General features: G+C 53.1%; 4 protein-coding genes, 2 long non-coding RNA genes and 3 other non-coding genes across 12 annotated transcripts; 7 read left to right on the top strand and 2 right to left on the bottom strand.

Annotated features, from left to right (window-relative positions):
* Positions 1-11,167: 11,167 nt before the first annotated feature.
* KLK15 (kallikrein related peptidase 15) lies at positions 11,168-19,234 on the top strand. The gene is made up of 7 exons (XM_050768347.1): positions 11,168-11,191; positions 13,237-13,310; positions 16,320-16,426; positions 16,725-16,878; positions 17,348-17,631; positions 17,752-17,888; positions 18,576-19,234. The coding sequence occupies exons 1-7, from the start codon at positions 11,168-11,170 to the stop codon at positions 18,726-18,728; spliced, it is 933 nt and encodes a 310-aa protein (XP_050624304.1). The 3' UTR covers positions 18,729-19,234.
* A 1,805-nt stretch (positions 19,235-21,039) lies between these two features.
* KLK1 (kallikrein 1) lies at positions 21,040-25,597 on the top strand. Its single transcript, XM_050771569.1, has 5 exons — positions 21,040-21,151; positions 22,974-23,124; positions 24,311-24,597; positions 24,716-24,852; positions 25,397-25,597. Exons 1-5 carry the CDS (start codon positions 21,106-21,108, stop codon positions 25,550-25,552), a joined length of 777 nt encoding a protein of 258 aa, XP_050627526.1. The 5' UTR covers positions 21,040-21,105; the 3' UTR covers positions 25,553-25,597.
* Positions 25,598-30,767: 5,170 nt separating this feature from the next.
* Positions 30,768-39,325, bottom strand: LOC126943153 (uncharacterized). 4 transcript variants are annotated; one of them, XR_007721707.1, is made up of 3 exons: positions 39,123-39,325; positions 31,773-31,843; positions 30,768-31,057 (listed from the first exon to the last, which is right to left on the bottom strand). It is a non-coding gene; the product is annotated as an uncharacterized LOC126943153 (long non-coding RNA). The 4 variants fall into 4 exon arrangements; XR_007721710.1 differs by lacking the exon at positions 30,768-31,057 and adding an exon at positions 31,080-31,117; XR_007721708.1 differs by lacking the exon at positions 30,768-31,057 and adding an exon at positions 31,161-31,217.
* Positions 39,326-39,589: 264 nt separating this feature from the next.
* LOC126943147 (uncharacterized) lies at positions 39,590-46,118 on the top strand. Its single transcript, XR_007721704.1, has 4 exons — positions 39,590-39,656; positions 42,331-42,371; positions 44,486-44,511; positions 44,883-46,118. It is a non-coding gene; the product is annotated as an uncharacterized LOC126943147 (long non-coding RNA).
* LOC126943669 (small nucleolar RNA SNORD88) lies at positions 42,170-42,260 on the top strand. The gene has a single exon (XR_007721808.1). It is a non-coding gene; the product is annotated as a small nucleolar RNA SNORD88 (small nucleolar RNA).
* On the top strand, positions 44,313-44,403 carry LOC126943671 (small nucleolar RNA SNORD88). Its single transcript, XR_007721810.1, has one exon. It is a non-coding gene; the product is annotated as a small nucleolar RNA SNORD88 (small nucleolar RNA).
* LOC126943670 (small nucleolar RNA SNORD88) lies at positions 44,717-44,807 on the top strand. The gene has a single exon (XR_007721809.1). It is a non-coding gene; the product is annotated as a small nucleolar RNA SNORD88 (small nucleolar RNA).
* A 2,430-nt stretch (positions 46,119-48,548) lies between the features above and the next one.
* On the bottom strand, positions 48,549-53,691 carry ACP4 (acid phosphatase 4). Its single transcript, XM_050771525.1, has 11 exons — positions 53,581-53,691; positions 53,408-53,512; positions 53,246-53,332; positions 52,307-52,453; positions 51,970-52,068; positions 51,801-51,896; positions 50,310-50,442; positions 50,156-50,238; positions 49,236-49,360; positions 48,853-49,031; positions 48,549-48,775 (listed from the first exon to the last, which is right to left on the bottom strand). The coding sequence occupies exons 1-11, from the start codon at positions 53,689-53,691 to the stop codon at positions 48,660-48,662; spliced, it is 1,281 nt and encodes a 426-aa protein (XP_050627482.1). The 3' UTR covers positions 48,549-48,659.
* Positions 53,692-57,912: 4,221 nt separating this feature from the next.
* Positions 57,913-58,394, top strand: SMIM47 (small integral membrane protein 47). The gene is made up of 3 exons (XM_050771597.1): positions 57,913-58,030; positions 58,121-58,180; positions 58,299-58,394. The coding sequence occupies exons 1-3, from the start codon at positions 58,016-58,018 to the stop codon at positions 58,308-58,310; spliced, it is 87 nt and encodes a 28-aa protein (XP_050627554.1). The 5' UTR covers positions 57,913-58,015; the 3' UTR covers positions 58,311-58,394.
* The last annotated feature ends 9,682 nt before the right edge of the window (positions 58,395-68,076 follow it).

Genomic DNA, 68,076 nt, shown 5'->3' with positions numbered 1-68,076 from the left:
CACCCAAGGAGAGTCTGAGCTCAGACACGCCTAACCCTGCCCCCACCTGATGGTCTTTCTTTACCTGCCCTGGTAGCCAAAGACAAAGGACATAATCTCTTGGAAGTTCTCTGGCCCCATCCACCACCTGAGAAACCCGAATACTTATCCAGGTGACCCTAGGGCAAGCCGTTTTCCTCCCTGTACTACTGCAGCTGATGCTGTCTTGAAAGTGTCACCTCCTGGCTGGAGACCAACCAACACAAAACCTGCACACGAAAAAATAATACAACCAAGGACCCCCAGCGAGTCTACTTTACTCCCCTCCCACCTCCAACAGAGCAGGTGCTGATATCCACAGTTAAGAGACCTGAAGATGAATCACATCACAGGACTCTTTGCAGACACTCCTCAGTACCAGCCCAGAGCCCAGATGCTCCACTGGGTAGCTAAATCCAGAATCTGAATAGCAGCCCTTGAGCCCCAGATCTTCCTTCTGACATAGTCTACCCAAATGAGAAGGAACCAAAAAACCAATTCTGATAATACGACAAAACAAGGTTATTTAACACCCCAAAAAGATCACACTAGCTCGCCAACAATGGATCCAAACCAAAAAGAAATCTTCGAAATTGCCAGAAAAAAAATTCAGAAGATCGATTATTAAGCTACTTAAGGAGGCACCAGAGAAAGGCGAATACCAACTTAAAGAAATTTAAAAAGTGTTGCAGGATACGGACAGAAAAATCTCCAGAGAAATAGCATAAATCAAAAACAATAAGAACTTCTGGAAATGAAGGACACACTGAGAGAAATGCAAAATACACTGGAAAATCTCAGCAATAGAATCAAACAAGTAGAAGAAAGAACTTCAGAGCCCAAAGACAAGACTTTTGGATAAACCCAATCCAACAAAGACAAAGAAAAAAGAATTTTAAAAAAATGAACAAGACCTCCAAGAAGTTTGGGATTATGTTAAACGACCAACCTAAGAATAATTCATGTTCCCAAGGAAGAACAGAAATCTAAAAATTCGGAAAACATATTTGAGGGGAATAATCGAGGAAAAACTTATTTGGCCTTGCTAGAGATCTAGATATCCAAATACGAGAAGCTCAAAGAACACCTGTGAAATTCATTACAAAAAGATGACCACTGGTCGGGCGTGGTGGCTCACGCCTGTAATCCCAGCAGTTTGGGAGGCTGAGGCAGGGGGATCACAAGGTCAGGAGATCGAGGCCATCCTGGCTAACACAGTGAAACCCCGTCTCTACTAAAAATACAAAAAATTAGCCGGGTGTGGCAGCGCGTGCCTGTAATCCCAGCTACTCAGGAGGCCGAGGCGGAAGAGTCGCTTGAACCCGGAAGGCAAAGGTTGCAGTGAGCCAAGATCGTGCCACTGCACTCCAGCCTGGGCAACAGAGTGAGACTCCATCTCAAAACAAAACAAAAAGATGACCACCTGGGCGCATAGTCATCAGGTTATCCAAAGTCAAGATGAAGGAGCATCAGGTAACCTATAAAGAAAACCTATTAGATTGACAGTAGATTTCTCAGCAAAAACCCTACAACCTAGAAAGGACTGGGGTCCTGCCTTTAGCCTCCTTATACGAAACAATTATCAGCCAAGAATTTTGTATCCAGTGAAACTATTGGTAGAGCACACAAAGACTCCAGGTCAGAGACAAAGGACTTTATTACTCATGGCACAGCAGGTAGCTTGAGGTTCATGTTCAAATGGGCTCACCTTGCCCCCTAGGTCCTACAGGGATGATCGGAGTGACTCAGGCATATGCTGTACTCACATGGTTTGTGTCAATGCTGGGGAACCTCTGTTTACATGTGTTTACAGATTTTCAAGCTTATAAGGGAGAAGCAAGGAAATCTGCCTGACTTTGGACCTCAGGGAGCTATTATCTTTGTTATCTTGGACTGCTGATCCACCTGCCCTGGAAGGACATACTGTATTTACTATCCTAGCCAATAAATAAATCATTATGGAAGGACATTATCTTTATTGTCTAAGACAGTAAATAAACATGTTCTGATGCTCTGGAGAAACACCCATAAAAAGACAGTCTGGAACTAAAAAGTGGCTAATACGTTTCTCAGGAGACAGGCAGAAAGGTAAGAGAGCCATGGATAATTGTATCCTAACACCATTCAGTTCACACTCTTGATGCTTCCCCACAGGATAATCTCAGGCTTCCCAACCAGGCATTCAAAGTGCAGGCATTTGGTCTGGGATACAAAACCCAGCCCCAGTTTGTTTGTTTTTTTTTGTTGTTTTTTTTTTTTTTTTGGAGACAGAGTCTCACTCTGTCACCCAGGCTGGAGTACAGTGGTGTGATCTTGGCTCACTGTAACCTCCACCCCACCGCGAGTTAAGCCATTCTCCTGCCTCAGCCTCTTGAGTAGCTGGGATTACAGGCACACACCACCACACCTGGCTAAATTTTGTATTTTTGGTAGAGACCATGTTGGCCAGGCTGGTCTCACTCCTGACCTCAAGTGATCCACCTGCCTCAGCCTCCCAAAGTGCTGGGATTGCAGGCATGAGCCACCACGCCCAACCCGTTTGCTTTTTTTTCATTCATTTTAGAGACAGTCTCACTCCATTGCCCAGGCTGGATACAGTGGCACAATAATAGCTCACTGTAACCTTGAACTCTTGGGTTCAAGCAATCCTCCTGCCTCAGCTTCCTCAGTAGCTGGGGCTACAGGCACGTGCCACCATGCCCAGCTAATTTTTGTTTGTTTGTTTGTAGAGACAGAGTCTCACTATGCTGCTCAGGCTGGTCTCGAACTCCTGGGCTCAAGCAATTCTCCCACCTCAGCCTTTAGAGTATCTGGGACCACAGGCGTGTGCCACCGCACCCAGCCTCGTTTGTCTATTTCTTACTCACTTCCTCGTTCTGTTCTCTCTCCCTTCCTCTTTCCCATGTCTGTTTCTTACTCTCTTTCTCTCTCTCTTTCTCTTTCTCTCTCTCTTTCTCTTTCTTTCTTTCTTTTTCTTTCTTTCTCTTTCTTTCTCCCTTCCTTCCTTCCTTCCTTCCTTCCTTCCTTCCTTCCTTCCTTCCTCCCTTTCTTTCTCTCTCTCTCTCTTTTTTTTTTTTTTTCTGAGTCTCACTCTGTCATCCAGGTCAGAGTGCAGTGGTGCCAGAATCAGCTCTCTCCAACTTACATCTCCCAGTTTCAAGTGATTCTTTTGCCTCAGTCTCCCAACTAGCTGGGATTACAGGTGCGTGCCACCATGCATGGCTAATTTTTGTATTTTTAGTAGAGATGGGGTTTCACCATGTTGGCCAGGCTGGTCTTGAACTCCTGAGCTCAAGTGATCTGCCCGCCTCAGCCTCCCAAAGTGCTGGGATTGCCAGCATGAGCCACCACGCCTGGCCTGACCCTGTCTGTCTCATGCTATCTTCTCACTCCCCGTTTCTCACCATTTTCTGCCTTCACCATTCCCTCCCTCTTAGATGCCTCTTCCTCACTCCAGTCCTTACTTTATCTCTTCTACACTCCCTGACTCCGCCCTCCTTTGTTTTTGTCCTATTCCTCCAGGCTTCTCTTTCCAGCCTCTTTTCACGTCTCCTTCTCTAGATAGGAAGCACCCATCTAAAAAGGTGAATGCTCCCGCAGTAAACAATCATCTCGAGACCCATCTGGCCAAGGCTAGAGCCCCCACCAGTCCTCCTGACCTGCGTCCTGAGGTGTGGAGTCAGGTGCAGGGGAGAAAGGAAGCTTCAGTGACAGGGATAGACCAGTGGTTCCCCAATGGGGCAAACTCGTCCCCTCCACCCGCCCCACCCTCCTCCACCCTCCTCCACCCACCCAGGGGCACACTGGCATTTTCCGGTAATATCATCTCATTCCGGTTCTGCAAAGACACACATAAGAGGGGGCATGTTATTTGTGGGATGCAGAGATGGAGGAAGAGTGGGGTCCACCCTGGGAGAGTGGACAGTGACACATGGTAATGCTCTCCAGGGACCACTGAGAAGGAGCTGGGGACACAACGTACCACACACACAACAAGGGTGGAGCTGAAACCCGGTAAGAGCCACATTATTCTTTTTTGTTAATTTGTAATTTTTGTGGGTACATAGTAGGTGGATATATTTATGGGGTACGTGAGATATTTTAATACAGGCATGTAATGTGGAATAATCACATCAGGGTAAATGGGGTATCCATTACCTCATTCACCCTTTATGTTACAAACAATCTAATTACATTCTTTTTGTTATTTTTAAATGCACAACTAAATTATTATTGACCATAGTCACCCTGTTGTGCTATCAAATACTAGATCTTACTCTATTTCCTTGTTCGCACTTCCCCACTACCCACACACCCCCACCCTTCCCAGCCTCTGATAATCATCCTTCTACACTCTATCTCCATTAACTCAGTTGGTTTTGTTTTTGTTTTTTGTTTTTTGTTTTTGAGATGGAGTCTCGCTCTGTCTCCCAGGTCGCTGGAATGTACTGGCGAGGTCTTGGCTCACCACAACCTCCTCCTCCCAGGTTCAAGCAGTTCTGTGCCTCAGCCTTCCAAGTAGCTGGGATTACAGGCCCGCCTCACTGCGACTGGCTAATTTTTGTATTTTTAGTGGAGACGGGGTTTTGCCATGTTGGCCAGGCTGGTCTTGAACTCCCGACCTCAGGTGATCCACTCGCCTCAGCCTCCCAAAGTGCTGGGATTACCAGCGTGAGCCACTGTACCTGGCAACTCAATTGTTCTAATTTTTAGCTCCCACAAATAAATGAGAACCTGTGAAGTTTATCTTCTGTGCCTGACTTACTGCACTTAACATCATAACCTCCAGTTCCATCCATTTTGCAGATGACAGGCTGTCATTCTTGTTGATGGCTGAATGGTGCTCCGTTGTGTATATGCACCACATTTTCTGTATCCATTCATCTGTTGATGGACACTTAGGTTGTTTCCAGATCTTAGCTATAGGGAATAGTGCTGCAGTAAACATCATTCTTGGCAATACCACAGCCAGCATTCCCGCACTGGGAGGTGGGGTGTTCCATGATGACATTTTACAAACAATCTCAGCCTGGGCAACACATCAAGACCCCATCTCTACAAAAAAAAAAAAAAAAAAAATTAGCCAGGCATGGTGGCACACACCTGTAGTCCCAACTACTCGGGAGGCTGATACCAGAGGCTTGCTTAAGCCCAGGAGTTTGAGGTAGCAGTGAGCTGTGATTGCACCATGACACTCCAGCCTGGGCAACACAGCAAGACCCCAACTCTAAAAAATAAAAACTAAAAGAAGCTGACAGGATCACGGGGAGAGGGGAGCAGAAACACAGACATGGGGAAAATGAGCAGCAGTCACAGCAGGGAGAAGAGACACATCTCTCCAGCTCTCTCCTCCCTCAGACCCCCCAGCCCCTCCTCCTTCAGACCCAGGAGTTCAGGACCCCAGCCCCTCCTCCCTCAGACCAGGAATCCCAGCTCCCAGACTCTCCTCTCTCAGACCCAGGAGTCCCGGCACCAGCCTGTCCTCCCTCAGACCCAGGAGTCTGGGCCCCCAGCCCCCTCCTCCCTCAGACTCCCCAGCCCCTCCTCCTTTAGACCCAGGGGTTCAGGACCCCACCCCCTCCTCCCTCAGATCCAGGAGCAAACCTCCTATGAACAAATGCAGAAGGGAAGCTTCCAGAAAGGGAGGAGGACGGAGCTGGAAAGTGGGCTGGGGGCTCAGGAATCCGGAGAAGAGGTCTGTGGGTGGGGTGGAGCACACAGAGGAAGAAGCAGGCAGGGCAGGCCTTTCTCTCCCAGCCCCAGAGTGCGGGACCCAGGAGTCCCGGCCCCAGCCCCACCTCCCTAAGATCCCCCAGTCCCTCCTCCCACAGACCCAGGAGTCCAGGCCCCCAGCCCCTCCTCCCTCAGACCCAGACGCAAACCTCCTATGAACAAATGCACAGTTGGTGCCACCTATTGGCAGGACAAAAGAAGAGAAGATGCAGGTTTTTCTGCCTCCTCCCCTCCAGCTTCCCCCAGCACAGCCCAGGAAACAAAGTCTCAGAGAAGAACTCGGCTGTGTGTGGCATTCTCTTTGCTTGACGTCACACTCTCATTCCAGGGTCTCACACATCCATTTCCTCTCCCGGGGCCTCAGCTCCCCCATCTGTAAAACAGGGGTCTTGATAAAGGGGTCACAGGGATTCAGAAAAAGATACCACATCTGGGAGATCAAAACAGTGGCGTCTGGCCAGGCGTGGTGGCTCATACCTGTAATCCTAACATTTTGGGAGGCCAAGGCGCGTGGATCACTTGAGGTCAGGAGTTCAAGACCAACCTGGCCAACACTGTGACACCCCATCGCTACTAAAAATACAAAAATTAGCTGGGTGTGGTGGTGGGTGCCTGTAATCCCAGCACTCAGGAGGCTGAGGCAGGAGAATCACTTGAACCCGGGAGGCGGAGGTTGCAGTGAGCCGAGATTGTGCCACTGCACTCCAGCCTGGGCAAAAAGAGGGAGACTCTGTCTAAAAATAAAAATTAGAAAAAAAAAAAACAAAACCCCACAGTGGTTTCTTCCAGTCCCGAATCTGCTGCTGCCCAACTGTGTCATCTGAGAAACACCCCACATAACCACTGTTCCCCAGCGTTCAGTTCCCAAGGGCTATAGGACAGACTGATAATGGCCCAGCACTCAGTGCCAGGCACAGATTTCAAGCATGAACACCACAAAACGCTCCTACAGAAGAGGGAGGAACAATTATTACCCCCACTTGATAGTGAGGCAGCTGAGGCACAGAGAGGCTAAGTGATTTGCCTGAGGGTGCACAGTATTATGGGACAGAGGCAGAACTCAAACCCAGGCCACCTGGCTCCAGCGGCCACATTTGAATCACGTGCCATGTTAACCGGTCTTGCAAGCGTCAGCCTGATTTTATGATTCGCACACCTGCTCCACGGATATGACCTCATCCAACCCCTGTGAGGTCCCTCCCATTTCCACCCCACCCCAACCGAAGACTTCACAGATGAGCACCTGACACGCATAGAGCTGACGCTTCTCACAAGGGGCACCAGGACCCCGAGAGCCGTTCTCTTGATTCCACTTCTGCAGCCTGGGTGACCTTCACCAATGGCCCCCGCACTCCCATCTGTTCATGTGTAGAATGAATGAATCGTCGTAATTGACTATATGCTCTGAGCTCCTAACACAAACTAAGTTGTTACTCCTCGAAAAACTCTACGAGGGGATCCTCTGATTTTAAGGATAAGAAACTGAGACACAGAGAAGAAAAGACACTTACCAGGGTCTCCCAAAATAGTAAGTAGTAGAACAGAGATCTGCGCCCATGCTGTCTGGATCCAGACCCAGCGCCCTGAAACAGCAGCTTGTCCGGTCCCAGAAAGAACGGAGGCTATGGTGAGAGTAAGTTAGAGGAGGGCTAGCACCTCATGGGGAGCCCCTTCAGGCACCACGAGTCCAGTCCCGCTCCCGAGGTGGGCAGTCTGCAGTCCCCCTGAGAAGAGGGTCTGAGGGGAGGCTGGTTCCAGCGGGGGAATCTCAAAGGGCTTCAAACTGCAGGCTGAGAAGCCGGGACCTTGCCCAGGGGTGACGGGGAGCTGCAAGGGAAGGCTGTGAGCAGGGGAGGGGCGGGGTGAGCTCCAAGTGCAGAGAGACCCTCTGGGGCCACGTGGTGACCGACAGGAGGCTGTCCTCCAGGACAGGAGGGGCGAGGGTCCAGAGAGAGAGAAGGACGTCTGGGCTGGAGCCAGGCCAAGGGGACAGAGAGGAGGGGACGGGGCAGAGAGAGGCAGGGGCCGAAGGCACAAGGCTGGGGACTGATGGGCTGTAGGGGATAAGGGGAGAGATGGGGCAAGGTACGTGCCAAGGGCGTCTGGCCGAATAACTGGGTGGTTGGTGACGCTGCCCCTGAGATGGAGAACATGGAAGAACAGGGAAGGAGGGTTTGGGGAAATAGAGCAATGAGTTGGGACTCGGTGAGTGAGAGGGGCCTAGCAACATTGGTGCAGGGGGGCGCACAGGAGCAGGTGGCTGCCCAAGCCGGAGTTCAGGGTCATATGGAGGAGACCTGCGTGGTTGGTGGATGAACCACGGGAGTTGATGAAAGACTCCTAGAGAATGTTCTCAGGAGGAGGAGGAGTGGGGCAAAGGCGGGACTCAGGCCGTGGTGGGCGGGACCCAGGCCGCGGTGGAGGTGAAGGACATCCGGGGACAGGTCCAGGAGGACATCGATCGCGCGGGCCTGAGCCCGCCACAGCGGGTGGGGGCGGGGCGCTGACGTCACTGCGTGGGGGCGGGGCTGCGGGAGCCGCTGGCTGCACGCCTTTCAGGGAGCTGTGCGCAGACTGGGTTCGCGCCTGGGTTCTCCGCAGCGGGAGTGCCCTCAGTGTCCCCGTCTGTATCAGGGGTACTTCATCAGTACCTGCCTAAGCTGGTTAGGAGGAGAAGCACGTGAGATCGTGACGGAAAGCGCTAACACAGACCTGGCACCGAGGAAATCCCAGGGGCTCGGCTCCTTCCCCTTGTCACCACTGCCCCCCAACAGAGGGAGGCGGCTGCAGGGGGGGCGGCGAACTGGCCCACCCGGCGTTCCGCAGTCGGAACACTGATTCCTCTCCCGCGTGGCCTCTCGCTTCTGCAGAAGCCTTGCTTGTGCTGCCCCCTGTCTGGGCCTCAGTTTCCTCCATATTCAGCAGGAAGCCGTAAGGTTACTAATACAACCACCTCACAGGGGTGCCCGGAGCCTGAGTGAGATCCTACAAAGCGAGCACTTGGCACGGGGGAGTGGCCTGCAGCCGCATTCCATAAACAGGGCTGCTCAGCTGAAGCGGTGGCCCAGGGTGAGGCCGCAGACTTTGAGCATGAATTTGTGGGGAGGGAGGCAAAGGGACATAGGAGTTCTAGAAGAGCTTCCAACCTGGGAATCTATTATGTCTGCCGGTCTGGGCTTGTAGAATGTCTGGAGACCCGACGTTCTAGAATGCATGAGGTTTCTGGGGACTCCAGAGCGCCCAGTGTTCTAAGGTTCAAGAGTGTTTAGAGCTCTGTGGTTTTAGGCTATTCTAAAATCTTATGTTCCAGAGTGTCCTAGACTGCCAGAATGTCTTAGGGCCTGTGATTTTAGAATCTGAAAGTCTGATATTCTAGAAATTCCAGGGGCCTATAATTCTAGAATGGCTGAATCCCATGTGATGACTCCTTCCCATAAAGATGATGGCTTTCCACACATGGGGAGAGACCACGCTTACAACAGGTCCCATCCTTCACTGGTGACCTGAGGTCAGTCCCTCCTGTCTCAGGACCTTCTCATTAATTAAGCCAAAATAGACTCTAGACAATTGCTTGGGGCCCTCTGGGGTTCTGAGACGTTGGAAGCCAGCCTCAAATACCCAAAGCCTTGGGTCATCTCAGTGACGATCTCCAACCTCTGGAATGCAGAATCCAGATTTCAAGCTCTAGAACCCAGAAATAAGACTACAGGACCAGAATAGAGACCCTAGTTTCCCAGACTCTAAATTCAGACTCTAGAGTCAAGATTCTAACAGTCTCAGAATTGTGAAAACCAGGTCCCTGTCTCTCAATCCAGCCTTTTTAAATTTGATGTGTGTGTGTATGTATGTATGTATATATGTATGTATTTTGATTTTTAGTAGAGATGAGGTCTTGCTATGTTGCTCAGGCTGGTCTCAAACCCTTCAGTTCCAGTAATCCTCCTACCTTGGCCTCTCAAAGGCATGAGTCACTGGGCAGCCACAGTCCAGCTTTTAAATGTAAAACACAGATTTGAAACTCCAGACTTTATGCTCCAAAGTCTACCCCTGAAAGCTCAGAGCCTAGATCCACCCTGTAGAATCCAGACCCCAAAGCAGGCATGGTGGCTCATGCCTGTAATCCCAGCACTTTGGGAGGCCAAGGATGGCATATCACTTGAGATGAGTTCAACACCAGCCTGGCGTGAAACCCTCTCTCTACTAAAAATACAAAAATTAAGGCCGGGCGCGGTGGCTCAAGCCTGTAATCCCAGCACTTTGGGAGGCCGAGACGGGCGGATCACGAGGTCAGGAGATCGAGACCATCCTGGTTAACACGGTGAAACCCCGTCTCTACTAAAAAATACAAAAAACTAGCCGGCCGAGGTGGCGGACGCCTGTAGTCCCAGCTACTCGGGAGGCGGAGGCAGGAGAATGGCGTGAACCCGGGAGGCGGAGCTTGCAGTGAGCTGAGATCCGGCCACTGCACTCCAGCCTGGGTGACAGCGCGAGACTCCGTCTCAAAAAAAAAAAAAAACAAAAACAAAAATTAGCTGGGTGTGATGGTGGGCGCCTGTAATCCCAGCTACTCGGGAGGCTGAGGCAAAAGAATCGATTGAACCCAGGAAGCGGACGTTGCAGTGATCTGAGATCACGCTACTGCACTCCAGCCTGGGTGACAAGAGCGAAACTCCATCTCAAAAAAAAAAAAAAAATCCAGACCCCACAATTCAAAATCCCAAATCTACCATTTGTAGTCTAGGCCCCAGGCTTCTCATAGCAGGTGCCAAGCTTTCCAGCCTCGAGTGCCAGATTCCAAACACCAGATTCCAGGCTCCTACTCTGGGCTCTAGATTCGAATGCCCCAGGATCCAGAATCTAGGTTCAAGATCTGTCACTCAAAGGCCCGACTCCAGGATCCAGATTCCAGACCCCAAGCCCAAGAACTCAGACTTTGAAATCCACACTCCAGACTGCAGGTCATTAATCTCCAACTCAAGATCCCCAAATCTGGAATCCGAGACCCAGATCCAGAACCGAAGATCTGGATCCAGAACCCGGGATCCAGAACTCTGCCCCAAGCCCCAGAACGGTGACTCTAGGATCCAGTTTCCACACTCCAGACCCCAAATTCCAGACTCTGTCTTTTGATCTCCTCCTGTTTTTGTCCTCCTGTCCCCTCCCCCTTGAGGAACTGCCCCTGGTGGAGAATTCCTCCTTGTGGACTCAGACAACAGCTTCAACCTAATAAATGCTCATTAGGCCAAGTCTCCCACCCCACCAGCCACCAAGGCGTCTCTGCCTGTAAACCTGACTCTCAGCCACCTCCCACCCCACCCTACACCACCACACCCCCAGACCCAGCTGGGACTGGGAGCTTATAAATTCAGGCATCCTGGTGCCTGCTCCCTTTCTTCTGGCACCCAAGCTACCCTAGATGCTGCTGGAGGACCTGGAGGAGGTGAGAGCTTTGAGACAAGACTGGAGGGAGGGGCAAAGGGGAGATTCACTGTGCCCCGGTCTCAAGGGGAAACGTCAACCACCCTGGGAGAAGTGAGTGTCAAGGGCATGGGTAGGTCCATGTGTCCTTTACCAATGCCCCAAATTGAACCTGAACCAAGAAAATGTCCTGGAGTGGCCAGAAGGAGCTGCAGTGGTGGGGAGAGAGGGGGATGGAGTGGATCAGGAGGACGTCCCTGAAGGGCTTGTACCAGAGCCAAGAACATGATCAGGAGTGATCACGGGTTCAAGTCAGTTCAGCACAACCTCCCGGAGGCCTCCTGTGTACCAGGCCCCAGGCGGGGCAGTGCTGAGGACACAGAAAGAACCTGACCTGAGCCCCATCTTCAAGGCCCCCAGATGGGGAAAAGAACAGGCCAGACCTCAGCAAGTATGGGCCATCTGTGCTATAACGGAGGCAGAATGGGTGCTGTGGGATTCAGGGGAGACATCTGTTAGGTGTTGGGGCCTCCCAGAAGAGGTGGGGGCAGAGTCTCAGAGGACAAAGATGAATTTGGAAGAGATGGGGAAGAAGGACTTTAATTCACTCCCAAAGCTTCCTGAGGTCTCTCGTGGGCAGGGCCCTGCAGTACTGGAGACCCAGAGTGGAGTCAGACCAGCTGCTCCTCGGGAGGGGGAGGCAGACAGCACTGAGGTTCAGGGGAGGTCAGAAAAGGCCTCAAGGGGGAAGCAGGGCTGGAAGGGAATGGCGTTGGATATGTGGTGGGAGGAACAGCCTGAGCATGAAATGGCAGGAGGAAAAATGGCAGCACTGGCTGCGTCTAGGACAAGGTCATGGGAGACCCAGGCAGAGGGGCTGGAAGGGAAGAAGCCACTTTTGTCCTTGAAAGTGAGGCTGGGGCCAGGCAACCCACGCCTGTAATCCCAGCACTTTGGGAGGCTGAGGCGGGTAGATCACTTGAGGTCAGGAGTTCAAGACCAGCCTGGCCAACATGATGAAACTTCATCTCCACTAAAATTGCAAAAATTAGCCTGTCGTGGTGGCACATGCCTGTAATCCTGGCTACTTGGGAGGCTGAGGCAGGAGAATTGCTTGAACCCAGGAAACAGAGGTTGCAGTGAGCAGAGATCATGCCACTCCACTCTAACCTGGGCGACACAGCCTGACTCCATCTCAGAAAAAAAAAGAAAAAAAAGAAAAGGAAAAAAAAAAAAAGAAGAAGAAGAAAAAGAGAGAGAAAAAAAAAAAAGAAATTGAGGCTGAAGGGCTGGACTTTATCCTGGTGGTGCTAAGGGTCCACGGAGGGTGGTGAGCAGGGGAGGGGAGGGGCACAGTCAGCTCCAGATGTGGAAAGATCCTTTGGGGTCATGGGTGGAGGGCAGGCTGGTGGAGGGGACTGGACTGGAGGGGGACCCAAAAGGCCAGATAAAAGGTTAGAATAGGCCAGGCATGGTGGCTCACGCCTGTAATCCCAGCACTTTGGGAGGCCGAGGTGGGTGGATCATGAGGTCGGGAGATTGAGACCATCCTGGCTAACATGGTGAAACCCCGTCTCTACTAAATAAATAAATAAATAAATACAAAAAATCAGCCGGACGCGGTGTTAGACACCTGTAGTCCCGGCTACTCGGGAGGCCGAGGCAAGAGAATGGCACGAACCTGGGAGGCGGAGCTTGCAATGAGCCTACATCATGCCACTGCACTCCAGCCTGGGCGACAGAGTGAGACTCCGTCTCAAAAAAAAAAAAAAAAAAGAGGTTGGAATAGGGGTCCTTGGTGATGGAGAGAGATCCAGGGGCTGGTAGCATGGTGCTGGGGGCTGACAGGTGGAGGAGGGGGGATGGGGTCTGTCCCAGTGGCTAAGGAAAAATAAACCTTCCAGAGATGGGGGACCAAGAAGGAAACGCAGAGTGGGGTTGGGGGAAGGGGTTACCGGTGGTCAGAAGAAATTTATTAACAGTGGGTGGGATAAGTCTGTGTCTGGAGGGATCCTGGTGGAGGCAGAAGGCTCCTGCCTCACCTGGATTCTCTCCCTCCCTCCCCAGACTGCAGCGGAACCCTGGTCCCTCCTCCACAATGTGGCTTCTCCTCACTCTCTCCTTCCTGCTGGCATCCTCAGGTGAGGTGGCCCCAGGAGGGGGCCAGGTCTGTGGGAGCAGGTGCCCCCTTCCCATGCATGTCTGGGCCCAGTGATCTGCCAGCCCCTACCTCACCCAGAGACCACTAAAGATCCTTCACCCTCCACCTCCACCTGCACCAATGTCCCTAAGCTCTTACCGTCAGGGGCTGGTGCTGCTGCTTTGGAGTCGCTAGGCTGCCTGGGGCCTCTCACTGCCCATGACAAGGAACACGGTCCTGGGGTTACACAAACCTGAGCTGAGTCCTAGGGCAGCGGCTTCCTTGCTGTGTGTCCTTGAGGGAACTGCTTCACCTCTCTGGGCTTCGAGTGTCTTCTCTATCAGACAGCACCGCTTGAGACAATAACGGTGAGGTCCCAATAGCATAACAGAGGTAATATACACAGTAAGCAATAGACAAGCGCTGAGAGGCCAAGAGCACAGCCAGACTCCAGCTTGAGTCCCACGCCTGCCACTCCCTGTCTCTCACAGGGTCTTTGAGGGCATTAAACGTGGTTGTGTGTGAGAGAGGAGCACAAGCCTGGCCCAGGTAGTGCCCCTTCAGGTGTGCAAGCCAGGCATGGTGCTTAGAGCTTCCATACAACGTCTATGTGTGGTGGGCACCACCGACCTCATTTGACAAGGGAAGGGGCTGTGGCTCAGAGAGGGACGGCCACATCAAGGTCACCCTGGGTGGCAGGCAAACTCCAGACTGAACTCAGCTGCCACACACCAAGAAATTAATTGTAACCTGATGCCTCTCCTCTGGAGAAATTGAGGGGGGGTAGACTTTCATTAACGTTCTGCCACAAATGACCCTCACTCCTGAGGGCCCCTCAGACCCCCACCCCCCAGCCTCCCCTCTGGCTGTCTCCGTGCACTCACCTACCTGTCTCCCGCCTGCCTGCTGCGCCCAGCTGGGGCCTCCACCTTCCTCTGGCTTGGACTGGTCAGGTGCAGCCTCGGTGCCCAGCTGTTCAGTCCATACCCTCCGCCCTTCGGAGGACGACCTCACCCTTCCTTTGTTAAGCCCCTTGTCTACCACATCCGCATTCCTGGTCTCACGGGGGCCTTTGGCCCAGTTCCTGACTGTGATGGGCAGAGTGTGGGCATTTGGTTTGGCTGTGCAAATCCTGCCCCTGTGTGGGTGGGGGTGTGCATGGCTTCAACCTTGAGGGGACACAACCCCATTGACCAGTGGAAAGGGTCCTGTCCTGTGACCTTGAATGTCTCTAATTATGTCCTTAAGCATAATGCCATTCTGTGTGTGTGTGTGTGTGTGTGTGTGTACATGCACGTGCGCAGTGGGTATACAAGGCCCTGTATGTTCACATCCTCTCCACATGCATGAACCAGGTCCCCATATGTGAAACCCAATCAGTGACCTTGAACGCCACAGATCTGGCTTGGGGGCTGATCCAGAGATGGATAAATATTGTCCTGTCCTGGCTGCCTCTGGCTGCGGCTGCATGTCTTTGACCTTGAATGCCCAGCCCCATGTCTGGGTGCTGCCCCAGACAGCAAGTCCACATGAGAGTTGGCCTTCTGGATTAGTGTCTGCAGCTCTAACTCTAGAAAACGGCTTGTGGGTGAATCACGGTTTTAACCTTGACTTTTTTTTTTTTTTTTTGGAGACAGAGTCTTGCTCTGTCGCCCAAGCTGGAGTTCAGTGGTGCAATCTCGGCTCACTGCAACCTCCGCCTCGCAGGTTCAAGCAATTCTGTCTCCGCCTCCCGAGTAGCTGGAATTACAGGCATGCACCACCACAGCCAGCTAATTTTGTATTTTTTTTTTTTTTTTTTTTTTTAGTAGAGACAGGGTTTTCCACGATGTTGGCTGGGCTGGTCTCAAACTCCTGACCTCAGGTGATCCACCCACCTCGGCCTTGGCCTCCCAAAGTGTTGAGATTACAGGCGTGAGCCACCGCACCTGGCCAACCTTAACTATTTATTATATGTAGGTCTGTGCAGATGTCTGACTTACTTTGGCCATCTTCGGGATGGACCTAAACTTTCACGTGTATGTCCCTATGACTAAATCCAGGTGTCATTTGTAAAAAACAACTAATATTTATTAAGTAGCTACAATGGGCCAGGTATCACTCACCATACATTCACACATGCACACACACATACACATTCCTACCTCATCCTTACAGCAATCCTCATTTTACAGATGAGGAAACAGAGGCACAGAGAGGTCAAATAACTTACTCAAAGTTTCACAGCTAGTACATTCGAACCCAGGCTTAAGGACCCCTTCTTTGTCCAGACCCTATATGCAAGTGTCTGTGACACTGGATGCCAAGACCCACACTAGATATGTTGAATTTAGGTCTGAACCATATCCAGTTCTCTGTGTGTGTTTGTGCATGCGTGTGTGTGTGTGTGTGTATTCGTGCATGCGTGTGTGTATTCATGTCTTAACCATCCATATTCATACACACATATGAACATCTGTGCTGTGATTCTTTTCTTTTCTTTTTTTTTTTTTTTTTGAGTGAAGTTTCACTCTTGTCACCCAGGCTGGAGTGCAATGGAGCAACCTCGGCCCACTGCAACCTCCACCGCCCGGGTTCAAGCGATTTTCCTGCCTCAGCCTCCAGAGTAGCTGGGATAACAGGCACCCGCCACCATGCCAGCTGATTTTTTGTATTTTTATTAGAGACGGGGTTTCACCATATTGGCCAGGCTGGTCTCGAACTCCTGACCTCAGGCGATCCACCTGCTTCGGCCTCCCAAAGTGCTGGGATTACAGGCATGAGCCACCATGCCCAGCCTGTGCTGTGATTCTTGAAGCTGCAACCCATGTGCCTGCAAGTGAATTTCAGCTTCCAGTCCTCTCCATAGCTGCACCTAAGTTTGGAAGCTGGATGTGCATGTATGCATGTCCATGACCTTGTATGGTCACATCTGGGACTCATACTGCACAATGAACTTGGCTGACATGTCCAGACTCTGGGGCCAAGGCTATGTCACACGTACTGAGTGGCCACATCCGTTTGATGTCAGTGACAATTTGGTGAACTTGAAGGATTGGTTTCAAGTGACCCACTGTCTGAACCTGTATCCAGTGCCCCTGTCTCCACCCCCAACCACAGAGGACTTCTTGCCCTCTGGTCTGTTCCCCTTCCTGTCTCTCCCCGAGTCTTATAGCAAATGGGGTGGGGGCTTGAGTTTTGGAGAAAGCAAGCAGCGGTTGTAAACAAACAACAGGGTAGGCCACTGCACTTCAGCCTGCGCAAGAGAGTGAGACTCGGTCTTAAAAAACAAAAACAAAAACAAAAAACAGAGCAAGGTATCTTGAGAAGTTAGAGGAAAGGCATAGGCATATAGTAGTTAGGGTAGGGTGCAAGGAAGGTGTAGGAGGCAATGCAAAGGTCCCTGTCCTCAGGCATCCTCTACCCCTTCTCCTAGCAGCCCAAGATGGTGACAAGTTGCTGGAAGGTGACGAGTGTGCACCCCACTCCCAGCCATGGCAAGTGGCCCTCTACGAGCGTGGACGCTTTAACTGTGGCGCTTCCCTCATCTCCCCACACTGGGTGCTGTCTGCGGCCCACTGCCAAACCCGGTATGAAGGCAGGGCTCAGGGTCCTGAGGGAGCCTGGTGAGGGGAAGAGCTCCTAGGTTTGGGGGAAGACGGAGGCAGACGCCAGAACTCCTGGGTTCTGAAAGACGAGGAGGCTGGATGTCAAGCCTCTGGGTGAGAGGGGAGTGTGTGTTTCAAAGCCTTAGATCTCTGAAGGGGTAAGGAGAAGACTCGTTCCAGCTTTTAAGCCTCAGTTCTAGGGATGTGAGAATCCTGGAATCAGGGAGAGACCAGCAGGGGGCTGGGAGTAGTTGGAGGGGATAGAGTTCTAGGAGTGTGCCTGACTTCAGACTCGTTGGTCCTTGAGCAGCATTTTGGCTTCAGGGTCTTGGGAAAAGGTAATGGGATGTCGAGATTCCTAAAGGGTCGGGGGACCTCGGGCTGCCCACTCTGATCCTTCTGTCCTCTACTTGCGGGTAACCACTGGCGGGAAAACCACTCGCCCGCACAGCTTCATGAGAGTGCGCCTGGGGGAGCACAACCTGCGCAAGCGCGATGGCCCAGAGCAACTACGGACCGCGTCTCGGGTCATCCCACACCCGCGCTACGAAGCGCGCAGCCACCGCCACGACATCATGTTGCTGCGTCTAGTCCAGCCCGCACGCCTGACCCCCCAGGTGCGCCCCGTGGTGCTACCTACGCGTTGCCCCCACCCGGGGGAGGCCTGTGTGGTGTCTGGCTGGGGCCTGGTGTCCCACATCGAGCCTGGGACCACCCGGAGCCCCCAGTCACAAGGTGCGTGAAAGGATGGAGCTGGTTGCGAGGCCTCAAGGAATCCTATGCTCCAGGGCTCTTGGGCGGAGGGGACAAGGGCCAGAATTTATGGATCTGCTCCAAGTCCACTGTCCTCCCCAGTGAGTCTCCCAGATACGTTGCATTGTGCCAACATCAGCATTATCTCGGACACGTCTTGTGACAAGAGCTACCCGGGGCGCCTGACGAACACCATGGTGTGTGCAGGCGCGGAGGGCAGAGGCGCAGAATCCTGTGAGGTCAGAGCCCAGAGGGGCCCTCAGGCGGAAAAAGAGGGATGGAGACAGGTGTGGGAGTTCGGATGGGGTTGTATTTTCTTTGCTTTGGGCCAGAGAAGATGCTAGGGTTAGGCTTGGAGATGGAGGAGGAAGAGAAGTTAGAATAGGGGTGAGGTTGGAGTTGGGGTTATAGGTGGGGATTGCGTTGTTTGAGGTGGATAATGTGATAGTTGGTTTGAGATGGCATATGGGTTGGGGCTGAGAATGGGAATGGTTTGGTTTGATTTTGGGTGGGAAATATGTTAGGATCGAATTGGGATGAGGTAGATTTTATTTGGAATGCAGAAGACACGAAGATTGAGATTGGATTTTGAGATGGGCATGGGTTTGGTTTGATTTTGAATGGTGAGGATGTGGGCTGGGTTGGATTTAACTTAGTTCAGTTGCACTGGGGTTGCATGGGGGTGAGATTGGACATAGGTTGGGTGAGTTGTATTGAGCTGTGTTGAACTGGGGTTGGGGTTGGGTTGGCTTCGTTTGGGATAAACCGGGATAAACTGGGACAATCCCAACTGAGTTGGGTTGGGATTCCCTGGGATGGGGATGGATTGGGTTTGGGGTGAGATTGCAAATGGTGATTAGGATGAGGATGAATGCACTGAATCCAGGAGGTTTCACTCAACCTGAGACCCCATCTTTTCCCCACAGGGTGACTCCGGGGGACCCCTGGTCTGTGGGGGCGTCCTGCAGGGCATTGTGTCCTGGGGTGATGTCCCTTGTGACAACACCACCAAGCCTGGTGTCTATACCAAAGTCTGCCACTACTTGAAGTGGATCAGGGAAACCATGAAGAGGAACTGACTATTCTGGCCTATTACCTGTGCCCCTGACTGAGCAGAGGCCTCCACAGCTGGCCAGCAGCCCCACCTGACATGGAACAGAATGGAGCCATCCCCCAAGACCCTGTCCAAGGCCCAGATGTTAGCCAAGGATTGTCCCACCTGAGGACAAAGCTGGTGCTCAAGGTCACCTGTTTAATGCCAAGATAACAAAGCACTGATCCAAGCTTCTCTGTAGGAATTTCTGTGACTTTTTTCTGGGGTCAAAGGGAAACCCAGAGACACTGTACACTGTTCCTTTTCACCCACCACCCCGATCCCTAGGTGAGGTGAAGCGGCTTGAAGCAGGGCTCCATTCATTCAACACACATGACCACCCATGTGATCTTGAACAAGAGGCCCAATCTCCCTTGGCCTTGGTTTCCCCATCTGTAAAATGAGACCATCTTATTGCTGACTTCAAAGGGCTATTTTGAGGATTAAATGAGATGATTCCTCTGAACTGATTAAAATAGTGTCTGGCACTGAGTAAATACCCTCTATCTCTGGATCTCACTTACAGGACCTAGCAGACACTAGATTACCAACAATGGCTTTTTCTTTAAGATTTTTTTTTTTTTTTTTTTTTTTTTGAGGCGGAGTCTTCACTCTGTCACCTAGGCTGGAGTACAGTGGCACCATCTCGGCTCACTGCAAGCTCCGCCTCCCGGGTTCACGCCATTCTCCTGCCTCAGCCTCCTGAGTAGCTGGGACTACAGGTGCCCGCCACCGCGCCCGGCTAATTTTTTGTATTTTAGTAGAGACGGGGTTTCACCGTGTTAGCCAGGATGGTCTCGATCTCCTGACCTTGTGATCTGCCTGCCTCGGCCTCCCAAAGTGCAGGGATTACAGGCGTGAGCCACCGCGCCCGGCCTTCTTTAAGATTTAGTTCTGGGCTGGGCACGGTGGCTCACACCTGTAATCCCAGCACTTTGGGAGGCCAAGGCAGGCCTTGAACACTTGAGGTCAGGAGTTCAAGACTGGCCTGGCCAACATGGTGAAACCCCATCTCTGCTAAAAATACAAAAAAATTTAGCCGGGCATGGTGGCACATGACTGTAATCCTAGCTACTTGGGAGGGTGATGTGGGAGGATCGCTTGAACTTAGGAGGCAGGAGTTTCAGTGAGCTGAGATTGCGCCACTGCACTCCAGCCTAGTGATAGAGCAAGACTCCATCTCAGGAAAAAAAAAAAAAAAAAAAAAAAAATTTAGGTTCTGGGCTTCCTGGTAGCCATGGCAAAAAGGCAAATACTGTCCTTTTCTTAGCCAGGTCCCTGATACACAGCAGAGGCTGGAACTCTGAGCTGCTTTGATTTTACCAAAAAACCAAGACAACATGTTGGAAGCCTATGGGTTTACCATTGAGGCTGCAGGAATCTAGTTCCTAATTATCTTCAGAGACTACAAAATGTGATGTTCAAGGTAGCTGAACGTTGGAAGTACATGAACCTGGCCCATGAGACCTAAATATTGTACTGATGGAATGGGGGTTGGGGGGAGGGGTCATTGGAATCTGTGGTTAGTCTGATCGTGACCTGTGAGGGAAGGTTGTCCAGATCTCTAGGACTTTGGAGGACAGGACGTTGAGCACCCATAACTGGGAGTAAGAAGTGGGAGGCTCATTGGGACCCCAACATTGTTTGGGAGGGACGTTGGATTTTGTAATGCTAAAGAACTTACCCTGGGAGACCCCTGAAACTTCACATTCCTGGATCTGGAGGCACTAGGAATGCAGTGATGTGTACCCCAAAATTTTATTATAAAAGGAACAGTAGCTTTGGGGACCTAGGTCCTGGGTCTGGAAGTGCAAGAACCAGGGCATTCTGAAGGCCAAGGCTTATATCTCAGGGGGAACTGGCAGCTGAGATGCTAGTATCTTGGCTCTGAGCGGTGCAGGGAATCAGAGCCCTAACTGCTGATATTTGAGGGCACCAGGCCTTGGGGTGCAGGGCCTTAATTGGGACTTAGGTATATGGGGCTTTGTACCGGGGGTCACTGATTCCTCCGCCCTCCTGTTTCTGCTTCCCCTCAGTGCCCCCTTGCCTCACTGGCTGTTCCCCAGAGCAAAGCCCCAGAGCCACAGGCCCTGCCCCATTTGGCTTCAACCCCAGGAATGCGTCCAGCGTGATCCAGGGCCTGCAGAGCAGGTGCTGGCTCTCCCTCCGCGTCCACAGCTCTGGGGATCGGGGCGGGGGGGGTGCGATTGTTCAGCCCCCAGGCAACAGGGGAAGGGCCTTGGCCAACATCTGGGAGCCAGCAGGGCAGGGGTGGGGCTCTGAGGGGATAAGAGCTTTTAAAAGGCTCCCCAGGGAGGTTCCCCAGCTCCTCCACCTGCCGGCCCCTGGACACCTCTGTCATCATGTGGTTCCTGGTTCTGTGCCTCGCCCTGTCCCTGGGGGGGACTGGTGAGACAGTGGGGGGATGTGGGAGGGGGAACGGGCCCTGATTCTCTTGCTGCCCTCACCCCGCCAATAAGCCCTTCCCCTCCAACAGCCCAGCCTCGTCCCTCCGGCCCACAGTCTATCCTGGTTCGGGGTGCCCCAGCTCTTATCTATCTTGCATGGCCCCACCCTAAACTTCCACCCCAGCTCCTCCATGTTGTCACAGTCCTCACTCCCACACCAGATCCCTGCTCCTCCCAGGAAGCCTCAGTACTTTCTTCTCTTCCCTAGCCAATGCCCTGTCCCACCGCTTACCAAAGGGGCAGATTCTGGGCCATCTCTGTCTCTCTCTGGAGGACCCCAACTCTCCCATGGGCTTCCCCAACCCCACAGGACCCCGATCATCCCCTCCTGCCCCCTAGGTTCCCTGCAGCCACCTATTTGTCTCCTGAGTCTACAAATCCCACCACGCTCCAGTGACTTTTTCCATCCAGCTGTCCACTCTCAACTGTGTCTTCCAGACCCTGACATCTGGTCTCCCCAATCCTTCCAGGGTCCCCCAAATTTCACCCGACAACCCTGCTTCCCAAACTGGCATGTGGGATCCCCCATCTGGTATGGGGGGTCTGCAAATGTCCCTTCCCACCCAGCACCCCCAGCTCTCCCAGGAAAAACACGTACACCCTCCCACCACAAGCTCCTTTCCTTGGGGAATTTCCATCCCGGCCCAGTCCCCAGCCCTTCTCCACCTGAATTGTTCCTGCACAGCTCTGGTTTTCTGGAACCCCACCCCAAGGATCCTGAATGCCTTCTCAGCCAGCCCTTCCGCCCTGGCCTCCCCCAAGTCCACCAGTATGTGATTCTACAACCTCACATCGAGCGGGTCCTGCATTGCATTCCCACACCTGCTCGGCGCCTGTTTTGACCACTTCTCTCATCCTCTTCCTGGGATTGAGGGCCCCACATTCCTCCAGTACCCTCAGACCATGAACCCCATCCCCTTGGGAAACAAAGATCCATCCTTCACCCTGTCTGAGAAGGACGGCCACTCACGCCTCCCTCCTCCTGAGCCCCGTCCCAGTCCTGACCCCAACTCTGTTCTCAGGGCCCCAACCTCCCCTCAGATTGCCATTCCCAGTTCACAGGAAGGACCCCAAAACCTCTCGGAAGCCCACCCCTACCCTTAACCATAGCCCTTTATTTTACCCTTTAACCAGGAAGCCCTGAAATCTAACTGTCCCAGCCAAGCTGGCCCCTTCCAACCCCAGTGTAGGGACCCCAAGTCACCCCCAAACTCGTCAGTCCAGATGCTCTTCTTGACCTCTCAGACCCGGTTCACTAAAGCTGCATCCTCTCCTGAACCCCCAAAGCCCAACCCAGATCCTGTTTCCCTAGCCTGGGAGCCCCTTAGCCCTCCAGATTCTTCCTTAGTGAGCCTCTGATCCTGTCTCACCCTTGGCGCCTTGATCCCTGGTTTCCAGAATCCCTTTCCACTCTCCTAACCCACCACCTCCCATCCCCCCGCCCCAGACCCCAAATGACCTGACACCCAGATGCAGTGTCGGCTCCAGACACTGTCTCATGTCTCCTACCCTGATCCCTGGAGGCTGCTCTACTGTCAGAGCATGAAATCTCCCCACCAGGGCCAGCCAGCACTCCAAAAGCCCAGGGAACAGTCCAGAGTCCCAGCCCGTCCCAACACCCCTTGCCCATGTCCCCAGACCTCCAGCCCTGGTCCTCTACCTGCAATGTCCCTTCAGACCCACAGCCCCAGCTCCCTCTCCTAGCCTTGTCCCTGGCCTCTCCTGCCAACCCTCCCCTCCCTGACCCAGCACCGCCTCTGCAGGTGCTGCGCCCCCGATTCAGTCCCGGATTGTGGGAGGCTGGGAGTGTTCCCAGCCCTGGCAGGCGGCTCTGTACCATTTCAGCACTTTCCAGTGTGGGGGCATCCTGGTGCATCCCCAGTGGGTGCTCACAGCTGCCCATTGCATCAGCGAGTGAGTAGGGGCCTGGGGCCTGGGAGGAGGGCATCTATGCTGCCACAGGATTGAGAGGCCAGTGGCATTCCCCTTGGATAACCTCAGGCAAGACGGGGAGGCTGAGGCAGAGAGGAAGGCTCTGGCGCAGGTCGCATGGCAGGGCAGAGCTGGGCTGGACACCCTCCCCAAGGCTCCCCGGGTCTCTTGGGATCTGGTTCTGCTTGTGCCTCTGTGTGACTGTGCTTTGGTCTCTATCTTTCTATCTCTTCCCTGTCTCCTTGTCTCTGCATCTCCCCTGTCTCTGTCTGTCTCTGGGTCTCTCTGTGGCATCTCCGTCACGGTGTCTCACGCTCCATCTCTCTACCCATCTCTCTCTCTCTGGGTCTCTACTTCACCCTCCCCCATCCCTACTAAAAACACACCCAGATGGGCCTAAGGGAGGCCCCAGAGTGAAGGAAGGGCTTTATCCCCAACGTGCGTGCCTGGGAGAGGGACACAGGGAACAGCTGGTTTCAGCGGGAGCTGGGTGGGGCAACTGAGGGAGGAGGAAGGAGGCGGGGCGAGAAACGCGGAGGAGGGTGCTGGGGAGGGAAGGGGGCCTCGACCTTGGACTTCAGGCCAGGCCACCTGTCCCTGGGGAGCCCGCACCACAGCCCCAGCTGCAGCTGAGCTGCTCTCAGGCCTCCCCTCCTCCCTACCTGCCCCCCCCCTCCCCAGGGCCTCCCTCCCTTTCTCTCCCACACTCGGTCACTCCTCCTTCCTCTCTGCCTCTGTTTCTCGTTCTCGCTCTGACTTCCCGCGTCCTTTTTCGTTTGTCTGCTTCTCGCTCCCTTCTGGGTTCTGTTCCCTCTTCCTCCCTCTTCCCTGGGCCTGTTTCTCGCTGTCCCTTTCTTTTCTCCTTCTCACTGACCTCTTTTTTCCTCATCCTTTTCTCATTGCCCTCCCTTCTGCCTTTCTCACCCCTCTGTCCTTTTGAGCTCTTTTTCGCTCTGTCTCTTCATTTACCTTTTGCACTCTCACACTTTTTCATCTTCCCGTTCGCTGTCTGTATTTCTCCATAACTATATCTTTCTTCCTCTGTCTCCGCCCACCCAAGTTTTTTCTCTTTCCCTTTCCCTCTTTGGGGACCCTCCCCCATGCTCCCCTGCCCCATCCTCCTTTCCCCTTCCCGTCTTCTCATCCCTCCATTCCCATCTTTCCTCAGCAATTACCAGCTCTGGCTGGGTCGCCACAACTTGTTTGATGACGAAGACACAGCCCAGTTTGTTCATGTCAGTGAGAGCTTCCCACACCCTGGCTTCAACATGAGCCTCCTGAAGAACCACACCCGCCAAGCAGACGAGGATTACAGCCACGACCTCATGCTGCTCCGCCTGACGCAGCCTGCCGAGATCACAGACGCTGTGCAGGTCGTGGAGTTGCCCACCCAGGAACCCGAAGTGGGGAGCACCTGTTTGGCCTCCGGCTGGGGCAGCATCGAACCAGAGAATTGTATGTGGGGGCAGGCTGTGCAGCCCAAGGCGGGGATGGGGACTCCTGCCTCCGAGGGAGAAAGGGCCAGGGAAGCAGGTGAGGTCGGGCTGCAGCCCTTTTTCTCCCGGGTTCGTAGTCTCATTTCCAGATGATCTCCAGTGTGTATACCTCGAAATCCTGCCCAATGATGAGTGCGCCAAAGCCCACACCCAGAAGGTGACAGAGTTCATGCTGTGTGCCGGACACCTGGAAGGTGGCAAAGACACCTGTGTGGTGAGGCAGCCCTGCCCCAGGCTCTGGAAGGGCTGGGGGAGGGGACCCAGCCTCTGAACTGGCTTCTGAGAGCTAACCAGGCATCTGCTGCACTGCTTCCCAGCTAGCTGTAGCCAGCCGCCCCGTCAGTGCCCCAGGTCCCCCTCCTTTCCCCGCCCATCCAGGGACAACTGCATCTCACCCCACACACCAGAGTTCACCGTTCCTCCTGGCAACGGGTAGTTACTATCAGAGAAAGCTCCCTGGAGAGGTGGCCTCTGCAATGCGCCCGCAGGGGCAGCATCCTGCAGATGGTCGTGCGCCTGCTCCCCGTGACCTGTCTGCAGGCACTGTCCTCCTGGACCCTGGTCCGTGTGCAGGAGCTGGACCCTGAGGCCCCTTCCCCCTTGGCCAGGACTGCAGCCCCAGTCCCCTCTGTGGGAACCCCTGCCCACCTTCCTCTGGGAGTAGGCACTGGAGGCCCTGTCTGAGAGCTGGGGCTCCCCAGGCAGAACTTGGGCCCCGTCGACCTTTCTTACTCTCCCCTCCCACCTTGTGCTCCCAGGGTGATTCAGGGGGCCCGCTGACGTGTGATGGTGTGCTCCAAGGTGTCACATCATGGGGCTACATCCCTTGTGGCAGCCCCAATAAGCCTGCTGTCTTCGTCAGAGTGCTGTCATATGTGAAGTGGATCGAGGACACCATAGCGGAGAACTCCTGAATGCCCAGCCCTGTCCCCTACCCCCAGTAAAATCGAATGTGCATCAAATGTGTGTCACCTGTCTTTCCAGGTTTGGTGCACCTGGACCCACTCGGCTGAGGCTGCGGCCACCCCGGCTGTGTTAATCTTATGCCTGGAGGTCTGAGGTCACCAGCAGGTGGGGAAAGGAAGGGGCTGTGACAGGTGCAGACAGTCAGGGAAGGGCTCAGATTCCAAAGGGTAAGTCAGGGACGCCAGACCAGTTCACTCACACTAGGATGGACACTGACCTGGTGGGGAGGTGGGGGCAATGGAGGGTCCGAGGCTGAGAGGTTAGTAAGTGCTCATGTTTTATTGTGGCGGGGAAGCCAGGAAAGGTACAGAGGGATGTTACTGCAAGCCATGCCTTCCGGGGAGGGGGGGCGTTCCGCAGAAGGGCGGAGTTTGCACCAAATGCTGAGCGGTGCTGTGTCCACCTGGGGACAAGGGTGGATATCGGAGCTGAGGCTGGAACTCCAGGAAAGAAGTTCCATGCAGACCACCCTGGCTGAGGGGGTGGAGAGTGGCTTCAGGGTGTGGCCTGCGAAGGCTAGGCACCAGGGGCAGGGCCACACAAACTAGCCACACTGCGAGCTTAGTGAGGCGCTGGACAAATGTCTGCAGAACGGGAGGGGATGTTGGACCTCTGGGGTGGCGGTGCTGTGAGGACCCAGTGGGCAGGGACAAAGCCGCAAAGGGCAGGCCCTAGAGCCATGTTTGGAGTTTGCCACCAGTCCTCTTAGATCGTGGCCTGATCTAAGGGGGTGGGGCCTGAGGGGAGGTCTAATATCCGGGGCGTGGCCACGCTGAAGGGGTTGGCATGGCCATTGCTACCGGTCAGTGTCCTGAAGAGCTCGGGTGCTATTCTGGGAGGTGCTTGGGTCTCCTTCCTGAGGGCCCAGGGTGTGCTCGGAGTCTGTCTGAGTTCCGCTGTTTGGATGTCCGCCTTGCTGTGCCCTGCTGCAAGGCCCACCCGCGATAGCTCAGCCGCCGCGCATTCAAGGGCTGCCCTCTGCTCCACATGCCCACTGGGCTTAGGTAGGACACGGCTCCTGGGAGATGGCTAGGTGGGCCGCTGGACTCCGAGTCCCACTCTCAGACACCCTCAACAGCACCCTCAAAGTTATCCAAGACACCTCGGTCACCCCAGTCATCTCCAAAGTCACCCTACTTCCGCTCTAGTCTCTGCTCGTCACCCCCCAAGGTCCCCTAGTGGCCCCATTCACATGCCAAGAACCTCCTCAGACATCCTAATGTCATCTCTTGTTGACACCTCAGAGGCTCCACAAAACACACATAGATTTGCACACAAGAAAAACTTTCAAGTCAAACACTCTAAAACCAATGTGCCCAAAAGCTTAGTTCCAGTTTACAGTGGACATTAATCCAACTTAGATTTCCAGCAGAAGAGAGTTTCACCTGTGTCTGAGCTGCTACATCTCCTCCTTTTGGCCCCTTTTCTACTTTGTCTACTTTTCAATAGTGCAAAATTGTTTTAGCCAAATAGGCTAAGACCTCGTCTGCTTTGTTTCTGGCAAACTTCACATGTCTAACACCCAACAAGAAAGAAAAAAGATCATCATATACACAGAACAGTAACAGCACTCTGGGAATTTGGGAAAATATCAGACCTCTTGGTTTTTTGTTTTTGCTTTGTTTTGTTTGTAGAGGTGGGGTCTCACTGTTACCCAGGCTGCCCACTATGCATTTCACCTAACTCACATAACCCTCCACCTAACTCACGTAACCCTGGTTGAGAGATTCTCCTGACAGACGCTGCCCTAGGGGCCACAGAGGTAATCATGTGATTCTGGCTGAGCCAATCACAGTACCCCATGCCGCAGACCCTGCAATTGGCCCAAAGATGGACACATGACCAAAGCCAACCAATCAAGCTCTGCCCCAGGACTTTTTATTAGGAAGCCGTCAGAGAAGAGCAGTCTCTCCTCAAGGATTACAAGCCTGGAGCTGCCTGAGCCTTGGACCCAGCCTCATGGGGAGAGTAAAACTAAGAAGGAAAACAGACAAGAGAAAGAGCATTGAGATGACACTCAAGTCCCTGGCTCTCGTCATTCCAGAGAGCAGCTCACTCTGTGGTTTGGTCAGAATGAGTGGACATTTGCAGCTTACTTGCCTGCTATGCATTTCACCTCCTGCCCATTCCCTATTCTCAGCCCCAGTTACAGGCCAATCAGCAAACTGTACTTCACTGTCCATATAATTGGCTCAGGGTGCTCCTGTACCCCAAGCCACACAGGACCCTTGCAAGAACTACTGGTAACTTTTTTCTACTGGACTCGGCAGTTATTACCAACTGCCAAGTTGCTAACAGCTCTGCCAGTTTTTTGTCTGTCTGTTCTCAGATCCATTCCCCGCTCTGCCCTGTTCTGCACTGCAAGGACCACATTTCCCAGCCTCCTTTGCTCACCATCTTATCACTGTGTTTGGCTAATGGGAGGCACTGGCAGAAGACTAGTTCTGGGAGGAGAGGGCAAGCCAGGGTATTTATCGCCCTGTCTATCTCTGCGTATGGTGGGTCTTCAGTAGTAGCTGTATCTATTCTCTGATTCTAGCCACTTCTGAGCAATCCAACTGTGAGCCTATGCCTTCCAGAGGGCTCCAGTTTCTGGACTGTAGTAATACCACCTCCTCCCTTTGTCCTTCTGGCTGAGCAGCAGCATCCTGTAGTTCCTAACCCCTGGTTTGCCTCATTGTTTCCTATTGGCTTCTCAGCTCCTCTGTTACCCATGAACCAATTCCCTGTATTTACTTCCTTCTGAAGAATCTGGAATGATTTATTTTCCTAACTGGATTCTGACTTGCCACTACCTAGAGCCTTGAGAATGAAGCCAATCCAAGTAGCCAAAAAACAGTAATATCTGATACTATCACTTGGGCCCCTGGATCCAGCCATGCCTGAAGGCATTCCTACCCTTACCATTTTTCGCTCAGGTGATTCTATAAAGGATCACCTAGCTAGTTCAAGTTAGTTCACTCAAGCTAATACAACTAGTTCACTCAAGCTAGTTCAAGTTAAGAGTTTGTGTCACTTGTGGTTGGGCACGATGGCTCACATCTGTAATCCCAGCACTTTGGGAGGCCGAGGCAGGTGGATCATCTGAGGTCAGGAGTTCGAGACTAGCCTGGCCAACATGGTGAAAATCCATCTCTACTAAAAATACAAAAGTTAGCCAGGCATGGTGGCAGGCACCTGTAATCCCAGCTACTCGGGAGGCTGAGGCAGAAGAATCGCTTGAAACCGGGGGGTGAAGGTCTCAGTGAACCGAGATCGCATCACTGCACTCCAGCCTGGGTCAAAGAGTAAAACTCCGTCTCAAATAAAAAAAGTAAAAAAAAAAAAATTTTAAAGAGTTTATGTCACTTGTGACCCAAAAACTCCTGACTAATTCAAGTCCCTTCCTTGGGACAGCAGGGAGCACAGAATTCAATGTTCCCTGCATACCAACTCCAAAATCACAATCAAAACCTAAAAATAAGTAATGAGAATTTAAAAAAACAGAACTGAATGTTCATTAAAAATCTGGAGGGAGAAACTCCCAAAGCCAAGAAGCAATTAATAAAGTCACAGAGACAAAGGTGAAGAAATTAAACTACCTAAAAATTCCAAGGCCGGGCAAAGTGGCTCATACCGGTAATCCCAGCACTTTGAGAAGCTGGGGCGGGCAGATTGCTTGAGCTCACAAGTTTGAGACCAGCCTGGGCAACATGGCAAAACTCCATCCACCTCTACCAAAAATACAAAAATACAGCTGGGAATAGTAGCGTTCCCCTGTAGTCCCAACTACTTGGGAGGCAGAGGTGAAAGGATGGCTTGAACCTGAGAGGCAGAGGTTACAGTAAGCCAAGATCTCATGCCAGTGCACTCCCGCCTGGGTGATAGAGCAAGACTTTGTCTCAGAAAAAAAAAAATTCTAGATTTATGTACCTTAAAAAATAATGATAAGGGCCGGGCACGGTGGCTTATGCCTGTAATCCCAGAACTTTGGGAGGCCAAGGAGAGTGGATCACCTGAGGTTAGGCATTCGAGACCAGTCTGACCAACATGGTGAAACCCCATCTCTATTAAAAATACAAAAAAATGAGCCAGGCCTGGTGGCACCAATTACCTACAATTCCCAGGTCAGTATCCAAGACTCTCCACCAGCCAGGAACAGTCACCGGGTCGGTATCCAAGAGCCTCCACCAGCCAGCAGCAATCGCCCGGTCAACATGCAAGACCCCTTGCCAATTATTCATAATCACCAGATCAGTATCCAAGACCCTACAACAGCTATCAGCAGTCAACAGATCAGTATCCCAGAAACACCAGCCATTACCTACAGCCACCATTTCAGTATGCAAGGTGCTTCACCAATTTTCCAAACTCGCTGCTTCAGTATCCAAGGCTTTCACCTCCTGACTAATCATCAGTTATCCTCAGCAACAAAGATCATGGCCAAAACTACCTGTCAACAACCAAGACTGCCCACTTAAGTGTTCCAACCCCCAAGTTCCAAGCCTGGGCCATTATCAATGTGCCCCCATCACTTACCTACAGCCCCAAGCCCAGTATCAAAAGCATTGAATCAGTTATCTGGGAGTCCCAGGAGAGTCTGAAGGCAAGTGTGCTCAGCTCTGAACTCAACCAAGGTCCTCTAGACAACATCCAAAACCTTTCATTGTGCAGCTCCATTGAGGTCAATTCTGGCAGGTATGAGGCAGTGCCCAGGCCGGAGGCCAGGTTCTGAGCTAGACTTCTGGGGGAGGACTCCTGCCTGCATGAGTATGACCAAGATGCTTGGAAGGCCTGCCCTGTCCGTACCACTCCTGGGACCCATCTCTCCACTTTATCCCAGGGACCCCTTCACCTGTCACAGAACAGTTTCTTCCTTCCCTGCAATGATCTTCACAGGCACTTTATGATTCTCACCACCCCAGGGTGGTCCTCCCAGCCACGGGATGGTCCTCCTTGCCATAGGATGATTCTCACTGACTGAAATGGTCCTCACTGACTGAGATGGTCCTCACTGCCCCAGAGTAATCCTCACTGCCCCAGGATGGTCCTCACAGCACTGGGATGGTCCTCATTGTCATAGGATAGTCCCCACTGCCCCAGGATAATCCTCACCACCCTGGGATGGTCCTCACTGCTCCGGGATGGTCCTCACTGCTCCAGGATGGTCCTCACTGCCCTGGGATAGCCCTCACTGCTCCGGGATGGTCCTCACCGCCCTGGGATGGTCCTCACTGCTCCGGGATGGTCCTCACCGCCCTGGGATGGTCCTCACTGCTCCGGGATGGTCCTTACCGCCCTGGGATGGTCCTCACTGCTCCGGGATGGTCCTCACCGCCCTGGGATGGTCGTCACTGCTCCGGGATGGTCCTCACCGCCCTGGGATGGTCCTCACTGCTCCGGGATGGTCCTCACCGCCCTGGGATGGTCCTCACTGCTCCGGGATGGTCCTCACTGCCCTGGGATGGTCCTCACTGCTCTGGGATGGTCGTCACTGCTCCGGGATGGTCCTCACTGCCCTGGGATGGTCCTCACTGCTCCGGGATGGTCCTCACTGCTCCGGGATGGTCCTCACCGCCCTGGGATGGTCCTCACTGCTCCGGGATGGTCCTCACTGCCCTGGGATGGTCCTCACTGCCCTGGGATGGTCGTCACTGCTCCGGGATGGTCCTCACTGCCCTGGGATGGTCCTCACTGCTCCGGGATGGTCCTCACTGCTCCGGGATGGTCCTCACTGCCCTGGGATAGCCCTCACTGCTCTGGGATGGCCCTCACTGCTCTAGAATGATTCTCACTGCCCTGGGATAGTACTCACTGGTCCAGGATGGTCCTCACTGCCCCAGGATTATCTTCACCACCCTGGGATGGTCCTCACTGCCCGAGATGGCCCTTACTTCCCTGGGGTGGTCCTCACTGCCCGGGATGGTCCTCATTGCCTGAGATGATCCTCACTGCCCGAGATGGCCCTTACTTCCCTGGGGTGGTCCTCACTGCCTAAGATGGTCCTCCTTGCCTGAGATGGTCCTCACTCCCTGGAATGGTCCTCACTCCCCGGGATGGTCCTCACAGCCTCAGAGGGTTCTCACTGCTCTAGGATTGTCCTCACAGCCATAGAGTGGTCCTCACTTCTGGGAATGTTCCTCACTGCCCGCCCCACTTCTCACTGCCCAAGAAGCTGCCCTCACCAACCTAGAGGTAGATCCTCAGTGCTAGAAGTATCAGTCTCAATGTCTCTTCTCTGGAGTCCAATTTAAATTTTCCTAAAATGAGAATAAACAATTTGCAAGAATAGGCCGGGCGCGGTGGCTCACGCCTGTAATCCCAGCACTTTGGGAGGCCGAGACGGGCGGATCACGAGGTCAGGAGATCGAGACCATCCTGGCTAACACGGTGAAACCCCGTCTCTACTAAAAAATACAAAAAACTAGCCGGGCGAGGTGGCGGGCGCCTATAGTCCCAGCTACTCGGGAGGCTGAGGCAGGAGAATGGCGTGAACCTGGGGGGCGGAGCTTGCAGTGAGCTGAGATCCGGCCACTGCACTCCAGCCTGGGCGACAGAGCGAGACTCCGTCTCAAAAAAAAAAAAAAAATTGCAAGAATAAACAATTTACTCCCACACCAACTGGTGACCCTTGTCCCCATGCTCAGAGCCTGGGCCAATCGTGGTGTTCCTGATTATCTTCCTTCCCCAGACTTGCCGGACCTTTCCTGGGCCTTCCTCCTCTTCTCCAGCATCACCAGCTTCTGCCTTTGCATAGCCCTAAGAAGCACCAACCTCTTTACTGGCTCCAACCCATCCGTGCTGGATTTCTTCACGTTCATCACCAGCATCCTGACAGGCACGGCACTTCCCTCAGGAACCAAGGTGAGGAGCACCTCCTCCAGTGCCAATCATGAAACCCAGTCCCATCCCCACCGCACTCCAATCCCATCCCCATCCTCACCATCATCTGCAATCCCAAACCCATCTCCTTCCAAATCTCTAACCCATTTCAATAAAAAACGTCAACCACCAGCCCAACCCTATCTCCAGCCCCAACATCAGCCGCCACTTCAACTCCCATCTCCATCACCAACACATCTCAAACTCATTCACATCCCTTTCCCTCATGTCCCTACTCCATCTCAATTCTACATTCTTTCCAATCACCAAACCATCCTCATTACCATCCCCAACCTCTCCATACATCTCAACAACCAACTTAGCACCAGGCCCAACCATCCTCAACGTATGTTTCAAATGCAAACCAATTATATCATCTGTGAACTTCAATGCCAAACTCAATCGAATCCATTCCCAACTCCATCCTCTTACTCATATCCAATCCATTCTCATCCCCAACCATAACCTATCCTCATCCACAACCCACTCCCATCCCAACCCGCCTCCAACCATAACCCATCCCCACAACAATCCAGTTCTAACCATAACCCAACCCCATCCTCATCCCCGACCACAACCCATCCCCATCCCAACCCACCCCCAGCCAGACCATCCCTGTTCCAACCCATCCCCAACCACAAACCACTCTATTTCAACCCATCCTTACCCCCTAACCATAACCCACCCCCAACCACAACTCACCCCAACTACGACCGACCTTCAACCACAACCCATCCTGACTACAACCCATTCCCAGCACCACTCTCAACCTCGTCCTCTATCACTCAAACTTCAACCTCTACCCAATACCCAATCCTATCTCTCTAAACTCATCCCAAATCCTGTCCCACCATCACCAGCAGCTCTGTGATTTTGTTCAAACTACTTCATCTCTCCAAGCCACAGTTTTCTCATCTGTAGGATTGGGACAAAATTTGCTGCCACGTGGAAATGTACTGAGGATTGAATTAGAAATGTCAGTACTTAGCCGAATGCGGTGGCTCACACCAGCACTTTGGGAGGCGGAGGCAGGCAGATCACCTGAGGTCAGGAGTCCAAGACCAGCTTGGCCAAGATGGTGAAACCCCATCTCTACCAAAAAACGCAAACATTAGCCAGGCATGGTGGATTGCATCTGTAGTCCCAGCTACTGAGGTGGCTGAGGTGGGAGATCACTTGAACCCAGGAGGCAGAGGTTGCAATGAGCCAGCATTGCACCACTGCACTCCAGCCTGGGCAACAGAGTGAGACCCTGTCTCAAAAAAAAAAAAAAAAAAAAAAGGAATAAAAGAAAATGTCAGTACTCAATGGTAGCTATTTAACTGTGTACAAGTTCTTACCACGATAATCCTCCCAACCCCAGCCAAATAACTTAAAATTAATATTCAAATTAGAATAGTTTAGTTTCCATGCATGTGCCCAATCATACTTTAAGAGAGGGTTAATTTGGAAATTAGGGATATTGTGTTCCTGTCCCTTGTAGTAATTGATCACAACTTTTAGTTGCTTCAGGAAAACATTCTTGCAGAGTGATAATAAGGTCAAGAATAGAGAACATTCAACTTCCTATTTCCTTGTTAGTAAAAAGCATCTGGCCGGGCGTGGAGGCTCACGCCTGTAATCCCAGCACTTTGGGAGTCCCAGGTGGGTGGATCACGAGGTCAGGAGTTCAGACCAGCCTGGCCAACATAGTGAAACCCCGTCTCTCCTAAAAATACAAAAATTAGCCGGGCATGGTGGTACATGCTTGTAGTCCCAGTTACTCAGGAGGCTGAGGCAGGAGAATCGCTTGAACCTGGGAGGCGGAGGTTGCGGTAAGCCAAAATTGCGCCACTGCACTCCAGCCTGGGCAACAGACTCTGTCTCAAAAAAAAAGAAAAAGAAAAAAAGCATTTACCTAGTTTATCTAGTAGCGCTTCCTAATTGTTTAAATACAAAGTACAAGGTATAGAACATTGCACAAAAAAACTATGAGATTTTAAAAAAGTATAGAAAACACGTTCGTTTTAAACCATCTATAACAGAACATTTTTCTATAAGAAAATCATTTATGTCTATTTCTCCTTTTAATTAAACAGAAAATACCTTTTATATTATTTTTCAATAACATCAGACAAAACTACCCAGTACTCCACTGTCCAGGGGAAAAAGTCTTTTCCTATTCACAAATTATCTTTTTTTTTTTTTTTTTTTTTTTTTTTGAGACGGAGTCTCGCTCTGTCGCCCAGGCTGGAGTGCAGTGGCCAGATCTCAGCTCACTGCAAGCTCCGCCTCCCGGGTTCACGCCATTCTCCTGTCTCAGCCTCCCGAGTAGTTGGGACTACAGGCGCCTGCCACCTCGCCCAGCTAGTTTTTTGTATTTTTTTAGTAGAGACGGGGTTTCACCGTGTTAGCCAGAATGGTCTCGATCTCCTGACCTCGTGATCCGCCCGTCTCGGCCTCCCAAAGTGCTGGGATTACAGGCTTGAGCCACCGCGCCCGGCCCACAAATTATCTTTAATTCATGTCATTCCAATATATCCAGAATGACCAAGTTCCTCGTCTATTGCTTCAGAAGCCCTAAAGACCCAATACAATGAAAATAATCAATCCCAATCCCAAAGGGCTTGCTGTGTACCAGGAAATGTGCCAACCTCAATAACTCCTCATGATGGCCCAAGGAGACAGGACCTAGGATTGTGCCCACTCTACAGATGAGGAAACTGAAGCTCAGGGATATGGCATGGCTGCCCTAAGTCCAGAGGTAGAGGCAGGGAAGATCCCTGCTATTGGCCTCAGAACCTGTGGTTACAGACTTACCACTGCCTGGTTAAAGCCCAAGGCTTGCACTTTCAGTATCCTCTAGCAGGACACAGTCAGGAGCCCATCGTCCTGCTTAGGAGCAAAGGTGCAGGGTCTGGGAGGTTAAAGAAAGTGGGGAAATAATGAGCCAGAGCCAGGCAGCCCCATGACTATGGGAAGGAGTCCTCACATACCTGATTCTCAGCCTCCTAACACCTGTGCTCATGCAGCAAACCAGCATCATACTGGGTATCCTGTTCTATCTGCTGCAGGCCCACAAGTACCTGCAGGAAGGCGTGACCTACCAGCTGGCACTCAGCTTCTAGCTGACCTGGGCCAGTGTCTTCCTCTTCCTGATGACTGCTGTGGGAGAGGATGAGGTTGGGTTTGGGCACGGGTTCAGGGATGCAGACAGGAATCTTGTGGGATAGCATTTGGGACAGGGGTGGGGTTGTGGACAGGGCTGGATAGGAAGTGATGAAGTGGGAGGTGGGATTGGGGATGCACGTGGGGCTGGATAATGAGGATGGGACTGGGTTGGAGTTTGGGAATGGGTTAGGGACAGTGTAGGGGATGAAGGTGAGTTTCGGTTTAGGGATGGGTTTGGGAATAGGTTAGGGGATAAGATGGAACTGGTGATGGGTTTAAGAATAGTTTTGGGGATGGGGTTTGACGCAGAGCAGGGCATGCAACTGGGCTTGGGGACAGGACTGTGATTGGGATTGGGCAGATGAACTCTGTGTCTCATCTCCTGTGCCCTCTTCCTCTCCACAAGGCTTCTTGTCCTATCTGAATTACATGTACTTCTGGTCTATCCTGGCGCTCCAGCCCATCCGGACCTGAGGCATGTGAATGATGCCGCTGTGGGCTTGCTCCCACAGCACTCTGTCAAGCGTCTGATGACCCTGCTCTCTGGCCCCTCACCCCACCAAGATGTGTCTTTGTTCAGTCCCGTATGACCCGCCTCAATCCTGATTCATAATGTATCTTTTAAAATAATCTGTATTTTCTGCCCAGAATATTCTTTAATTTAGCTCCGAGCCTTGGAAGCATTGGTGGAACTGAAGCCCCTCTCTGGGGCCATGTTTGGGCCCTCTGGGCTACGTAGAGGGATAGGGAAAGGAAGGGAAGGGACTCAAAAGTAAGGGACTCAAGGCACAAGGTCAACCAAGAGGCCAAGCCAATGGTCCCTGGCATACACACAGTGCTTAATCAGTGTTTGCCGAATATCTCATTCTCCCCAAACCCTTTTAGCTTCATCCTTTATTTTTGTGGTCCTTAATAATTCACCCTTCCGGAGGCAAATTTCCCCCTGCACCCACACTTCACCTCCTGCCCTTACCAGTAGCTCCTTCCACCACCCTTTCTTTTCCCCAATGTCCCCCAGTAGAGGACTGTGTAACGGCCCTTTGAAGATGGTGTGGGGCTAACAGAGAGCCATTTCCTGGACAGGGCAGAGTTGCAAGTCAAGTACAAAGTCATATCATTGTCCTACAGGGCCTTGGCCTGGGGCTGCCATCTATCTCCCTCTCCTACAGTGGCTAAGCTGCCTGGCTTTGAGTCTAGGCTCTGTCACTCAGTAGCTCTGTGACCAGAGGCAAGGTGTGGAACCCATCTGTAAAAGGAGAATAATAGTAGTTTAATCTAGATAGGATTTAACACAATGCCTGGCCCATAGTGTGTGCTCTTTCTGTACTATTGCAATAATCCTACCCCGTTTCCTGCAAAAGGCTCCCAAATTTATTTACTTACTTAATTTTGAGATAGGGTCTCTCTGTCACGTAGGCTGGAGTGCAGTGGCGCAACAGCTCATTGCAGCCTCAACCTCCTGGGCTCAAGCGATTCTCCCACCTCAGCCTCCTGAGTCGCTGGCTCCACAGGCATGTGACACCACGCCTGGCTAATTTTAATTTTTTTTTTGTAGACATTGATCTCTCTTATATTGCTCAGTCTGGTCTCAAGCTTCTGGGCTCAAGCCATTCTCCCGCTTCGGCCTCCCAAAGTGCCGGGATTATAGGGTTAAACCACTACTCCTGGCTGCAAATTTCATCTTTAAACACAGATGGGGCTGCAACTATGTGCCAGACACTGGATGGATAGCACTGATCAAACCAGACACAAATCCTTATCCTTATGGAATTGACACTCGGCAGGGCAGCAAAATATGTCCATAAACAGGTAGTTAGGGCCGGGCATGGTGGCTCACACCTGTAATCACAGCACTTTAGGAGGCTGAGGTGGGTAGATGGCTTGAGCCCAGAAGTTCAAAACCAGCCTAGGCAACAGGGCGAAACCCTGTCTCTACAAAAAATACAAAAATTATCTGGGCATGGTGGTGTCCTCTTGTAGTCTTAGCTACCCGAAGGCTGAGGCAGATGGACTGATTAAGCCTGAGAAGTCGAGGCTGTGATGAGCAGTATTATGCCACTGCATTCCAGCCTGGGTGACAGAGCGAGACCCTGTCTCAAAATATAAAATAAAATAAAGCAGATAATAGGTTAGAGGTAAATGTTATGAGGAAAAATATAGGAGGGTGAGATGGGATTGAGAAGAAGAGAGCCTCATAGTCGTATAAAGTGGAGGCAAGGAGGTCAGGGCACTCCACTCCAGGATGACATCTGAGCAGGGACAGGACCAAGGGAGGCAGAAAACCATGCAGATGGGGGAAAACAGTTCCAGGCAGAGGACAGCACGTGCAAAGTCCCTGAAGTAAAAACGTCCTTGGCAGGTTCTAGGAGCACCAGGGAGGCCAAGGGAGAGGAAAGAGATGCAGGCTGAGAGGGGACAGGGGCCAGATCACCAAGGGCTGCATGGGTCACAGTGAGGACTTTACTTTTATGCTGGAGTTAGGCAGCAGCCAGTGACATAAATGTCTCTTATTTCCTTAAGAGAGGAATGTAGGTCTCTTCCTTTTACTTCAGACCACAAGGTTCATGAAAGCAATCTCCTCACTGACCAGGGACCCACTACACAAAACGTGTTCAATTCACACAAAGGAGCCCTTTGATATTGTTTGTTGAATGAGATAATTCTGTATGTACTCATATGGGAAACAACTTATGGGACAAATTAGAGTGGAAAAAAGTATCTTTATTCATTGTGTGTGTGTATGTGTGTGTGTGTGGCCTGGTGGCTCACACCTGTAATCCCAGTGCTTTGGGAGGTTGAGGCAGGCGGATCACTTGAGGTCAGGAGTTCAAGACCAGCCTGGTCAACATCGTGAAACCCTGTCTCTACTAAACATACAAAAAAATTAGCTGGGCGTGGTGATGGGCACCTGTAATCCCAGCTACTCGGGAGGCTGAGGCACGAGAACTGCTTGAACTCGGGAGGCAGAGGGTGAAGTGAGCTGAAATCAGGTCACTGCACTCCAGCCTGGGCCACAGAGCAAGACTCCACCTGAAAAAATGAAACATAAATAAAGTCCACCCCAAACTGTTGACAGTGAAACTCCTAGAAAGTGAGTTTGGAGTAGAGAAGTTTCATTTTTTTATTTTAAAAATAATCATATAAGTGGAAAGACTGTATAATCGTATCAGTGGAAAGATACTCCTCAGCTCTCCAACCCTACCAAGAATGCAGGCCCCCAGGCCTTAGACCATCAAAAGTGGGTGTGAGCCCCAAAAGCCTCCCTCAGCTCCACGAGTCCCAGCTCCCAACCCCCTCTCCTCCCAAACAAGGGAATCGCGACCCCAGCCCCTCCTCCCTCAGATCCAGAAGTGCAGACCCCCAGCCCCTCCTCCCTCAGACCCAGGAGTCCAGGTCCCCAGTCCCTCCTCCCTCAGACCCAGGAGTCCGGGACCTCATTCCCCGCTTCTCCAGACCCAGGGTCCCTCCTTCTGGCCCTTGCTTCCCTGCTCTAGACCGGCCTCTCACCGTGTAGGCTCCGCCTTTAACTCTGCGCCACGTGGGCGCTTTCCCAGGACGGCCCCCTGTCAATCTCCGCACTGGCCCCCGCCTCCCGACCCATGGCGGGGACTTAATTTCGGTCCGGCCCTTCGGCTTGGGCCCCGCCTCTGCAGCCTCAGCTCTAACCCCGGCCGCGCAAATAGTCCCAGCGGCTTCTCTCTCGGGTCGGGCCGCCCTTGGGGGCCTTTCACTTCACGGCCCATCTTTGGTGCTGTCTTCAGAGTTGCCGGACGCAGGTAACAAGACAATCGTTTCCATCATGTCCTTGCCCCTTTTTGTCAGCCCCAGAGACAACGTCTCCTCGCTTGTTCAGGAAGATTCTAGCGGAAGCAGGCGGTATTCCTTTTCCTAAGCATGAAATGGGGTTTCCCAAACAGGCGTGTGTATTGGACGCCTCTGGCGGAGAGCAGGCTGGCGCCGAGGCCCGGCCTTGAGAGCGGCGCGCACTATAAAGCGGCGCATACTGCAACTCGCTTTCGCTTTGTCGAGAGAAATGCTGGGGTGAGGTTCTTAATTGTGGCTTTTTCCCGGCTGTGTGGCGGGGCTTTGAGATGATGGACGCACGTGTCCTGAAAGTCTCGAGGTTGGAACGGGAGCGGCCAGGTAGTCGCGTGGACAGGGTCAGGGCGTTTGCAGGGACCCAGAGAGCGCGCTCTGGGGCGAGTCTGGAAGTTTTCTGCGGGGATGGTGGTGGCTGTTTGGGGCACTTGGGAGGTGGCGACTTCTACAGCTGGCGCGAGCGGGAATGCCGGGGCGGACCCTCCTCCGTCTGCCCCGCGGCGGAGCTCCCCGCTTGTGCTGTCCGAACGCCGCGGGCCTCCGCCATCTTGTCCGTTATGGTTGGGGGAGAGGGGTGGGCGGGTTGGGAGGCGACATTGAGTTCTTTCCGAGGGTTTCAGATGCTTCCTTAGGATTTCGCTCTTGTGTTCACAATTCTGGACGGCTGGCGTTTTTGTGCAACCTAGAACAAAGACGGGGACGGAAGAGGAGGGGGCTTTGGGGGGGTTCCATAGGGGCAGAGACAGGGTATCGAGTTACCAAGAAGTGGGATTGAGGTTTCTAGGTGAATTGCTGGGGTTTTTTGAGAACCATGTAGGAATGGATGTAGAAGAAAGCAAACGAGGCCTTTGCTTACCTGCAGGAGTCATTCTGATCGTTCATGCCACGTGAGAGAGTTTTGTTAACGTTAGTTTTTGGCTTAGGTCCTTTAAGGTCTTGAACATCGGTTTCCTGACTTGAGCAGGGCCCATGCCCCTGCCGAGGAGGCTCACCCTGGAAGCAGCTAGCCGATTTCCTATCACCCCCACCACGACCCTGCGAGGATCTCTATTTGACTTTGCTCCTTCAGGCATCCACCTAGAAAATCATTGAGTTTGTTCATGTCACAAGTGAAAGTATTTTTCTCATGCGTTCATCATTGGCACGTCCTCCTTTGGCAATATTAAAATCTACTAACAAATGGGAAAGTAACATTTGCACCATCTTGCCATATTCAAGAACTTTGTGCTTAGGTGAAAGTAAGTTTCATGGCCGGGCGCCGTGGCTCACGCCTATTATCCCAGCACTTTGGGAGGTGGGTGGGTCGCTTGACCCTAGGAGTTCGAGACCCGCCTGAGCAACATGGCAAAACCCCATCTCTGGGAAAAGTAGAAGGTGAGCCAGGCGTGGTAGTGCGGCCCTGTAGTTCCAGCTACTTATGGAGGAAGTGGGAGGATCGCCTAAGCCTAGGAGGCAGAGGTTGTCTTTAGCCAAGATCGCGCCACTGCACTCCAGCCTGGGCAACAGAACTCTTTGCCCTGAAAGAAGTAGTGTACTTGTATATCTAAAGTACCATTTTTCTACTTAATGTTATTAGCATTGTCACCCTTAATGACGTTAATTCCTTAATACTGCAGTTAACAATCTGCTTTGTGCCTGATCCTCAGTCATCTTCGAAATGGTTTTTTGTTTGTTTGTTGTTTTTTTTTTTGAGACGGAGTCTCACTCTGTCCCCCAGGCTGGAGTGCAGTGGCGCGATCTCGCCTCACTGCAGGCTCCACCTCCCGGGTTCACGCCATTCTCCTGCCTCAGCCCCCCAAGTAGCTGGGACTACAGGCGCCCGCCACCATGCCCGGCTAATTTTTTTGTGTTTTTAGTAGAGACAGAGTGTCACCGTGTTAGCCAGGATGGTCTCGATCTCCTGACCTCGTGATCCGCCCACCTCGGCCTCCCAAAGTGCTGGGATTACAGGCGTGAGCCACCGCGTCCGGCCCATGGAAATGTCTTTTACAACTGATATGTTCAAACTTGACTCAGTCGAGGGTCTCTGCTCATTACTTATTATTATTTAGAAGTTGGCTTGGTTTCTTCCTAGAATAGCCCTCTTCCTCCTCCCTTCTCTCAGTAAGTTCTTCCAGGGGATTTATGTCTTGGCAGCTTTCTGTTTATGGCTTATGAGCAGGTGTAGACAGTGCTAAAGAAACCTGCAAAGGGTTGGGGATGAACACTGGGGACATCTTCATGTAGTGCATTTGGTATCCTGCTCATCCCATGAGGACAGTCCCCCGAGGACCTGTGGCACTGGGGAGGTTGGGGCATCTTGGTGTTTCCATGAGCAAAACTGGTCATTCCTACCTTCTGGATGGGTTTTGAGTTTCCTACCCACCCCCCCCCTTTTTTTTTTTGAGACAGAGTCTTGCTCTGTCGCCCAGGTTGGAGTGCAGTGGCACGACTCGGCTCACTGCACAACCTCCGCCTCCTGGGTTCAAGCAATTCTGCCTCAGCCTCCCGAGTAGCTGAGATTACAGGCATGCGCCACCAAGCCTGGCTAATTTAGTAGAGATGGGGTATCATCATATTGGTCAGGCTGGTCTCGAACTCCTAACTTCGTGATCCGCCCACCTCGGCTTCTCAAAGTGCTGGGGTTACAGGCATGAGGCACTGTGCCCGGCCACGTTTCCTACTCTTTAAGCTCTGTTAGCTTGGCCTTTGTTCCTGAAGGTAAGTGGCCTCAGGACCTGGTTGCAGAGGGACTGGGGCTCCCATGATGTCTAGCACTGGGCTCCGATCACCCCTGAGGACACAGTGCACCCCAGGACCTTTGACACCTGGGAGTCTGAGGGGCCCCAGTTTTAATGGCTCATGGACTTGCAGACTATTTCTTCCCCCACCCTCACTGTGTCTCTCTGTGTTACAGGTGCAGCTTCAAGCTTAGGACTACCCACCATGCCCATGCAGGTAAGAACCCTTGCTCCTGCTCCTTGACTCACCTGGGTTTAAAATATCTGACTGTATAAGTTGACTTCATACCGTATCTCTGGCAAGTAATTTATGTGTCAACGATTGTACTCAGTGTTGACATACAAAAACCACCTCAGGCCAGGCGTGGTGGCTCACGCCTGTAATCCCAGCACTTTGAGAGGCTGAGGTAGGTGGGCTACCTGAGGTCTGGAGTTTGAGACCAACCTGGCCAACATGGTGAAACCCCGTCTCTACTAAAAGTGCAAAAAATTAGCCAGGCGTGGTGGCACATGCCTGTAATCCCAGCTACTTGGGAAACTGAGGCAGGAGAATCACTTGAACCCGGGAAGCAGCCTGGGCAAGAAGAGTGAAACTCCGCAGCAAGCCTGGGTCCAAATCCCAGCTCTGCTGTTTATAGCCTTTGAGACATTTCACCAGGCCGTTGCTCTTATGCACCTCACTGCTGTGTCTGTGGAGCAGGCACCGAGCAGATGGCCCAGGAAGTAGCACTTCCTGCCGTCCAAAGGTAGGGCTTGAATAAGAAGAGGAATGTGTGGACTGGAGAGAACAAGCATTTGTGTTTCAGGGGAAAGAACTAATCAAACATGTCAAAACTCAGCAGTGGAGAAGAAACAGTGACTCCCAAGTGATCCTGTCACGTTGTTCATGGGTTTTGTAGGCTGAATGCAATGTGTCTTTAAGCACAGCTTAGCCTCCAGTGAACCATTTATATATAAACTGATACACTTCAAGGAATCCCTATTTTCACAATAAAAATAACAGGCTTTATCAGGAGAATTCTTTCAAAGAACAAAATCACTAGACAAGCATGAGTGTGTTATCAGAAAAGAGACAGGTGTTCTCAGCTCTGGGAGGATTTTCATTTGTTCCTTAGATGTCAGGAGCTGGAACGGTGGCTGCAGTGAAATAGACCTGAAAGTGTGTTCTCTAGGTTCTTGGAGGTTTCAGCTGTTTCTGGCAAGGGCTGCTTTTGGGGAGGGTTGGCTGGGATTGCAGCTCCCCTGAGTATCTGAGGGTCCTGTGCTCTTAATCCGAGATCCTCTGTGGGGAGTGAATGGAGCTGAGCGTTTGTCATGGCTGGCTTAGAGGGAATTCCTGGGGACATAAGGAGTGGGGTCGGTGCCATTTGGGTAGGGATGTGTGAGAGGTGAGAAGACAGAGCTGGTGCGGGATAGGGAAGACAGAAGGGACATGTAGCATCTGGATTCTAGGCCAGCGCCTTCCGTACGACCGTCCAGATAGAAATGTTCCTCGCCTTGTCCCGTGTGGCAGCCACTGGCCACGGGTGGCTCTTGGACACCTGGAATGTGGCTAGTTTGTGGCTGGGAGCCGGGTTTTTAATTTTTCTTGGCTAGTTTAAACAAGGGCCCCCTTTTTGGACAAAGCACATTTCTTTGCAAAATGGAGCTTTTGGTGTTTTGTGGTTGATAAACAGCAGCTCACACTGAACAAGTGCCCACAGTGTTAGTGCTTTTGCAAAAAATAAACTGAACTTACCCTGCCAGGGTCCCAGTGGGAGGCAGCTGCCCCTTCCCCATGTCACAGAAGGTTCTGGTGAAGTCAGAGCAGCTTGGAAGAGCTGGGTTGGGGCAGCAGACCTGAGACGCAGGCAGAGGCAATTGAGGGGTATCCCATTAGGGCACGGGAGGTCCAAGCAGAAGGGTTTGGTCCCGTCCTCTCACTGAACCCCACAGATGTGCCGTTTTCCAGAGAAACACCACTGTGGTGGGGGTGAGGTCAGTGGGCCTAGATTATACAAGGAGCCACACCCAGACTGAGCTGGATGGGGGAGGGGGGCGGCCTGGCATCCCCAGGGACCAAGTGTCATTCAGTTTGTTGCCCGATCTCTCAGCACCCTTCTGTGATGTCCCCTTCAGGACAGCAGGTGGCCCTGGGACCCATGTCAGGAGGGTGTGAGGGCACCATGATGACCAGCACTGGGCTCCGACCGCCACTGAGGACACAGTGCCCCCCCGGGACCTTTGACACCCGGGGGTCTGAGGGGCCCTGACTCTGGGGAGGGCTCATGGGGTGTCTTGACTGCCCTGCACCTTACTGACCTTCCCTCCCCTGTGCCCTCCTGCCTCCAGGTGCTGAAGGGCCTGACCGTCACTTGGTAAGAACAGAGGAGGCTGCCTGTTACTCATGGTGATGGTGAGAAGGTGGACGTAGACAGGTGCCCAGCAAGTGCCAAGCCGGTCGCTGCCGTAGGCACTGCATTAACCTTCTTAGTAACCCTGTTGGCGGGCGGAGGTGGGATGGGGGCTGGGACTGGGTTGTAGCAAGATGTCCAGTGTTGGGTCTTGAAAGGGCTGCACTTGGGGACCCCATGATGTCTAGCACTGGGCTCCGACTGCCCCTGAGGACATGGTGCACCCCGGGACCTTTGACACCCGGGGGTCTGAGGGGCCCCACTCCAGGAGGTGATGGGTGGGGGTGTGGCCATTTCCCCCATTCAGCGCCTTTTCTATGTCCTTCCCCTGACAGCGTCCCTGCAGGCTCTCTGCTGTTTCCTGCCTAGGCGTGGCTGCAGCCATGGTTAGGAAAGTGCTACACCCACCCACCTGGACCGGAGCTGGTTCTGCTCCTGCTACAGGGATACTGAGCTCCTGGCTGTCTCCGCAACAGGCGCTCCTGGGCCCTGCAGGTGGACGGCCGGGCCCCTGCCTTGTGCCTCATCTCAAGAACTGCTGCTGCTGGCCGACCTGATCCGACCTGACAACGTGCCATCTTCAGCTACCACTGCGAGGCCCTGAGGGCAACAGCAGCGCGGCACTGCCCACCTGGCTGCTGGTGGCCTGGTGCCAGCTGGGAGTCCTCCCAGCACTTCGAGGCCACTGAGCCGCCCTTCCAGCCCTGGCCCACCATGGAGAGGGGTATCCAGCTTCCTCTTCAACCTCATCGTCTGCCCCTGAGCCAGTGACTCCCAAGGACATGCCTGTTAGGTTACCCAGGGCCTGTACCAGCGCCAGCTGGTCAAGGGCATGACGTTGTTCTAGGCCGTCCTGGACATCCAGGCCATTGCCGACAGCAGGCTGCTTTCCATGGAGCCAGAGGCTGCCAGGCTCACGCTAGGACCCAACCCAGTGCACAAGGACCTGGCTGCTGAGCCGCACACCCTGGAGAAGGTGGATGAGTGGGCTACCAAGGGCTTCCTGCAGGCTAGGGGAGGAGCCAGCCTGCTCCCCTGTTCTGACCAGGCCTGCAGGGAGGAGCTGCCCATATGCCACCATGAGACCTGGGCCTGGCTCCCGAGGACAGATACCGCCTGGTCTGGTGCTCCAGGGGTGAAGCAGGCCAGAATCCTGGGGGAGCTGCTCCTGGTTTGAGCTGCAGTCAGGAAGTGCGGGACAGGGTAGGGGAGGCAAAAAGCCTTGGGTAGTACCGTCCCCGTGGAGCCATTCGGCATCTCTCGAGCTGGCCACACCCTGACACTATGTTCAAGGGCTCCGGAAGAGAGGCGTGTCTGTCCCCAACCTCTCCCCCGTGGGTGTCACTGGCCAGACGTCATGAGGGGAGCAGGCTGCGTGAGTGGACACTTACCATGAGTCCCTGGGGGGAGTGATTCCCCCAGGCATTGTATGCCATACTACATTTCTGTCCAGGCAGCAGGGTAGGTGGGTACCATGGGTGCCCACCCCTCTGCCACATGGAGCCCCAAAGCACTGCAGGACAAGCAGGGAGACCCCACACCCATGACATAAAAGCATCTTGAAGCTTTTACTTAGTGTTTGTAAGGATTGGTTTGTTTTGTTTTTGAGATGGTTTTTGCTCTTGATGCCCAGGCTGCAGTACAGTGGTGCAATCTTGGCTCACTGCAACTTCCACCTCCTGGGTCCAGGTGATTCTCCTGCCTCAGCCTCCCAAGTAGCTGGGATTACAGGCGCCTGCCACCACGCCTGGCTCTGTATTTTCAGTAGAGATGAGGTTTCACCATGTTGGCCATGCTGGTCTCGAACTTCTGACCTCAGGTGATCTACCCGCCTTGGCCTTCCAAAGTGCTCGGATTATAGATGTGAGCTGACACCACCACGCCAGGCCTGTCATGGGTTTTCTCTTAAGACCTCTGTTGCTATGCCTTCTTTCTGAAAGTGTGCATTGGCTGTGTGCTGTGGTCAGCCCCAGTCCCTTTTGATGGGTCTGGTTTTGCTGTGTGTGGCTTCTGTCTGGTCTGAGTTCTGGGTCTGGGTTTAGGGTGTGTTGGGGCCAGGATCACAGGTGACAGCTCTGCGAGGACTCACTGAGCCCTGGCGGTTCTGGCTTCACAGCTGAGGTCTTGGGCACAGGGGCCCCTGTTAAACCACGGACATACCGCTTAGCCCTCTGTGGGCTCAGCTGCTGAGCTGGGTCCAGGGGGATCCACCCAGGCCTCTGCCCACTAGCAGGCTCCCGGCTCTGCACAGGCCCTTCCAGCAGGCTGCTGGGAAAGGGTGGGCTCTCACCACCAGGTGAGAGGTGGTCACAGCCACAGGGAACCCCGCCTGGCACTTGTGGTCTCCATGAACCTGCAAGGAAGCAGCCACGCTCCCTCCCAGGGCCAGAAAGTATGAGGGGCATTCGTTCCTCAGCCTTCCCAGGGTCATGGCTCCGGGCATCCATTTGGGGTGCTCCATGACCACCCAACACCTCTAGGCAATGCTGGGAAGGGCAGTGAGGCAGGTCTGGGGACTCCCCAGGGACGAGTCTGCATGAGAGGCTGCCCTCAGGACCCTGGGAAGAAATGGGCTAGGGCGGTATGCAGGTGACCCTGGTGTGGGGGAGGGGTTGTCCCAGCTTCCACTCACTGGTGTTCCTGGACCCTGTTCCTTTTTAAGGTTCTGGTCACTGGGAGTGGCTTTGAACTTTGTTCCAACTGCCCTGTGTAATGGGGACCAAGTGGCTGTTACTAAGCGTCCACTGCACCCAGGCTCCCCACGAGTGCTCTGGTTAGACGCTGCCACACAGCCATGGGTGTGGGACAAGGCTTGGGAGGGACTGGTGCTCTGCCCTGTGCCACACGAAGAGGCAGCCTCCCCCTTGGGCCAGGGACTCAAATGGCAGCCATGCAGGTGCCCCACAGCGCCTGCTACTGCATGAGTGGGGGCGGAGTAGCTCTCATCAGCATGTGATAAATGTTCGAGTGGTGGATGCATGGCCCATGCGATGGTTGGGACCCGAACACTGTTTTATTTAACCTAAATTTAAATAGCCACACGTGGTGGTGACTACTGTATTGGCCAGCGCCTCCACGTCGCTTGCAGCATTGCAGTGCACAACCCAGAGAGCGCTGCCATCTTTCCCTGCTCTCTGCCTGCCCCCAGGAAGGAAGTCTGGGAGTTGAGGAGTCTGCTGGCTTAGAGTCGTGGTTCTGCCGAGTGAGACACAGAAGGGCCTATTACTTGCCCAGAGGCGCACAGCCTCGGAAACCAGGCTTTGAATCGTGCACCTTTCTGAGGTCTCTGCTGCCGGATCCCCCTGACCCCACCCGAGTTCATAACCATGAACTCAAAGCAACCCTTTGAGAGCTGGTGTGGGTCACTTTCTAGACGAGGGTCCAACTGCTGTGAGCCCGGTCTCCACAGAGCACATGGCCCACATCGAGGCTCACTGAGCAAGCTCCTGTCACACAAGCTGCATGTGGAGGTACATACAGGGTCCACTAGGTCCTCAGCCAGCCACATGCTTCCTATGCTTGCATAGAAACATGCATAAACATGCCAGCCGGGTGTGGTGGCTCACAACTATAATCCCAGTGCTTTGGGAGGCCAGGGCAGGAGGATTGCTTGAGGCCAGGAATTTGAGGCCAGCCTGGCCAACATACCAAGAAAAAAAAAACCAGGCATGGTGCACACCTGTAGAAGCTGAAACGAGTTCGAAGCTGCAGTGAGCTATGCTTATGGCACTACTGCAGCCTGGGCCACAAAGTAAGACCCTGTCTCTACCAAAAAAGTGCCATGCAGGCATGCCTGCTTGTTCAGACATGGGCACATTTGTGCTTGAATGTGTGCCACAGACACGTTTTTATCAGTAAGTACGTACAGACTACCTGTGCACGCACATAAGCGCAAAAACAGTGGTCACACGTGACATGCATGCATGCACACTCATGCCACCGTCACAGACGCGCATATAAGCACACACAAACTGGTTTCCAGGCCAGAGGCTCCACCCAGCCCTCGTTCCCCACGCACACAGGCGCACAGTAAGTCACAGAAGCCAGAACAGCTAGTGAGCATACGTGTTGGGGTCCAGTGTCAGGTGGGGGTAGGGAAACTGGTTTCTGGCTCACACGGGGCCCCCCAAGGCCCGCAGGCACCCTGGTCTCCAGGCCAGCAGGCCCAGCCCCAAGCTGAGTGCCACCAACACAGCTACAGCTCCGGCCAGCAGGGGCACCACTGGAGCTGCAGGGAGAACATGCAGGGTGTGAGTTTCAGGACTTGGAACCCTCCACTCCCATCCCAGCACAGAGCACTGTCACCTGGGGGGATGGCAGCCTCATAGGGGCCATGGCAGGAGACCCCATGGGCCGGAGGCCGGGCCGAGGCAGTCAGCTGGTAGAAGCGGCGTAGTGGACAGGGGGCCGGGCACCCGGGGAGACTGAGAGGCAGGGGCAGGTGGGCGGAGTCATTGCGGTAGAAGAGGGAGATGGTGACATTCCTGGAGAGAGAGGACACACTGGCACCTTCTCCCTCCCGTCATTGATCTTAAAACCTGGAGAAACGGGCTCCTGACTCCCACCTGTTATCCTCCCAGCACCATCCCATGCAGTTCCCTGCCCCGCCATGCGTTCTGCCTAGCACATCACACCTTGCTTTGGGAGTTCTGTCCCGCCCATCTCCCTGGGCACCATCCCATCCTCACCCTCCGTTTTTATCAGGATCCCTCAGGTGCTTCCGGAACTCAAAGCCGAGGCAGGCGGCATATGGCGGGGTGTGTCCATCATAGAGGCCCAGGGCCGCCTGGAGGGCCAGCAGGGTGCTGTCGTGCTGCAGGTGGAGCCAAGGGGTGAGACACTTCTCTCTGGAGGCCTCCTTTCTCCTGAACACTAGACTTGTGCATCCAGATGTCCCCCAGGCTGCTTGGAACCAACCCCCCAAACTTGCTCCTCCCTCCCTCTCACCCTGAAGGCAGTACCAACAGTTACAGGCGGCCATTTAATAAAGATGGCTCAAATAGGTACAAAATATGATTGGACTAAGCAGCCTGGCTCCTCTGGAGGGACAGACTGCTTAGTCCAATATTTTCTTTTTTTTTTTTTTTTGAGACGGAGTCTCGCTCTGTCGCACAGGCTGGAGTGCAGTGGCCAGATCTCGGCTCACTGGAAGCTCTGCCTCCCAGGTTTACGCCATTCTCCTGCCTCAGCCTCCCGAGTAGCTGGGACTACAGGCGCCCGCCACCTCGCCCAGCTAGTTTTTTGTATTTTTTAGTAGAGACGGGGTTTCACCATGTTAGCCAGGATGGTCTCGATCTCCTGACCTTGTGATCGGCCCGTCTCGGCCTCCCAAAGTGCTGGGATTACAGGCTTGAGCCACCGCGCCCGGCCAATATTTTCTTAATGAAAACAAGGAATTATCTTTAATTCATACATTCTTCGTCCCGTAACACCATCACCTCCCTCTTTCCAGACTAATGATATAGCCCAAGAGTAGGGTTTGGAGATACAGGCTACCCAAGGCAATGGACTGGGGTCCATTGGGACTGCAGACTCTTCCTCACCCAAATCGCTGTCACCCTCATCCCTGTGCCTCAGTGTCATATGGCACTGCTTCCCAAGGACTCACGGCTGAGTACATGACCATCTTGAGGGGCAGCCCCAGGCGCTGGACCCGGGAGAAGTTTGCAAGGATAGCATTCAGCAGGATCCCTGAGGATGGGAAAAAAGAGCTTAGAATCTCCCAGAGGGAGGCACCCCAGCCTCCCAGCCCCACACCTCACCCCCTGTCAACTGGGCCTTCTCTGCTGCCCGGGGTGGGCCCACGTGGGCTCCAATATCCAAAGCCGAGATCTGGGCAAGGGTCCGCAGGACATCTGGGGAGGCCCAGGCTGGTAGTGGAAGACCATGGGCTTGCTGTGGGGAGACGGGAAGAGAAGACTGACGGACCATCCTGAGCCCTCGAGTTTGCCTCTGGCCCCACAGGCCTGTGCTGCCCCCTGCTCTTTTGAGTCTCCCATGGGCTGGATCTGGATCAGGCTGGGAAATCATGAATGTGGACAGCAGTGTGCTTTTTTTTGTTTTTTTTTTTTTTGCTTTTTTTGTTTTTTTGGTTTTTTTTTGAGATGGAGCCTTGCTCCATCACCCAGGCTGGAGTGCAGTGGCACAATCTCGGCTCACTGCAATCCTCGCCTCTCGGGTTCAAGTGATTCTCCTGCCTCAGCCTCGCGAGTAGCTGTGATTACAAGTGCGTGCCACCATGCCCAGCTAATTTTTGTATTTTTAGTAGAGATGGGGTTTTACCATGTTGGCTAGGCTGGTCTCGAACTCCTGACCTCAGGTGATCCACCCACCTCGGCCTCCCAAAGTGGTGGGATTACAGGCGTGAGCCACCGCGCCCGGCCAACAGCGATTATTAATTAATAATAGACATTGTCATTCCACAGCCCAGAAGGCTTTATCTGAAACCCCTGGGACCAGAGGGGTTTCACAGCTCAGACATTCTGGACTTCAGAAAGATCTGATGGTGCTGATACCACACAGCATGGAACACACACAGCAAGGGCTGGGGCAGCCCCCTTAGTCACACACATCGCTGCTCCCACCCTGTGATTTGGAACATTCCGTGAGCTGGAGCGAGCAAAGACTAGCAAGAGTAAGAGTACTAGCTAGGTGTGGTGGCTCACGCCTGTAATCCCAGCGCTTGGGGAGGCAAAAGGATTGTTTGAGCCCACGAGTTCCTGGGCAACATAGTGAGACCCCATCTCTGAAAAAAAAAAAAAATTTTTTTTTTTTTTTTTTTTTTAATTAGCCAGGCATGGTGGTGTGCACCTGCCTCAGCTACTCGGAAGGCTGAGGCAGGAGGATTCCTATAGCCAGGGAGATGGAGGCTGCAGTGAGTTATGATAATGCACTCCAGCCTGGGTGACAGAGCGAGACCCTGTCTATTTCAGGTCAGCTCCCACTGCCCAGGTTTTGGGTTTTCTGATTACAGGACTGTGGGGAGGAATTGCCAAATGTGTAGCCTCAAACCCTAGCAAGGCCTTCACTGTGTGCCAGGCACTGTTGTAAGCACAGTGCGTAGATTAACCATTTGAATCCTCACGGCGTCCTGGGGAGGTGTTGATACTGGTGTTGCCATCCCCACTGTGCAGATGGGAAAACTGAGGCACAGAGGGTTAACTAAATGCATGAGGGAACAGGGCTAGTGAGTAGCAAGCTGGGATTGGAAACAGTTGTCCTTAAACCCTTGGCTGGGAAGGGGCGGGGCTCACCTGGCACATGAGTGTGTCCAGAACCTTCCATGCCCTGCGCAGCGGCTCTCCAACCAGCGACAGCCCCGTGAAGTTCTCCAGGCGAGTCAGGAAGCCCTGGATGCGCGGGGCTGGGTGAGCCCTGGCCGGTCCCCTGCGCCTCGCCCCACCCCGCCACCGCCCTGCTCACCGTCCAGCCCTCCAGGGCCTCCTGGTACTCAGCGGCCTCGGTGGCCTCCCGCAGCAGCTCGTGGTATCTGGGACAGCTGCGCATGGGGAACCTCAGCAGCTGGGGAGAACTGAGGCTCAGAGAGGACAGCCATGTGCCTTGGGTCTCACAGCGGGTTGGGGGAACCTGGGCTCTCTGCCCCCGCGTCTGTCGCAGTTTCTCCCAGATCCAGAAGAAGCCAGACAGACCGGCTCGAGGACAGCATTGCTTCTCGGAGCTAGCTCAGGTGGCCAGACCCAGAGCTGCCTCTCTCTCCACCCGCTCCCTCCCTCACCACACCTGGGTCCAGCGCCCTGACCTTGTCCTCAGCCACGGGCACCGTGTGCACTGGGATCGGCCTCCAGTGGGCCTCCGGGCTCCCTGGAGCAGCCTCGGGAAACAGCCCGGCAAGGTTGGCCTGCGCGCTCTCCAGTGTGCGGTCAAAGTCCGTGCTGCGGATGTACACCTGGAGCGGGGTGGAGAGAGGGCAGGCGGGGGGTCGTGGTTGGGGTCAGAGGTCAGCTGTGGTGGCAAATCAGAAGCCTCAGATTCAGTTTGGAATAGGGGTCAGACACTGAGAATCATGTGGCTGTCAATGTTGGAAGTTGGGATCAAGGGTCCAGAGGTTAATGTCAGGAGCAGTTGGGCTGGACGTCCTAAACTGGACAGCCATGTTGGATTTAGGGGTCATTTGAGTCAATGAGGGTCAAAAAGGAAGATCAGAATCGGTGGAGGCTGGAGGTTAGAGGTCAAGTTTAGGAGGGCAGCGTGGAGGCTTGGTGTCAGAGTTCAATACATGTTCATCGGAGGTCAGGAGGACTGTCTGTAACTAGGGGATGTCAGAAGACATAGGAGGAAACAAAAGAGGTAGGTCAGAATTGACAAAGTGTAGAGGTTAAAGGTTAGAGGTCAGGAAGGCAAGTTATGTCAATAAGGGTCAAAGATCGAAATCAAGTTTGGGGTCAAATGTCAGAGGCCAGAGGTCTGATTGGAGTCAACAGGACTAGAAAACAGAGATGGAGGCCAAATAATAAAGTCAGAGTTGATGGAGGTCAGAGGTCGAGATGTGACAGGTTGAGATGGAGTCAGAAGTCAGTGTGGGTTAGTCAGTGTACCGGGGGTCAGAGATTAGAGGTAGAGGGTAAGTCAGGTTGATGGAGGTCAAAGGCCAGAGGTGGAGGCCCAAAGAGAGTGTTGTAGTCAGTGGAGGTCAAAGGTGGAAGGTCAGGGGACCAGGTGGGGGTGACTATGGCAGTACCTCCTCCCGCCGGTACTCAGGACTCAGGAAGGCCTCATAGCGGCTCCTCAGGAAGCGGCCCAGCTCCAGCTGCTGGCGGACCCCCTCCTGGGGACAGAACAGCCTTAGTCTACCCCTCTCCACCCCTCCCACCCTTGCCCTCACCTCCCACCCACTTCTCACCCTGGTCAGCTGGCCCAGGCCTCGTGGCCACAGGGTGGAGGCCACCTCCTTGTGTGGGTCCGTGGGGTAGGAGGCCAGCGGGGCCCGGTCGCCATGGCGGAATACCTGGGGACAGGACTGGTCAGGGCTAGCCCTGGGGGAGCTGAGGGCAGGCCGGGGCAGGGGTGCCTCACCAGAGCCACGAACACCAGAGATCCTTCTGGCAGGGCCCGGGGTGGCAGCAGCAGCAGCAGCAGGAGCAGGAGAGGTCCAGCAGGGTGGCCCCAAAACCCCAGCCCGGCCATTTCCACCCAGCCCAGACGCTGAGCTCAGCCCACTGTCTGGGCCGCAGTCCCGCCTGTCCCAGCCCTGCACTCAGCACCCCCATTATAGCAGGCCCTGGCACGCTTCCCCAGGGGCCACAGATCCCATCCCCCAGCGCCTCTGCCAGTCTTTGATTAACCCGTTTCATCTTCGTTTCATCTTCACTGCTGCCCCAGCAGACGCTTGATGTGCTCGTCGTCATCCCCGTTGTGCCGATGGGGAAACTGAGGCACAGAATGGTTCTGTAACTTGCCCGAGAAAACACTGAGGTTTCTCAGACAAAGCTGCGCTTTGAACCCAGGTGCCTTTAACCTGGATGCAGACTTGGAAAGAGACCCTCACCCCGCATTGTTCGTCTCAGCCACAGCCTTGACCCCCTGAGTCAGAGAGGTCAACGGTAGTAACCATGGGCTGGATTTTCTGTACTTTGATGCGTTGACACCAGGGGCCTTGCTATTCATTAGAAGGACCGCCCCTCCCGGGGTTACCAGTTCCTGGAAATAGTCACGGACTGGCGCAGGCGCGTGCCTCTTCTGTACAAACCAGCCAACCCAGAGCCCACACCCCAACCACCCGGGCCACCATCCACCTGCCCTGATCACCTGGGGCAGGGTACTGGACAACTCAGGACAGCCCCTGTGCCCCAGAGCCTGCTGAAATGGCTCAACCAGCCACTCTCTACCCTACCTTATCCCACAGAAAACACAAAGAAGCTGCTTGCTTCAGGTCTGTCTCCTGGGCACCCCAGTGCCTCCCCATGTGGCCCCCGTGGCATGCTCCCTCCGCTGGAGAAACTGTCAGTATAACAAGTCATCTTTCTTTCTTTCTTTTTTCTTTTTTTTCTTTCTTTCTTTTTTTTTTATTTTATTTTTTTTTTTTTTAGACGTAGTCTTACTCTGTTGCCCAGGCTGGAGTGCAGTGACATGATCTCAGCTCGCTGCAACCTCCACCTCCCAGGTTCAAGAGATCCTCCTGCCTCAGCCCCCCTAGTAGCTGGAATAACAGGCATGTGCCACCATGGCCAGCTAATTTTTGTTTGTTTTTTTTTTAGTGGAGATGGGTTTTCACCATGTTGACCAGGCTGGTCTCGAACTCCTAACCTCAGGTGATCCACTCACCTCGGCTTCCCAAAGTGCTGGGATTACAGGTGTGAGCCACCATGCCCAGCCAACAAGTCATCTTTCAGTGGCAATCGTCTGCTGCTCGGGCGGCCTTACCATCCCACAATGCTGATAAAATCTTCACTTCTCAGCACCGTCTGGGGCTGGCTGGCTCTCCTGCCTCACTGTGCACAGTCAGCCTCCAGTCCTGTCCTGTTTTGTTTGTTTGTTTGTTTGTTTGAGACAGAGTTTTGCTGTATTGCCCAGAATGGTCTTAAACTCCTGGGCTCAAGCAGTTCTCCCACCTTGGCCTCTCAAAGTGCTGGGATTACAGGTGTGAGCTCCTGCACCAGTTATGGAAGTTTTGTGAATCTCTCTCTCTCCCCGTACTTGAAATACGATAGAGGCCCCTGGAATAAAGTAGTAGAAGAGCTGGAGGCTTAAGCCAGACCAGGAGCTGGCAGCTCACACCTGTAATCCCAGAACTTTGGGAGGCCAAGGTAGGAGGATTGCTTGAGGCCAGGAGTTCAAGACCAGCCTGGCCAACATGAAGAGACCCCCACCGCCCTGACTCCATCTCTATAAAAAACAAACAAAAATTAGCCAGGCATGGTATGGTGGCGTGTGCCTGTAGTCCCAACTACTCAAGAGACTGAGATGGGAGGATCACGTGAGTCCAGGAATTTGAGGCTTCAGTGAGCTATAATCATACCTTTGCACTACAGCCTGGACAACAGAGTGAGACCCTATCTCTAAAAAAAAAAGAAAAGAGAAAAAAAAAAACAACCCTGGAGCAAAATTAAGAAACTAGAAACCATGTTCCAGCCCCTGGAGATGTCAGCACTTTAATATCTACTGATGTGTTGGCTCCTGTGACAGTTTACCACTCAGTGGCTTCAAATGACAGTTCGGGAGGTCGGAAGTCTGCAATCAATATAACTGGGCCAGGCATGGTGCCTGACACCTGTAATCCTGTCACTTTCTGAGGCCGAAGTGGGCAGATCAGTTGGGTTCAGGAGTCTCAGACCAGCTTGGGCAACATGGTGAAACCCCGTCTCTACTAAAAATACCAAAAAACTAGCCAGGTGTAGTGGCGCACGCCTGTAGTCCCAGCCACTTGTCGCTTGAGCCCAAAGTTGAGGCTGCAGTGAGCCCTGATTCTGTCACTCCACTCCATCCTGGGCGACAGAGCGAAACCTGATGTTTAAATGCAGTTTTTCATATATGTACTTCTTACCAAAATGAGATGATACAGAACCTGCAATTTTGTAACCTGCGTCTTTCAGTTAACCTCCTCTTCTCCTTGGCAACAGTGCTTTGGTCTTGTCTGATACCCACTCCCTGTTCAAATGTCCCTCCATTTCTCCCCAAAGAAGACTTTGTTTGATTTTGTCTTCTGAGACAGGGTCTCACTCTGTCACACAGGCTGGAGGGCAGTGGTACAATCTCGGCTCACTGCAGCCTCTGCCTCCTGGGTTCTGGTGATTCTCGTGCCTGAGCCTCCTGAGTAGCTGGGACTATAGGTGCACACCACCGCACCTGGCTAATTTTTGTATTTTTAGTAGAGACAGGGTTTCGCCACGCTGCCCAGGCTGGTCTCAAACTTCTGGCTTCAAGCCATCCTCTTGCCTCAGTCTCCCACCTGAAGAGCCTTTATAACTTGTTTGTCTAAACCAAAACCTGGTCCAGGATCACCCATCAAAGCTGTCTCTTAACGGATTTTTTCAAATATAGCAAGGCCACTTGCTTTTGTTTTGCATTGTAGCATGGATTTGTTGGAGAGACGGTGCTCCTTGCTCTGCAGAATGTGTTGCCTTCTGGAATTTTCTGGGTAATGCCCTGAGGTATTGTTTTACAATCCGTGTTATTCATAGGAGCGATGTTGTACAACTGTGACCACTGAATCAGCAAATAAGGACCCACTGCTTCATTAATACAAGTATATATTTTTCTATTTATTTATTTATTTTTATTTATTTATCACGCCACTCTGTTGCCCAGGCTGGAGTGCAGTGGCGTGATCTCGGCTCAGTGTAACCTCCCCCACCTGGGGTTCAAGTGTTGCCCGTGCCTCAGCCTCCTGAGTAGCTGGGACTACAGGTGCACATCACCACACCCGGCTAAATTTTTTGTTTTTTTAGTAGAGACGGGGTTTCACCGTGTTGGCGAGGCTGGTCTCAAACTCATGACCTCAAGTGATCCTCCCGCCCTGGCCTCCCAAAGTGCTGGGATTACAAGTGTGAGCCACCGCACCTGGCCTATATTTATATATATTTAAAGAGATGGGGTCTTACTATGTTGCCCAGGCTGGTCTCGAACTCCTGGGCTCAAGCGATTCTCCTGTCTCACTTGCCCAAAGTGTTGGGATTACAGGCATGAGCCACCGCACCCAACCCTATATATGTGTGTGTATATATATAGTACACATATATAGTACATATATAGTACACATATATAGTACATATATATGTACACACACACACACACGTATTTCCCCAATAAGTGTTCACAGTTGTACAACATGGCTACCAAAAACAGCAAGACTCTATCTGCCAGAAATAATGCAAATAGCTACCTGAATAGCCAGATTGTATAGTCTCCTTTTTTGTGGTAGTGATAGGTAAATAGATATCTCACACATGCATGTATCACATGTATTTTATTTTATTTTAATTTTTAGTTGTAGTTGTGGAGACAGGATCTCACTCTGTTGCCCAGGCTGGAGTGCAGTGGCGTGATCTTGGCTCATGGCAACCTCGACCTCCTGAGCCCAAGTGATCCTCCCATCTGGAGGAGGAAGTTTTGCCTGGGCCTCCTCAACTGTTCTCCTGGCCTGCAGGCTCCTGCTGTGAGATATTTCTACACCCAGAACTGACCCGGTCCCTCCCCTGCTCTCAACCCTCCCATGGCTCCCCAGCACCCTCCGGGGAAAAACCCAGATGCCTCAGTATGGTGTTCGAGGTTCAGACTTTCCAGTCTCACATGTCCCGATGTCACGTTCAGATGCCGCGTGTGGTGGGCCACACCAGGGTCTGTCTCTGCCTGTGCCTCTGCCAGAATGCCCTTCCCCCGTTGCCCTGGCCACCATTCTTGTTGCTCTGACAACCCCCTCTTGGGGTTCCAGTGGCTTCTCCCCTCTCTGGCTCAGAGGCCCAGGAAGGGGAGAGAAGAAGACCAAGCAAGGGGTGGCTGGAATCCCAAGGCCATGAACTTTCAGGAAGTGAGGAGGGGTCTGGCAGGGAAGGGAGGCCTGGGGCGGGGCAGAGGGCGGGGAGGGGAAGGGTCCTGACCTCTGATCTCCTCCCCCCAGAATGTGACTCTGGCCATGGCCGTGTTCACCATCCTGACTTCCATCTACTTCTTCAACAAAGTGAGCAGGAAGAGGGCGGAGGTGGGGTCTGAGTCTCCGTCTCCCTGGTCCGGTTTTGTCATCTTGGTCTCTCTTTCTCTCCCACGCCTCTGTATATCTCCCTGTTTTCCTCTCTCAGGCTCAGCAGTGAGAAGACGCAGGACCTCCCCACCCAAAAGCCCTGCCTCTGCCCGGACCATCGCTCTGAGGCCAAATAAATGTAACTGAATCTGCACATCCTGCTCCCCCGCCCACTGCCCCTGCGCCCGGCCTCGGGCCTACATCACACCTGGGGACTTTGTGTTTCAGGAGGGACTGGGGTGGGGGTCCGGACTCCAGAGTCTGAGGTAGGAGAGTGGTGAGGGCCCACCCTCTCAGGTTTGAGGCTAGGAGCTGGGAGTCTGAGTTGGGTTTTGAGGGATGAGTAGGAGTCTGTCTGGGGCATTCCAAGAAGAGGAAGAACATTTCAACTCTGGGTGTAAGGGCACAGAGGGAAGAAAGCAGGGCAGATTCAGCGCCTGGTACCGACACAGGCTGCTGTGTACTTCGGATTTGTTATTGCCCTCTGATCCCCCGACTTCTTCTCCAGCAGACAAAGGCGAAAATCTTTGTCCAGTGGGCCGCAGAAAACCACAGCCAGGGCAGCCTGAGATCCAAGATGTGAATGCACTTGTCACATCAGCTGCAACGGGCTTTAGTTATCATCGTTTTCTCCATCACTGTCATACTGTATCAACACATCTTCCTCTTTTTTTTTCTTTTTGAGATGAGATCTCACTCTGTTGCCCAGGCTGGAGTACAGTGGTATGATCATAGCTCACTGCAACCCTGAACTCCCGGGCTCGAGCGATCCTCCTGCCTCAGCCTCCTGAGTAGCTGGGACTGTAGGTGTTCACCACCATGCCCAGCTAACTTTTATTAATTTTTTTTAGAGACAGGGTCTCACCATGTTGCCCAAGCTGGCCTCTAACTCCTGACCTCAAGCAGTCCTCCTACCTCAGCCTCCCAAAGTGTTGGAATCATAGGTGTGAGCCACTGTGCTCAACCTCTTTTCTTAACAAGCTCCTATTTAACCTTCAACACCCACCAGCAATGTCCCTTCCTATAAAAGTATGCAGACTCACCCCCATAGCCAGTTCCTTAGCAGCCCCCTTGCATAGTGCCCTTCCCCAACCCCCTGCCTCTATCTCCAGCATCCTCAGGTCAATGCCCTGGGGGACACTTCAACCTTCAGTTGCATTTCACCTACCTTCTCATCTAGGCAAAAGCAATTTCATTTCAGCTCAATATCTGAAAAGACAGCTTTGGAGTAAGGTTGACTGTGCGTGCTAGGTTTTCCTGGAAAAGCTCAACAAATTTCCTCCTTTCCTTTCTTCCTTTCTCCCTCCCCTCCCCTCCCCCTCCCCCCCTCCCTCCCTCCCTTCCTTCTCTCCTTCCTTCCTTCCGAGACAGAGTTTTGCTCTTGTCCCCCAGGCTGGAGTGCAATGGTGCAATCTCGGCTCACCCCAACCTCTGCCTCCCAGGTTCAAGCAATTCTCCTGCCTCAGCCTCCCGAGTAGCTGGGATTACAGGCATGCACCACCACGCCTGGCTAATTTTGTGTTTTTAGTAGAGATGGGGTTTCTCCATGTTGGTCAGGCTGATCTCAAACTCCCAACATCAGGTGATCCACCCGCCTCGGCCTCCCAAAGTACTGGGATTACAGGCGTGAACCACCGCGCCCGGCCTCACAAATTTCATTTTATTTTATTTGAGATGGAGTCTCGCTCTGTTAAACCCAGGCTGGAGTGCAATAGCGCGATCTCGGCCCACTGCAACCTCCACCTCCCAGATTCAAGCAATTATCCTGCCTCAGCCTCCCAAGTAGCTGGGACTACAGGCACCTGCTACCATGCCTGGCTAAGTTTTGTATTTTTAGTAGAGACAGGGTTTCAGTATGTTGGCCAGGGTGGTCTCGAACTCCTGACTTAGTGATCCGCCCGCCTCGGCCTCCCACAGTGCTGGGATTACAGGTGTGAGCCACAGCGCTTGGCCACAAATTTCAGTAATGGCTACAAATTTCAGTAATAAAAAGATTCATAGTCGCACTATAATTTTATCTCAAATTAATAGAATTTTTGTGGATCACCAACATTTTGGGCCAATGTTTTAGCATCAGTGGCAACAGCGCCCTCCTGAAGTTCTCAAAAGCTTCTATTTGGAGGCGGGCTTTACTTTCGAGTTATTGGCTGCAAAACTCCAAATAGCCACACAGTGGCGGTGTTGCACTATTTTCTCAACCAGAAATTGGCTGCCTTAAGGGTTGAGCGCAAGAAATAAACGTCGGTTTTGGCAATACCACAATTGTTTGTTTGTTTTTGAGACAGAGTCTCGCTCAAAACCACAATTTTTTGAGACCTGGGGGGTTCCTGGCTGCTTCCTCCCTCCTCCCTGCCCGGGCTTCCTCCCCCGCTGGACCCTCACCCCAGCCTTCTCTCTCTCTCCTCCAGTCCTCAGAGGGGTCCTCCTGTACCCAGAGCTGACCCTGTCCCTTTCTCTTCACAGCCCTCCAGTGGCCCTGAATTCCAGGCCCTCCACTGAGCATTGGAGGCTGCAAGTAACCTGACCCCCTCCAGGCTTTAAAAAAAAAAAAACAAACTCACCCACCTCCCACGTCGGCCCTGGTGTATTCTTGGCCACAGCGAACTCGAAGATAGTCCCCTGTTTGCACTGCTGGGTCCCAGCCTGGAATGCCCTTTCCCATGTCTTTGTTAGAGACCGAGTTTCGCTCTGCGCCCAGGCTGGTGCGATCTCGGCTCACTGCAAGCTCCGCCTCCCGCGTTCACGCCATTCTCCTGCCTCAGCCTCCCGAGTAGCTGGGACTACAGGCGCCCGCCACCACACCCGGCTAATTTTTTTGTATTTTTAGGTTTCACTGTGTTAACCAGGATGGTCTCCATCTCCTGACCTCGTGATCTGCCCACCTCGGCCTCCCAAAGTGCTGGGATTACAGGCTTGAGCCACTGTGCCCGGCCTTTTTTTTTTCACCTCAGCCTCCCTAGCAGCTGGGACCACAGGTGCACGCCACTATGCTTGGCTAATTTTTTTTTTCTTTTTTTTTTTTTAGTAGAGATGAGGTCTTTCTGTGTTGCCCAGGCTGGTCTTGAACTCCTGGCCTCAAACAGTCCTCCCACCATGGTCTCCCAAAGTGTTGGGATTACAGGCATGAGTCACAGCACCCCCATCACCACTAACAAATACTGACAGCAAAGCTGGTCTTTGCGTTCCGCCACCCGCTCCCCTCCGTTTCCCTTTTGCACCCCAGGGTTTGAACCACTCAGTGCTGCCTTTCTCAGTCCTCTGGGAGCTATCAAGGTTGTATTTTCTTTTTCTTTCTTTTTCTTTTTTTTTTTTTTTTTAAAGATGGAATCTCGCTCTGTTGCCCAGGCTGGAGTGCAGTGGCACAATCTCAGCTGACTGCAACCTCCACCTCCCAGGTTCAAGCGATTCTTCTGCCTCAGCCTCCTGAGTAGCTGGGATGACAGGTGCTGTCACACCTGGGTAATTTTTTTGGTATATCTTTTTTCTTTTCTTTTTCTTTCTTTTCTTTTTCTTTTTCTTTTTATTTATTTATTTATTTTCAGATGGAGTCTTGTTTTATCACCCAGGCTGGAGTGCAGTGGCGAGATCTTGGATCACTGCAACCTCCACCTCCCGGGTTCAAGTGATTCTCCTGCCTCAGCCTCCCGAGTAGCTGGGATTACAGGTGCGTGCCACCACACTTGGCTGATTTTCCTATTTTTAGTAGAGATGGGATTTCACCATGTTGGCCGGGCTGGTCTTGAACTCCTTAACTCAGGTGATCCACCTGCCTCGGCCCCCCAAAGTGCTGGGATTACAGGCGTGAGCCACCGTGCTCACTTTTTTTTTCTTTTCTTTTGTATTTCTGGTAGAGACGGGGTTTCATCATGTTGGCCAGGCTGGTCTTGAGCTCCTGACCTCAAGTGATCCACCCACCTCAGCCTCCCAAAGTGCTGGGATTATAGGCGTGAGCAACTGTGCCCAGCCCCAGGTTGTATTTTCACAACCACAGATAAATGGGTCTCAGCCCAGCTGCCCGCAGAAATCCCTGGGGAGGTTTTTAAATTCCCAGAGCCGAGCTCCACCCAGGACCACTTAAACCACAGGGTCTGGGGATGGGGCCCGGACATCGATTTTATGTTAAAAGCTCTCCCTGGAGATTCTGCCGTGCAGCCAGGGTCAACAGCCCTCCCTGTAATGCATTCCCAGAAGACAAAGAGGTCGATTTTCCTCTTCCTGGAGCTGAGCGCATTTCAGAGGGAGCTCCATGGATATATCAAAGACTCAAAACATGGGGCCAAATTTACCTTTCAGTTTGGAAACATTCAGGAGCTTGAAACTGAAGGAAGGTGAAGCACATTGTTCCCCAGGGCAGAGGGCCTGGGGCGCAAGGTCGGAAGGCACTTGCATATTTCACAATGGACTCCTTCGGGAACCAGAAAAGCTGGCGGCCGCTCCTCTCCCTCATTCTGTCTCACGTGCGGGGACCCGCAAGCTCTGTTTGCGCACAGCTTCTGACTTCAGCGCTGGCGGTTCCACATCTCAGGAACTGCTCAGTCCTGGGACAGCCACGGCGGGTGGTCACCCTTGTTCCACTTGCCGAATTCCTAGGCCACGTCTGCGTTCCAGGCTTTCCACCCAGGCCCCTGCCTGTCGCTGTCTCAGAGCTAGCTCTCTCCTCTCTCAGTCTCCGTCATTCTGTGTGTCACTGTGTCCGTCCTGTTCAGTGGTGGTTCCCTCTCCTCGTGCTCCTCCAGCGCCGGCTCTGTGTCCGTCTCTCACTAGAGTTCTCCATGTTTCTGTCTCTCACTGAGTCTTGGCCTCTTTGGCCTTTTCTGTGTCCCACTTGCCCCTCCCACCAGCCTGGCCGGTCTCTCCCCTCCCCTCTGTGCCTGTGTGTCTCCCTTCCATCCACATCGCTCCTGCGCCCGGCGTCGCCTCTTCCGTCTCACTGCTTTCTCTCTGGATCTCTCCCTGCCTCTCTGTGGCTCTGTCCCCCTCTCTCTGGGCCTCTGTCCCCCTCCCTCTCTAGGTGTCTGTTTCCCTCTCTCTCTCTGGGTCTCTGTCCCCCTCTCTCTGGGTCTCTGTCCCCTTCTCTCTGGGTCTCTGTCCCCCTCTCTCTGGGCCTCTGTCCCCCTCCCTCTCTAGGTGTCTGTTTCCCTCTCTCTCTCTGTGTCTCTGTCCCCCTCTCTCTGGGTCTCTGTCCCCTTCTCTCTGGGTCTCTGTCCCCTTCTCTCTGGGTCTCTGTCCCCCTCTCTCTGTGGCTCTGTCCCCCTCTCTCTGGGCCTCTGTCCCCCTCCCTCTCTAGGTGTCTGTTTCCCTCTCTCTCTCTGGGTCTCTGTCCCCCTCTCTCTGGGTCTCTGTCCCCTTCTCTCTGGGTCTCTGACCCCCTGTCTCTGGGTTTCTGTCCCCTGTCTCTCTGGGTCTCTGTCCTCCTCCCTGCTCCTCCATCTCTCTCTGCCTCCCCACCCTGCCTATCATCTCTGTCTTCTCTCAGGTCAGAGTCTCACATCATCCGGAGGTTGACATGGGGGGCTGCCCCCTCCCCACCCACCCTTTCTCACTCCCCAGGAATTTTCCTTCAGGTCCTCACAGGTCGGCGAGGGCCCCATCCCCTGTGCCCACTGCCACCTGTGCATCTTCAGACCCTCCCCCTTGGCAGGACCAGAGGGCCTGGTCCCCACCCATGTAGAGTAGAGGGTTGAGGTAGTTGCAGGCCCCCGCCAGGGTGAACCCAGAGGTCTGAGCAACACCCACAGGTCCCCCAGTTCCAGCCCGGCCTCCCCCGTGCCCAGCAGCCTCAGCGGCACCAGCAGGCAGAAGGGAAACCAGCAGAAAAACAGCATGGCCCCGATGCCCCCGGCACGCCTGGCAGCTCCGGCCACCCCGTGAGCCAAACACCAGCTGATGATCTGGAAACAGACCAGGAGGAAGAAGAGGCCAAAGCCCAAAGATGAGAGACGCAGAACCTCAGGCTGGTGCTCCAGAGTAGAGATGGCCAGGACTGCTGACAGAGCACTACACTAGGAGTCCACAGATGGCCCACCCTCTGGCCTTCACCTTACTTCAGCCCCCTGTGCCACCCAATTCCTCACGCAGCTTTCTGAGCCCAGTTTTCTCAGGTGGAGGAGGGCCAGGGCTCCTTCAGTAATTCAGGAGTGAGGAACACGGCGCGCCGTAGACATCACCACACTGGATCCTCCCAAAGGGCTCCGTTAGGCCTCCTCCCTGTTCCTCAGTACACCCACCACTCTCCCACCTCTCAGCCTTTGCACCTGCCTGGAGTGCCCTTCCTTATGCAACCCCCTGGCTGCCTCACGTCGTTCAAGTCTCTGCTCAAAGGCGGCTTTTTATGTTTTTGTTTTTGTTTTTGTTTTGTTTTGTGTTTTGTTTTTGAGACAGAGTCTCACTCTCTTGCCCAGGCTGGAGTGCAATGGCGCGATCTCGGCTCACCGCAGCCTCCACTTCCCGGGTTCAAGCGATTCTCCTGTCTCAACCTCCCGAGTAGCTGGGATTACAGGCGCCCACCACCACGCCCAGCTAATTTTTAAAAAATTATTTTTGTTTTTTTATTTTTAGTAGAGATGGGGTTTCACCATGTTGGCCAGGCTGGTCTTAGACTCCTGGCCTCAGGTGATCCACCTGCCTCGGCCTCCCAAAGTGTTGGGATTACAGGCGTGAGCCACTGCGTTCGGCCAAAGGCAGCCTTTTCTGAGAAACCTTCCATGACCACCGTGTGTAAAGTGGCAGCTCCTCAGCACCTGCTGGCCCCTTAACCCTCCTTTTCTCCCCTTCAGAGCACTTCTGATCCTGCATTGTTTGAAATTTCTGTGTGGTGTTGTCTGTGTGCATCCCTGCCTCCTCCCGATGCTTTAACATAGAGACTTTGTGAGAGCAGGCTGGGCACAGGGGCTCACACCTGTAATCCCAGCACTTTGGGAGGCAGGTGGATCACACAGGTCAGGAGTTCAAGACCAGCCTGGCCAATACGGTGAAACCCCCATCTCTACAAAAAATACAGAAATTAGCCGGGCATGGTGGCGCACACCTGTAATCCCAGCTACTCGGGAGCCTGACGCAGGAGAATCACTTGAACCCAGGAGACAGAGGTTGCAGTAAGCCAAGATTACGCCACTGCACTCCAGCCTGGGCAACAGAGAGAGACTCTGTCTCAAAAATAATAATAACAATAAATAAATAAATAAATAAATGGTGTAATTAGTTTCCTCTTCCTGCTGTAACGAATTACCTTAAGTTTAGTAGTGGTCAGAAGTCCTAAGTAGGTCTTTCTGGGCTTTAAAGGAGAATCTGTTTCCTTTCTTTTCCTAGGTCCTAGAGGATACCCACATTTCCTGGCTCAAGGCCCCACCCACATTTCCAAGTCTCAAAGTCCCTTCCTGTATCTTCTTTTTATTTGAGATGGAGTCTCGCTCTGTTGCCCAGGCTGGAGTGCAGTGGCATGATCTTGGCTCATTGCAACCTCTACTTCCTGGGTTCAGGTGATTCTCCTGCCTCAGCCTCCCAAGTAGGTGGGATTACAAGTGTGCACCACCATGCCCGGCTCATTTTTGTATTTTTAGTGGAGACGGGGTTTCATCGTGCCAGCCAAGCTGGTCTGGAACTCCTGACCTCAGGTGATCTACCCACCTCGGCCTCCCAAAGTGCTGGGATTACAGGCATGAGCCACCACACCCGGCCCCTTCCTGCATCTTCAAAGCCATCTAGGTAGGATCTTCAGATCTCTCCCTCACTCTCACTTGTGTGCCTCCCTTTTCCACTTAAAGCAACTTTGTCCGATCTGTGGCCCACAGGCTGCATGTGGTCTAGGAAAACATTAGTAAAGCTTCTTAAAACATTATGTTTTTTTTGTAATTTTTTTTTAGCTCATCAGCTATTGTGTTAGTGTATTTTGTGTGGCCCAAGACACTTCTTCTTCCAGTGTGGCACAGGGAAGCCAAAAGATTGGACACCCCTGACTTAAGCCCTGTGATTATATTAGGCCTACTTGGATAACCCAGGCTAATCTCCCTATGTGAAGAAAGCAATCTTAATTCCATTGGCAACTTTAATTTCCCTTTGCCACGTGATATGACACAGTCACAGGTTCTGGGGATTAGGATGTGGACATTTTTGCGGCCATTAATCCACCTACCACAATGGGCATGGGGACCCTCCCTCACTCCCACCCATTCATTGAGTCAACGAGTTTACTAAGCATAACTCTCAACCGGAAACTGTTTCAGGTACAAACTGGATGGAAAATCCCTGCTCTTATTTTATTTATTTATTTTTTTGAGAGAGAGTCTCGCTCCATCAGCCAGGCTGGAGTACAGTGGCATGATCATGGCTCACTGCAACCTCAGTCTCCCAGGTTCAAGCGATTCTCCTGCCTCAGCCTCCCAAGTAGCTGGGATTGAGGCGTGCGCCACCACAGCTGGCTAATTTTTGTATTTTTAGCGTAAGAGATAGAGTTTCACCATGTTGGCCAGGCTGGTCTCGAACTCCTGACCTCAAGTGATCCATCCACTTTGGCCTCCCAAGGTGCTGCGATTACAGGCGTGAGCCACCACACTGGGCCACTGAGGTGTTTTTGAGATCAGGCTCTGGGTCTGACTCCTCTGGGGGTCCCCAGGACCCACGACTACCATGGGAGTCACACAAGGGCCCCCATTTTCAAAGGAGTGAATCACTGACACTTAGTAAACCCAGATCAGTCAGCGTGAGAATGTATATGTGCAAGGGGGCATCATTCAGCACTGGGCGCATCCCAGACGCGGGGAACACAGCAGCAAAGGGAACAGACAAAAATCCCCCACCATGGTGGGGAGACAGCAGGTGCGGCTGTCACTCCCCCGCCTTTTCCTTTTATTCCACGTGAACAAGAACGGAAACCAGGAAACCCACACCACATCTGGTGGTGGGTAGGGAAAGACCCGGGCTCTGGACTCCCACGGTTCTACATTCCAGTCTCGGTCCTGACATCCCCATCCTGGCTGGGACCTTGGCCCCCAGGAGCTGCTGTGTCCCAGCAGAGCCGCCGTGAGCATTGGAGATTACAGGGTTGCCCTTCAACAGGAGCAGAACCTACAACTTTGCAGCCGCGAGGGAAGGTTTCGGGCTCACGGGGCTGAGAAGGTGTCGGGAGGTGAGGATTCCCATGACAGCTATTTTCCGACACTTGATGACAGTCTGTCTGTCTCCTACGGCTGGGAACATCTCAAACCAGGCCACGATGGGGGCGCCGCCTCCCCTCCCGTATTGCCTGAGAGAAACAGAGGTAGTGATTAAGAGCGCGTAATTACCTCTCCTGCCTGGAAGGTGAATGCCTTTCTGTGGAATCATTCCGTTCAGAATTGTCTGCCCCCAGGTTGCGAGCTCTATGAGGGCAGAGACTCCATTCTTTTCAGGCACGTTCAAATCCCCAGGGTGGCAGAGATTTGCACCGACTATGAGCTCAGCCAACACTTGTAGGGACAAGGTATAGCAAGGAGGCAGAGGCTGTAGGCTTTTAAGGATAGAGAGTGTCAGCCTGCCCTGAAATGTCAGTTTCTCCCCTGCAATGTTAGCTTCTCCCACTGAATGTTAGCACCCTTATTTGAATGTTAGACCCGCCTCCTGAATGTCAATTTCTCCCTTGCAATGTTAGCTCCTCCCCACGAAATGTCCATTTCTCCCCTGCAATGTTAGCTCCTCCCCTCTGAAATGTCCATTTCTCCCCTGCGATGTTAGCTCCTCCCCTCTGAAACGTCAATTTCTCTCCTGCGATGTTAGCTCCTCCCCTCTGAAACGTCAATTTCTCGCCTGCGATTTAGCTCCTCCCCTCTGAAATGTCAATTTCTCTCCTGCGATGTTAGCCC

Source organism: Macaca thibetana, chromosome 19, assembly GCF_024542745.1.
Source record: "Macaca thibetana thibetana isolate TM-01 chromosome 19, ASM2454274v1, whole genome shotgun sequence".
NCBI lineage: Eukaryota > Metazoa > Chordata > Mammalia > Primates > Cercopithecidae > Macaca > Macaca thibetana.
The sequence above is the reverse complement of the archived record's forward strand: the minus strand, read 5'-3'. Positions and strand labels throughout refer to the sequence as shown.

Excerpts from the sequence above, each read along its gene's own strand:
- KLK1 (XM_050771569.1), top strand. The coding sequence starts at position 21,106 with ATGTGGTTCCTGGTTCTGTGCCTCGCCCTGTCCCTGGGGGGGACTG. Across the intron at positions 24,598-24,715 it reads CAGCATCGAACCAGAGAATT|TCTCATTTCCAGATGATCTC; the intron begins GTATGTGGGGGC and ends CCGGGTTCGTAG. Across the intron at positions 24,853-25,396 it reads GTGGCAAAGACACCTGTGTG|GGTGATTCAGGGGGCCCGCT; the intron begins GTGAGGCAGCCC and ends TTGTGCTCCCAG.
- KLK15 (XM_050768347.1), top strand. The coding sequence starts at position 11,168 with ATGCTGCTGGAGGACCTGGAGGAG. Across the intron at positions 11,192-13,236 it reads TGCTGGAGGACCTGGAGGAG|ACTGCAGCGGAACCCTGGTC; the intron begins GTGAGAGCTTTG and ends CTCCCTCCCCAG. Across the intron at positions 17,632-17,751 it reads CCGGAGCCCCCAGTCACAAG|TGAGTCTCCCAGATACGTTG; the intron begins GTGCGTGAAAGG and ends TGTCCTCCCCAG.
- ACP4 (XM_050771525.1), bottom strand. The coding sequence starts at position 53,691 with ATGGCCGGGCTGGGGTTTTGGGGCCACCCTGCTGGACCTCTCCTGCTC. Across the intron at positions 52,454-53,245 it reads CTGAGTACCGGCGGGAGGAG|GTGTACATCCGCAGCACGGA; the intron begins GTACTGCCATAG and ends ACCCCGCTCCAG. Across the intron at positions 52,069-52,306 it reads TGCCCGTGGCTGAGGACAAG|CTGCTGAGGTTCCCCATGCG; the intron begins GTCAGGGCGCTG and ends AGTTCTCCCCAG.